Raw genomic sequence first — 72,089 nt, 5'->3', positions numbered from 1 at the left:
ATCGTAGGCTTGCTGGATGGTGATGGGTTGGATGATATTTACCATGTAATCAAGTTAGTTTTGTTAGGGTTTGATCCCTAGTATCCACTATGTTCTGAGACTGATGTTGCTATGACTTTGCTATGCTTAATGCTTGTCACTAGAGCCCGAGTGCCATGATTTCAGATCTGAACCTATTATGTTTTCATGAATATATGTGTGTTCTTGATCCTATCTTGCAAGTCTATAGTCACCTATTATGTGTTATGATCTGACAACCCCGAAGTGACAATAATCGGGATACTTCTTGGTGATGACCGTAGTTGGAGGAGTTCATGTATTCACTATGTGCTAATGCTTTGTTCTGGTTCTCTATTAAAAGGAGGCCTTAATATCCCTTAGTTTCCACTAGGACCCCGCTTCCACGAGAGGGTAGGACAAAAGATTTCATGCAAGTTCTTCTCCATAAGCACGTATGACTATTTACGGAATACATGCCTACATTACATTGATGAACTGGAGCTAGTTCTGTGTCACCCTATGTTATGACTATTGCATGAGGAATCGCATCCGGCATAATTATCCACCACTCATCCATTGCCTATGAGCTTTTCACATATTGTTCTTCGCTTATTTACTTTTCCGTTGCTACTGTTACAACTACTACAAAAACTCAAAAACATTTGTCTTTACTTTTGCTACTGTTACCTTTATTATCATACCACTTTTGCTACTAAACACTTTGCTGCAGATACTAAGTTATCCAGGTGTGGTTGAATTGGCAACTCAACTGCTAATACTCGAGAATATTCTTTGGCTCCCCTTGTGTCGAATCAATAAATTTGGGTTGAATACTCTGCCCTCAAAAGCTATTGCGATCCCCTACACTTGTGGGTTATCAATACTAATTTCTGGCGCCGTTGCCGGGGACCATAGCTCTATTCTTTGAGCCACTTGGGATTTATATATGTTGATCACTATGAAGAACTTGAAAGACGACCGAACTACTATTTTTCCCTCAACTACGAGGGGAGGTAAGGAACTGCCATCTAGCTCTGCACTAGATTCTCCTTCCATTATTAGTAGGCTTGCGACACCTAAACCTGCTACTGCTATGAATCCTGATATGTCGCATACTATTGTTGATGCCACTGTTGCTATGCACGATGAAACTACTTCTATGCTCGATACTACTTTGCCATTAGGTGAATTTCTTGCTGAACAACTTGCTAGAGTTAGGGGGAACAAAAATATTGAAGAACCTATTACTGATGATAGTGATGATGAAGGTTCCCCCAATGATTATGTATTACTTGTTGTTCCTAAGGGTTATGTTATGAATGAAGAAGCTGCTAGGGAAATCTTTGCTTGCAATGATAGATATGATCTTAAGAAATTATTAGCTAAATGGAAGCAACAGTCTCTTAATGCTAGAATGAAACCTGACCCTGCTTTTGCTACTTCACCTATCTGTGTTACTGATAAGGATTATGAATTCTCTGTCGATCCTGAGATTATTACTTTAGTTGAATCTGATCCTTTTTATGGCCTTGAATCTGAAACTGTTGTGGCACATCTTACCAAGTTGAATGATATAGCCACCCTATTTACTAATGATGAGAAGTCTCGCTATTTTTATATACTTAAGATATTTCCGTTCTCATTAATGGGTGATGCTAAGACTTGGTATAATTCTCTTGCTCCTGGTTGTGTGCGTAGTCCCCAAGATATGATTTATTACTTCTCTGCTAAATATTTTCCTACTCATAAGAAACAAGCTGCCTTGCGGGAAATATACAATTTTGTGCAAATCAAAGAAGAAAGTCTCCCACAAGCTTGGGCGAGGCTTCTCCAGTTACTTAATGCTTTGCCTGATCATCCTCTTAAGAAAAATGAAATACTTGATATCTTTTATAATGGACCAACCGATGCTTCCAAGGACTACTTGGATAGTTGTGCTGGTTGTGTTTTCAGGGAAAGAACAGTCGACGAAGCTGGAATATTATTGAATAATATGTTGACTAATGAAAATAATTGGACTCTCCCCGAGCCAATTCCTGAAGTAATTCCTGAACCAATTGATCCAACTCTTGAGCCTATTCCTAAACCCACTCCGAAGAAGAGAGGTGTTTTATTTCTCAGTCCTGATGATATGCAAGAGGCAAAGAAATCAATGAAAGAAAAATGTATCAAAGCTGAAGATGTTAAGAATTTACCTCCGATTGAAGAAATACATGGTCTTAATATACCGCCTGAAGAACCACATTGTCTTGATAACCCGACACAGGTAGTAAAGGTAAATTCTCTCTATAGATATGATAAAGTTGAAATACCCTCCACTAAATTTCATAGCCCTTGCTTAGATGAATTTGATGACTTTATGGCTAGACGATAAAGTTTTAATGCTTATGTTGGTAGAGAGTTAAAGAATAATGCTTTCGAGATAGGACGTGTAAGTGATAATCTGGCTAGAGTTAAAGATGAACTTCACCTTGTTAGCAAATATGCTTCTATGGTTGCTACTAAAGCTGAGCAAGTACTTAAAGCTTAAAATGATTTGCTTGATGAATTGAATAATAAAAATGACTTTACTGTTAGAGTGGCTACTAGAACTGGTAGAACGACTCAGGAACCTTTGTATCTTGAAGGCCACCCTAAGAGAATCGAGCAAGATTCTCAGAGAAATAATTTAGAGGCACCGAGTTCTTCTAAAAAGAAGAAAAAGAAAAACGATAGAACTTTGCATGCTTCTAGTGAACCTACTGTAGACACACCTGAGAATCCCAATGATATTTCTATTTCTGATGCTGAAACACAATCAGGTGATGAACATGAACCTAGTGATAATGTTAACGATAATGTTCATGTTGATGCTCAACCTAGCAAAAACAATGATGTAGAGATTGAACCTGCTGTTGATCTTGATAACCCACAATCAAAGAATCAACGTTATGATAAGAGAGATTTTGTTGCTAGGAAGCACGGTAAAGAAAGAGAACCATGGGTTCAGAAACCCATGCCCTTTCCTTCTAAACCATCTAAGTCAAAGGATGATGAGGATTTTGAGCGCTTTGCTGAAATGATTAGACCTATTTTCTTACGTATGCGCTTAACTGATATGCTCAAGGTAAATCCTTATGCTAAGTATATGAAGGATATCATTACAAATAAAATAAAGATACCGGAAGCTGAAATTTCCACCATGCTTGCTAATTACACTTTTAAGGGTGGAATACCAAAGAAACTTGGAGATCCGGGTGTACCAACTATACCATGCTCCATTAAAAGAAATTATGTTAGAACTGCTTTATGTGATCTTGGAGCCGGTGTTAGTGTTATGCCTCTCTCTTTATATCGTAGATTTGAATTGAATAAGTTGACACCTACTGAAATATCTTTGCAAATGGCTGATAAATCAACTGCTATACCTGTCGGCATTTCAGAGGATGTGCCTATTGTGGTTGCAAATGTTACTATCTTAACGGACTTTGTTATTCTTGATATTCCCGAGGACAATAGTATGTCTATTATCCTTGGTAGACCTTTTCTTAATACTGCAGGGTCTGTTATTGCTTGCAACAAAGGCAATGTCACTTTTCATGTTAATGGTAATGAGCATACGGTACACTTTCTGAGGAAACAATCTCAAGTTCATAACATCAATTCTATTCAAAATGCTCCAACTATTATTATTGGAGGTTTTGAATTTCCTCTCCCTACTGTCAAGAAAAAGTATGATATTCTTATTGTTGGGGATTTTCATATCCCCGTTGAGGTAACTTAGTGTTATTCGAAATTTCTCTGGTTCCATGTTATTCGGAATGAGTTTGTTAACAAGACTTGATCAACCTTATTAGTGGATTCATTTTGATGATCACGAAATGGATGAAACTAGAAGGTACAACGTTCTGTACCTTCTTTTTTCTTTCTGTTATTTAGAATAAATAAAGCAAAAATAGTATTATCCGTCTGTTTTCTGAATTATCCGTGCATTAAAAAATAGTCCGAAAATAAAAGTGCTCCAAATGCCCTGCAAATTTAGTATGATTTTTTTCTGGAATATTTGAGGATTTTAGGCACTGAAAACACTTCAGGAGGGGCAAGCACCAGGCCATGAGAGAGGAGGGCGCGCCCCCCTATAGGGCGCACCCCCTGTCTCGTGGGCCCCTGGTGGGCCCCCTCCACTTATTCCAGCACCCACACACTTCATCTTCTACCCAAAAAAATCCCCATCCAGCTCTAGCACAAGTTCTAGCTCGTTTTGCTGCGATTTTTGATTTCCTTGCTCAAAGCTCAATTCACAAAACTGCTTTGGGAGATTGTTGCTTGGTATGTCACTTCTCCAATTGTCCAATTAGTTTTTGTTCTAGTGCTTTATTCATTGCAAATTTTTACTGCATAGGTGACCATGTTCTTGAGCTTGCATGCTAAATTTTTTGAGGTCCCAAGCAATTCCAATGCATGATATAGGCTCTAGGCACTTGTAGGAGTAGTTGCTATCAATCTTGTTTAGTTTTATTCACTTTTATTTTGAAGTTACTAAAATTTCAGAAATTTTCAGAAAAAAATAATGCTTAGAAGAATGTACCAAGGAGGTTCCTCGGCAAAGAAAGGGCCAAGGATTTCTATAAATGATCAAGATGTTGAATTGCTGAGGGATGCAAATGTACGGGCTTGTGAGTGGCCATCCAATGATTTTAGGGTCGAAGCAGGCTTCAAGGAGGAATTTGACGCGTATGTGCATAATGCCGAGCTGGAGGACTTCTTACAAGATAAGTGTCCTCAATACTATCAAATGATTGATTCCTTTGTGCGGAGGTTCCAATATTTCTGTGCCCGTAATTCTCATAGTGTCATGTTTGATATTTATGATACATCTTATACCATGGATTTAGAGGATTTCACAACTGCTTGCAAACTCCCGCAGTGGGGTAATATTAATGATCCTCGCAAATCTGAATTTAGAGATTTTCTTGCTAGTATTACTGTGGGAGAATCTAGGGACATAGCACAAGCTACCATAGGGAGCATTCATTTTCTTGCTATACATTATTTTGCTCTTTTTATTGGTAGATGCATTAACGGAAAGGATGAAGCATGTCACATGTGTGTCCCTGATCTTTGTGTCCTCAAAAGTGCTGTGTCAGGTTATAAAGGTTATAACTTGGGGGCAATAGTTACACGTAGGTTGCAGAATAATAGTAGAAGGGGGGATTTATTTGGAGGAATTTATGCAACCCGTGTGGCTAATTTTCTTAATATAGCCCCACGAGAGGGGGATATGATTTTGCCTCCTGTTTATTCGGATAAAGAAGTTATGTTCGATCATCATTTTCTTGATAGGAATTTACAATTCCTCCATCATCGACTAATCTATGACAGACGCAACATCGTCCCTTTTACTCTTCCTGCTCCCTACCTTTTTGATTATCAGGCAAAAGGAAGATATGTTGTCACTAGGGAGGAAGCAGCTGAATATTAGAGGGGAATGGAGGCAGCTCGCCAACACGGTCCTTCTCAGGAGGCGATCGCCTCTGCATCTCAGTACAACCCCAGTTTCACTTATGGATATCAGCCAGGCAGTCATTGGTATTAAACCAACTTAGGCCAAAAGTCTAAGCTTGGGGGAGTACGTATTGCTCACCGACTTTACATTCATGTTCACACACTAGTTGTCGGTGCTCATACTCTTTCATTGTATTATCCATGCTACTTTAAATTTCTTTTTCTAGCTTTCTTCTTGTGTGTTTGATAAACCTTAAGACAAACTAAAAAAATTAGTTAGTTTAATTTCCATGTTTGTAGTAGAAATTTAAAATGAAAACCCAAAAAGATTTCTCGTTCTTCTTTTTACTTGTTGGGAGCTTTCCCGTGTAAATAGTTTTATTTTCTTTTCTTTTTTGGGGGGTCGAGAAGACCATATTGAAAATGCTTAGTGGCTCTTATATGCATGATTATTTATTTTACTTAGAGCCCATATTACTTGTCTTCTCTCTTGAGTTGAATGCTTGTAGATTCCATCTTATTCCAATGCACGTACACTCTTATTATTATACACATCGTTCGGTCGTGCAAGTGAAAGGCAATAATGACGATATATGATGGACTTATTGAGATGAGAAAAGCTGGTATGAACTCGACCTCTCTTGTTTTTGTAAATATGATGAGTTCATCGTTTCTGCGTCAACTATTATGAAGTAAACATATTTGCAATGACATTTAGAGATTATAGTTGCTTGTGCCATGCTTGATTAGCTATGAGTTATAATGGTTTACCGTGCGTGCCAACATGCTATTAGAATGATTATGATGTGGTATGATGGGATGGTATCCTCCTTTGAATGAATTGAGTGACTCGACTTGGCACATGTTCACGCATGTAGTTGAATCAAATCAACATAGCCTTCACGATATTTATGTTCATGGTGGATTATATCCTACTCATGCTTGTATTCGGTATGAATTAATTTTAATGCATGTTTATGACTGTTGTCGCTCTCTTAGTTGGTCGCTTCCCAGTCTTTTGCTAGCCTTCACCTGTACAAAGCGGGAATACTGCTTGTGCATCCAAACTCCTTAAACCCCAAAGTTGTTCCATATGAGTCCACCATACCTTCCTATATGCGGTATTTACCTGCCGTTCCAAGTAAATTTGTATGTGCCAAACTCCAAACCTTCAAATGAAATACCGTTTTGTATGCTCGAGCAGCTCATGTTACAACTAGGGCTGCCTATATCTTCCATGCTAGGTGGGTTATTCTCACGAGGAGTGGACTCCGCTCCTCATTCACGAGAAAGGGCCGGTAACCGGGATGCCCAGTCCCATGATCCAAAAAAGATCAAAGCAAATCAAAATAATTAAACAAAACTCCCCCAGGGCTGTTGTTAGTTGGAGGCACTCGTTGTTTCGTGTAAGCCATGGATTGATGCTTGTTGGTGGTTGGGGGAGTATAAACCTTTACCATTCTGTTTGGGACCTGCCTATAATGCATGTAGTATGGAAGATACAGCCATCTCATAGTTGTTGCGTTGACAGCGAAAGTATGCCGCTCAAAATGTTATTCAATCTCTATTTTAAAATTGATCTCTGGGACCTCTATAAATCCCTGCTTCCCTCTGTCAAGGGCCTAGCTATTTACTTTTATGTTGAGTCATCACCCTTCTTATTAAAAGCACCCGCTGGAGAGCACACTGTCATTTGCATTCATTACTATTGGTTTATATTGGGTATGACTTGACTGGATCTCTTTTACCATGAATTACAATGTTTAGTCAGTCCTTGATCTTTAAAGGTGCTCTGCATTTATGTTTTGCAGTCCCAGAAAGGGCTAGTAAGATACCATTTTGTTATATCATGTTATAATTATTTTGGGAAAGTGTTTTCATCCGAGTTTTATTATTATGGCTCGCTAGCTGATTATGCTATTGATATGAGTAATTGTGAGACCTAAGTATTATTGTGAGTATGGTTAGTTCATAATATTTGCTGAAACTTGAATGGCTTTTCATGTTACAACAACAAGAGCAAACAGAGTTTGTAAAAGTTTTTCTTTATCACTTTCAGTTTTTCAACTGAATTGCTTCAGGACAAGCAAAGGTTTAAGCTTGGGGGAGTTGATACGTCCCCAACGTATCTACTTTTCCAAACACTTTTGCCCTTGTTTTGGACTCTAACTTGCATGATTTGAATGAAACTAACCCACACTGACGCTGTTTTCAGCAGAACTGCCATGATGTTGTTTTATGTGTAGAAAAGAAAAGCTCTCGGAATGTCCTGAAAATCCATGGAGGCACTTTTTGGAATTAATACGAATTTTTGGCAAAAGAATCAAGACCAGGGGGCCCACAGGCTGTCCACGAGACAGGAGGGCGCCCCCCCAGGGTGCGCCCTCCTCTCTCGTGGGCCCCCTGGATCTCCACCGACCTCAACTCCAACTCCATATATTCACGTTCGGGGAGAAAAAAATCAAAGAGGAAGTTTCATCGCGTTTTACGACACGGAGCCGCCGCCAAACCCTAATCTCTCTCGGGAGGGCTGATTTGGAGTCCGTTCGGGGCTCCGGAGAGGGGGATTCATCGCCGTCGTCATCATCAACCATCCTCCATCACCAATTTCATGATGCTCACCGCCGTGCGTGAGTAATTCCATCGTAGGCTTGCTGGACGGTGATGGGTTGGATGAGATTTACCATGTAATCAAGTTAGTTTTGTTAGGGTTTGATCCCTAGTATCCACTATGTTCTGAGATTGATGTTGCTATGACTTTGCTATGCTTAATGCTTGTCACTAGGGCCCGAGTGCCATGATGTCAGATCTGAACCTATTATGTTTTCATGAATATATGTGTGTTCTTGATCCTATCTTGCAAGTCTATAGTCACCTATTATGTGTTATGATCCGACAACCCCGAAGTGACAATAATCGGGATACTTCTCAATGATGACCGTAGTTTGAGGAGTTCATGTATTCACTATGTGCTAATGCTTTGTTCCGGTTCTCTATTAATATCACTTAGTTTCCGCTAGGACCCCGCTTCCACGGGAGGGTAGGACAAAAGATGTCATGCAAGTTCTTTTCCATAAGCAGGTATGACTATTTACGGAATACATGGCTACATTACATTGATGAACTGGAGCTAGTTCTGTGTCACCCTATGTTATAACTATTGCAGGAGGAATCGCATCCGGCATAATTATCCATCACTGATCCATTGCCTACGAGCTTTTCACATATTGTTCTTTGCTTATTTACTTTTCCGTTGCTACTGTTACAACTACTACAAAAACTCAAAAACATTTGTCTTTACTTTTGCTACGGTTACCTTTATTATCATACCACTTTTGCTACTAAACACTTTGCTGCAGATACTAAGTTATCCAGGTGTGGTTGAATTGACAACTAAACTACTAATACTCAAGAATATTCTTTGGCTCCCCTTGTGTCGAATCATTAAATTTGGGTTGAATACTCTACCCTCGAAAGCAGTTGTGATCCCCTACACTTGTGGGTTATCAGGCCCAGGTATCTTGAGCTTCATGTACCCATAATGGGGTATAGCTTGGAAGCTTGTGAATGCATCCCGCCCTAAAAGGGTGTGGTATCCACTACTGAACGGGGCCACTTTGAATGTGATTTCTTCGGACCTATAATTTTCCGGCGTGCCGAATACTACATCCAGCGTAATTTTTCCCGCGCATCGTGCCTCCCGACGAGGAATGATTCCTCTGAAGGTCATGCTGCTTTGCTCAATGCGGCTCTTATCTATTTCCATTTTGTTAAGAGTTTCCTCATAGATGAGGTTTAATCCGCTGCCGCCGTCCATGAGCACTTTAGTAAGCCGGAAGTCGTCCACAATGGACTAAGGACCAAAGCGGCCAGAGCACTGTTCGGAATTGAGGTTCATCACTCGCATTGAAGGTTATGGCCACGTCATTCCACGGATTTATTGCTGCAATGTGGCAGACTTGGGCGAGATTGCGGAGTGCTCGCTTGCGCCTACTGTTTGAGGTGAAAGTCTCAAAGACTGTCAGTACTGTATTGTTATTCTCCGAGGGATGGTGCTCTGCGGTATTGTTGATGAGAAGGTCCTCGCCGCTCTTGGTCACCTACCGGAGTATCCAACATGCTCTAAGGCTATGTGTTGGTGTGATGGCCGGTGTGCTGTGAATTTTGCATGGCCTGTTGAGCCATCCCTCCAGTACGGTTCCACGCCCTATAAAGGCCTTTTGCTTATTTGTAATTGGATTGGGTGACTTGCGAGAGCGCACCCTTTTAGTTCGGACGAGGGGATTGGTGAGAGCCGGAGGATCCTAGAATTTTGTTTGGGTTTTCCAGGCGCTTTCCACTGCACAGTACTTCTATACTATGTCCGCCAAGTCGGCGAAGTGTGCTATGTCACGGTGACTTATGGCGTTGAGAATTCCCTTGTCCGTGCAATTTTTGCAAAAGAATGAGATTACATCTTCCTCGCGATAGTCCTTAACCTTGTTCATTACAAGTAGGAATCTGGCCCAGAGGTGATGTAATGTCTCTTGGGGCTCTTGTCTAATGTGGGAAAGATCACTTGTGTGTTGGTGGGTGGGCAGACTTAAGCCCAAATTCTGATCCGATCTGAGATCCAGGGGCAAAGGAGCTCCCGAGCTTGGCGGCTCGGACTCCAGGATGTCGCCCAATATTTGTGTCCCGTTGCCCGAATCTAAGTTCGGAGCGTGGGCCATGTCCTTCCGTAAACGGGTATCCGACCCGGAGAGCTCGGGAATCCGGACATAGTTCGTCCTCAAAATAGAGGAAGAATCGATGTTTTGTTCCTCCACCACCGCTATCTGATGGGTGACCGATGGAGAGTTAATCTCCCTTTGGTCGGGTTTAAGCCCGGTCCGATCATAGTCCGTAGCGACTCCCAGGGCGGCGATGCGATCCAAGAGCTGGTTAAGGGAGGAGAGCTCTATTGGATCCATCTGCTCGGTGAATTCCGAGCTGACGTGGAGGCTGTTCTTGATGACCTGAAAAGTCATCGTCAGCGTGGCGGCCGAACGGGCGGCCATGACGAAGCCGCCCAGCCGGAGAGTCTGGCCTACAACCAGGGTTCCTCTAGAGGTGACGTTGTCCTTGACAACAAGGCGAGCCATCAAGCCTTATTGGGACGGTGATACGTCCATTTTGCATCATGCTTTTATATCAATATTTATTGCATTATGGGCTGTTATTACACATTATATCTCAATACTTATGGCTATTCTCTCTTATTTTACAAGGTTTACCATGAAGAGGGGGGATGCCGGCAGCTGGAATTCTGGCTAGAAAAGGAGCAAACGTTGGAAACCTATTCTGCACAACTCCAAAAGACTTGAGACTCCAGGAAACAACTTTTTGGATTTAATAAGAATTTATGGGCAAAAGAAATAGGCCAGGGGCCCACACCCTGTCCAGGAGACATCCCCCCCCTGTAGGGCGCGACCCCCTATCTCCTGTGCCCCCTGGTGGGCTTCCGGCATCCATCTTCTGCTATATGAAAGGTTTTTCCTGGAAAAAATCGTGGGCGAACTTACAGGACGAAACTCCGCCGCCACGAGGCGAAACCTTGGCGGAATCAATCTAGGGCTCTGGCGGAGCTGTTCTGCCGGGGACACTTCCCTTCGGGAGGGGGAAATCATCACCAACGTCATCACCAACGATCCTCTAATCGAGAGGGGGTCAATCTCCATTAACATCTTCACCAGCACCATCTCCTCTCAAAACCCTAGTTCATCTCTTGTATCTAATCTTGTATCAAAGCCACAAATTGGTACATGTCGGTTGCCAGTAGTGTTGATTACTCCTTGTAGTTGATGCTATTTGGTTTACTTGGTGGAAGATCATATGTTCAGATCCTTTATGCATATTATTACTCCTCTGATTAAGAACATGAATATGCTTTGTGAGTAGTTACGTTTGTTCCTAAGGACATGGGTGAAGTCTTACTATTAGTAGTCATGTGAATTTGGTATTCGTTTGATATTTTGATGAGATGTATGTTGTCTCTGCTCTAGTGGTGTTATGTTAACGTTGACTACATGACACTTCACCATTATTTGGGCCTAGAGGAAGGCAAAGGGAAGTAATAAGTAGATGATGGGTTGCTAGAGTGACATAAGCTTAAACCCTAGTTTATGCGTTGCTTCGTCAGGGGTTGATATGGACCCATATGTTTAATGTTGTGGTTAGGTTTACCTTAATACTCCTTTTTGTAGTTGCGGATGCTTGCAATAGGGGTTAATCATAAGTGGGATACTTGTCCATGTTAGGGCAGTACCCAAGTGCCGGTCCACCCACATATCAAATTATCAAAGTACCGAACGCGAATCTTATGAACGTGATGAAAATGATAATTCCCAATGTGTCTTCGGGAGCTCCTTCTTCATTACTAGAATTCGTCCAGGCTTATCCTTTGCTACATAAAGGATTGGGCCACCTTGATGCACTTTATTTACTTTTGCTCATTACTATTTATCTTATCACAAAACTATCTATCACCTACTATTTCAGTGCTTGCAGAGAAAACCTTACTGAAAACCGCTTATCATTTCCTTCTGCTCCTCGTTGGGTTCGACACTCTTACTTATCAAAAGGACTACGATAGATCCCCTATACTTGTGGGTCATCAAGACTCTTTTCTGGCGCCGTTGCCGGGGAGTGTAGCGCTCTTGGTGAGTGGAACTTGGTAAGGAAACATTTATATAGTGTGCTGAAATTTTTTGTTACTTGTCACTATGGAAACTAATCCTTCGAGGGGCTTGTTTGGGGTATCTTGACCCCAACCAGAAGAGCAAAGAGATGCTCCTCAACCTATTGAACCTTATGAAAATATTCACTTTGAGATTCCTTTGGGTATGATAGAAAAACTGCTAGCTAATCCTTTTGCAGGAGACGGAACATTGCATCCCGACTTACACCTTATCTTTGTGGATGAAGTTTGTGGATTATTTAAGCTTGCAGGTATTCCTGATGATGTTGTCAAAAGGAAGGTCTTCCCTTTATCTTTAAAGGGAGATGCAATGACATGGTACAGGCTATGTGATGATACGAGATATTGGGATTATAAGAGATTGAAATTGGAATTTCATCAGAAGTTCTATTCTATGCATCTTGTTCATCGTGATCGTAATTACATATATAATTTCTGGCCTCACGAAGGAGAAAGCATCGCTCAAGATTGGGGGAGGCTTAAGTCAATGTTGTATTCATGCCCCAATCATGAGCTCTCTCGGGAACTAATTATTCAGAATTTTTATGCTCGACTTTCTCTTGATAATCGCAACTTGCTCGATACTTCCTGTGCTGGTTCCTATATGCTGAAGACTATTGATTTCAAATGGGACTTATTGGAAAGAATTAAACGCAATTCTGAAGATTGGGGTTCCGACAATGGTAAGGAGTCAGGTATGACACCTAAGTTCGATTGTGTAAAATCTTTTATGGATACCGATGCTTTCTGTGGATTTAGCTCTAAGTATGGACTTGACTATGAGATAGTAGCTACTTTTTGTGAAACTTTTGCTACTCACATTGATCTCCCTAAAGAGAAGTGGTTTAAATATAATCCTCCTATTGAAGTGAAAGTTGTAGCACCTATTACAGTCGAAGAGAAGACTATTACATATAGGGATCCTATTATTCCTACTGCTTATGTCGAAAAACCTCCTTTTCCTGTTAGGATAAAAGATCATGTTAAAGCTTCGACTATTGTTCATAAGAGTAATACTAGGACCTATACACATCCTGAGCAAATTAATGTTGAACCTGGTATTGCTATGATTAAAGATCTCTCGGATGAGGATTTAGATGGGCATGTTATCTCTTTCTTGGGTGAAACTGCTAATATTGCTAGACCCGATACTAAGACACGTAGACCTATTGTAGGCACGCCTGTTATTTCTGTTAAAATAGGATATCATTGTTATCATGGTTTATGTGATATGGGTGCTAGTGCTAATGCGATACCTTATGATCTTTATAAAGAAATTATGCACGATATTGCAACTGTTGAATTAGAAGACATTGATGTTACTATTAAGCTTGCTAATAGGGACACCATTAAACCTATTGGGATTGTTAGAGATGTTGAAGTCTTGTGTGGGAAGATTAAATACCCTGCTGATTTTCTTGTTCTTGGTTCCCCACAAGATGATTTTTGTCCCATTATTTTTGGTAGACCCTTCTTGAATACTTCTACTGCTAAGATTGATTGTAAGAGGAAGGTTGTCACTATTGGCATAGACGGTACGTCCCATGAGTTTAGTTTTGCCATGTTTAGTAGACAACCTCGTGAAAGGGAACCACCTAGTAAGGATGGAATTATTGGTCTTGCTTCCATTGTTGTTCCTCCAACTAATCTGTTAGAACAATATTTGCTAGACCATGAAAATGATATGTTTATGAAGGAAAGGGAAGAAATAGATGAAGTGTTCGTTAAACAAGAACCTATGCTGAAACATAACCTCCCCGTTGAAATTATGTGGGATCCCCCTCCACCCAAGGGTTATCCCATGTTTGAACTCAAACCATTACCTGATAATCTTAAGTATGCTTATCTTGATGAAAAAGAAATATATCCTGTTACTATTAGTGCTAACCTTTCAGAGAAAGAAGAAGAAAGATTATTGAAAACTCTGAAGAAGCACTAAGCTACTATTGGATATACTCTGGATGATCTTAAGGGCATTAGTCCCACATTATGTCAACACAAAATTTCAGTGGAGAAAGATGCCAAACCAGTTAGAGATCCTCAAAGACGACTAAATCCCAAAATGAAGGAAGTGGTAAGAAAGGAGATACTAAAGCTCCTTGAGGCAGGTATTATTTATCCCGTCGCTGATAGTGAATGGGTAAGCCCTGTCCATTGTGTCCCTAAAAAGGGAGGTATTACTGTTGATGATAAAGATGAATTGATCCCCCAAAGAATTATTACAGGCTATAGGATGGTAATTGATTTTCGTAAGTTAAATAAAGCTACTAAGAAAGATCATTATCCTTTACCTTTTATTGATCAAATGCTAGAAAGTCTATCCAAACACACACATTTTTGCTTTCTAGATGGTTATTCTGGCTTCTCTCAGATACCTATTTCAGCGGGGGATCAATCTAAAACTACTTTTACTTGCCCTTTTGGTACCTTTTCTTATAGACGTATGCCTTTTGGTTTATGTAATGCACCTGCTACCTTTCAAAGATGCATGATGGCTATATTTTCTGATTTTTGTGAAAAGATTTGTGAGGTATTCATGGATGACTTCTCCGTCTATGGATCCTCTTTTGATGATTTTTTGAGCAACCTTGATCGAGTTTTGCAGAGATGCGAAGACACTAGTCTCGTCCTGAATTGGGAAAAATGTCACTTTATGGTTAATGAAGGCATTGTCTTGGGGCACAAGATCTCCGAGAGAGGTATTGAAGTTGATAAAGCCAAAGTTGATGCTATTGAAAAGATGCCATGTCCCAAGGACATAAAAGGTATAAGAAGTTTCCTTGGTCATGCTGACTTTTATAGGAGGTTCATTAAGGACTTTTCTAAAATCTCTAGGCCTCTGACTAATTTATTGCCAAAAGATATTCCTTTTGTATTTGATGATGATTGTGTAGAAGCATTTGAAACACTCAAGAAGGCTTTAATCACTGCACCTATTATTCAGCCACCTGATTGGAATTTACCTTTTGAAATTATGTGTGATGCTAGTGATTATGCTGTAGGTGATGTTTTAGGGCAAATAGTCGATAAGAAATTGAATGTTATCCAGTATGCTAGTAAGACTCATGATATTGCCGAGAGAAATTATGCTACTACTGAAAAAGAGTTCTTAGCAGTTGTGTTTGCATGTGATATGTTTAGACCTTATATTGTTGATTCCAAAGTTACTATTCACACTGATCATGCTGCTATTAAATATCTTATGGAAAAGAAAGATGCTAAGCCTAGACTCATTAGATGGGTTCTCTTGCTCCAAGAATTTAACTTGCATATTATTGATAGAAAGGGAGCTGAGAACCCCGTTGCAGACAACTTGTCTAGTCTAGAGAATGTTCTTGATGACCCACTGCCTATTAATGATAGCTTTCCTGATGAACAATTACGGTCGTCAATGCTTCTCGTACTGCTCCTTGGTATGCTGATTATGCTAATTACATTGTTGCTAAATATATATACCGCCTAGTTTCACATACCAACAAAAGAAAAAGTTCTTTTATGATTTAAGACATTACTTCTGGGATGATCCACACCTTTATAAAGAAGGAGTAGATGGTATTATTAGACGTTGTGTGCCTGAGCATGAACAGGAACAAATCCTACGCAAGTGTCACTCTGAATCCTATGGAGGACACCACGCTGGAGACAGAACTGCACACAAGGTACTACAATCTGGTTTTTATTGGCCTACTCTTTTCAAAGATGCTCGTAAGTTTGTCTTATCTTGGGATGAATGTCAAAGAATAGGTAACATCAGTAGACGTCAAGAAATGCCTATGAATTATTCTCTTGTTATTGAACCATTTGTTGTTTGGGGCTTTGATTATATGGGACCTTTTCCTGCCTCCAATGGTTATACACATATTTTAGTTGCTGTTTATTACGTTACTAAGTGGGTAGAAGCTATTCCAACTAGTAGTGCTAATCATAACACTTCTATTAAAATGCTTAAAGAAGTTATTTTTCCGAGGTTTGGAGTCCCTAGATATCTTATGACTAATGGTGGTTCACACTTTATTCATGGTGCTTTCTGTAAGATGCTCGCTAAGTATGATGTCAATCATAGAATCGCATCTCCTTATCACCCGCAGTCTAGTTGTCAAGTACAGTTGAGAAATAGAGAGCTCAAATTAATTTTGCAAAACACTATGAATAGATCTAGAAAGAATTGGTCCAAAAAACTTGATGATGCATTATGGGCCTATAGGACTGCATACAAAAATCCTATGGGTATGTCTCCATATAAGATGGTTTATGGAAAAGCAAGTCATTTACCTCTTGAACTTGAACATAAAGCATACTAGGCTATTAAAGAGCTCAATTATGACTTCAAACTTTTCGGTGAGAAGAGGTTGTCTGATATGAGCTCACTCGATGAATGGAGAACCGAAGCATATGAGAACGCCAAGCTTTTCAAAGAAAAGGTCAAACACTGGCATGATAAGAGGATACAAAAGTGTGAGTTTACATAGGAGATTATGTATTATTGTTCAACTCTCGTTTAAGATTTTTTGCAGGAAAACTTCTCTCAAAATGGGAAGGTCCCTACATTATCGAGGAGGTTTATCGTTCTGGTGCTATAAAAATCAACAACTTCGAAGGCACAAATCGGAGGGTGGTAAACGGTTAAAGAATTAAACATTATATTTCAGGTAATCCTATCAATGTTGAAACTAATATTATTGAAACTATAACCCCTGAGGAATACATAAGAAACACTTTCCAGAACGTTCCAAACTCCGAAAAGGCATAGGTATGTGGTACGGTAAGTAAACCTACTCCAAAACAACTCTAATGGCAATTTTTTCAATTTTGGATTATTTAAAGATTTTAGGAAGAAAGAAGTAGTCCGAAAGGGACACGAGGCTCCCACGAGAGAGGAGGGCGCCCCCCCGGTGGGGCGCGCCCCCTGTCTCGTGGGCACCTCGTGTGCCTCCCGGACTCTGTTTCCTTGTATGTTATGTATTTTGGTCGGTAAAAATTCATTATATATACTCCCGAAGGTTTTGACCACCGTATCACGCAAATATCCTCTGTTTTTGTTTCGAGCTGTTTTTGTTTCAGATCTAGAGCATCATGTCGTCTCCAAGCACTCCCAAGGACAAGTTTTTTGAGAGGGTTATCAACCCCTATCTTGCGGAGGTGCTGCATCACCCTCAAAACATTGAGATGCATGAGGGGGTGTTGCACATTCGCGATGTGGAGGGACCAAGGCGTACTGGGAGCATGGAGACAAAGCTCGAAGCTATGGAGCAAGAAGTTTTCAAGTCTCAAGGGATGGTGGAGCGTGGACTCAACGCCAACCAGATGATGATCACAGAGTTCACCAACAACCACAAGCTGGATGCCAAAGTCATTGGGGAGACCATCTTCAAGCTTCAGAGAAAATCGAGCACCTCCAAGGCCAGATTTATGACCTGCAAAACCAGAACTGTGAGTATGAATATAGATTCAAAAGGATGAGTTTGGCTGCAGATTTAAGGATCCCGGAGACTCGATCATCCTTTTATGATGGAGAGCCTATGCCTTGGAAGATGGACGACAAGCCTGCATCATCATCAACTCCTACTTCACCACCTCCGAAGAAATAATCACATGGGTATGGGCACTCCCCTTGGCAACTACCAAGCTTGGGGGAGGTGCCCCGGTATCATATCACCATCACACTCCTATTTTTACTGGTTTATTTAGTTCGATCCTTTTAGTAGTATCTTGATCTTTTAGTTCGAAGTTTTGATATCAAGTAGCTTTGAGTTTTGCTTTGTGATCTCTTTATGTAATCGAGTCCATGTGTTATCTATAATAAAGATTAGTGTTGAGTCAAGGGCTTTGCTATGTTGCTATGATCTTGAGAAAGTAGAAAGAACAAAAGATTTCATATTGATCTTATGGATAGTGATAACTTCACACATAGAAAGTATGAGGCATAAAAATTGTTGAGAGTTGATGAACGTTGCCTTGGTCATTGTTGCAATTAATAGGAAGTGATAAGGAAAGAGGGGTTCACTTATAAATATATTATCTTGGACATATTTTATGATTGTGAAGCACTCATTAAGTATGACATGCTAAAAGAGTTGACGTGGGACAAGGAAGACAACGTAATGGTTTATGTTTTCCGACATCTCAGTTAAAGTATATTGTCATTGACCTTCCAAACATGTTGAGCTTGCCTTCCCCCCTCATGCTAGCCAAATTCCTTGCACCAAGTAGAGATACTACTTGTGCTTCCAAACATCCTTAAACCCAGTTTTGCCATGAGAGTCCACCATACCTACCTATGGATTGAGTAAGATCCTTCAAGTAAGTTGTCATCGGTGCAGGCAATAAAAATTGCTCTCTAAATATGTATGACTTATTAGTGCAGAGAAAATAAGCTTTGTACGAACTTGTTGTGGAAGTAATAAAAGCGACGGATTGCATAATAAAGGTCCACATACAAGGGGCAATATAAAGTGACATTCTTTTGCATTAAGATTCCGTGCATCAACCCTAAACGCACATGACAACCTCTGCTTCCCTCTGCGAAGGGCCTATCTTTTACTTTATGTTTTTACTTTATGCTTGAGTCAAGGTGATCCTCACATTTCCCTTTTCATTTTTATCCTTTGGCAAGCTCATCATGTTTGAAAGATCATGATACATATATCCAATTGGATGTAAGTTGGCATAGGCTATTATTGTTGACATCACCTAAAGGTGAATATGTTGGGAGGCAACACAATAAGCCCCTAACTTTCTCAGTGTCCGGCTGAAACTCTATAACCACAAGTATAGCATGAGTGTTAACAATTATAGGGGACTACGAGATAGTTGAGTATGTGAGCTTGCTGAAAAGCTCTACTATTGACTCTTTCTGATGTTACAATAAATTGCAATTGCTTCATTGACGGAGATTATAGTTTGTTAGTTCCCAATGAAGTTTTTGAACCATACTTGACATTGTGAATTGCTTATTACTTGAACATAGGAAATCATATGACAAAATCCTTTTATGTTATGTTATTAGAATGATCATGATGCCCTCATGCCCGTATTTTATTTTTATCGACACCTCTATCTCTAAACATGTGGACATATTTTTCGATTTCGGCTTCCGCTTGAGGACAAGCGAAGTCTAAGCTTGGGGGAGTTGATACGTCCATTTTGCATCATGGTTTTATATCAATATTTATTGCATTATGGGCTGTTATTAAACATTATATCTCAATACTTATGGCTATTATCTCTTATTTTACAAGGTTTACCATGAAGAGGGGGGATGCTGGCAGCTGGAATTTTGGCAGGAAAAGGAGCAAACGTTGGAAACCTATTCTGCACAACTCCAAAAGACCTGAGACTCCACGAAACAACCTTTTGGATTTAATAAGAATTTATGGGAAAAAGAAATAGGCTAGGGGGCCCACACCCTGTCCAGGAGACAGGTGTTGGGGAACGTTGCAGAAAATAAAAAAAGTCTACGCTTCACCAAGATCAATCTATGGAGTCATCTAGCAACGATAGAGAGGAGTGCATCTACATACCCTTGTAGATCGCGCGCGGAAACGTTCAAGAGAACGGGGATGAAGGAGTCGTACTCGTCGTGATCCAAATCACCGATGATCCTAGCGCCGAACGGACGGCACCTCCGCGTCCAACACACGTACGGTTGGGGAAGACATCTCCTCCTTCTTGATCCAGCAAGGGGGAGGGAGAGGTTGATGGAGATCCAGGAGCACGACGGCGTGGTGGTGGAAGTAGCGGCTATCTCGGTAGGGCTTCGCCAAGCTCAGCGAGAGGGAGAGGTGTTACAGAGGGAGAGGGAGGCGCCAGGAGCTGGGGTGCGCAGCCCTCCCTCCCCCCTCTTTATATAGGGGCCCTGGGGGGCACCGGCCCCCTAGATATTGAATCTCAAGGGGGGGCGGCCAAGGGGGGAACTTGCCCCCCAAGCCAAGTGGGGCGGCCCCCACCCCTAGGGTTTCCAACCCTAGGCACAGGGGGAGGCCCAAGGGGGGCGGACCAGCCAACCAGGGGCTGGTTCCCCTCCCACTTCAGCCCATGTGGCCCTCCGGGATAGGTGGACCCACCCGGTGGACCCCCGGGACCCTTCCGGTGGTCCCGGTACAATACCGGTGACCCCCGAAACTTTCACGGTGGCCGAAACTGGACTTCCTATATATAAATCTTCACCTCCGGACCATTCCGGAACTCCTCGTGACATCCGGGATCTCATCCGGGACTCCGAACAACTTTCGGGTTACCGCATACTAATATCTCTTCAACCCTAGCGTCACCGAACCTTAAGTGTGTAGACCCTACGGGTTCAGGAGACACGCAAACATGACCGAGACGACTCTCCGGCCAATAACTAACAGCGGGATCTGGATACCCATGTTGGCTCCCACATGTTCCACGATGATCTCATCGAATGAACCACGATGTCGAGGATTCAAGTAATCTCGTATGCAATTCCCTTTGTCAATCGGTACGTTACTTGCCCGAGATTCGATCGTCGGTATCCCAATACCTCGTTCAATCTCGTTACCGGCAAGTCACTTTACTCATACCGTAATGCATGATCACGTGACCAACTACTTAGTCACTTTGAGCTCATTATGATGATGCATTACTGAGTGGGCCCAGAGATACCTCTCCGTCATATGGAGTGACAAATCCCAGTCTCGATCCGTGTCAACCCAACAGACACTTTTGGAGATACCTGTAGTATACCTTTATAGCCACCCAGTTACGTTGTGACGTTTGGTACACCTAAAGCACTCTTATGGTATCTGGGAGTTACACGATCTCATGGTCTAAGGAAACGATACTTGACATTAGAAAAGCTCTAGCAAAATGAACTACGCGATCTTGTGCTATGCTTAGGATTGGGTCTTGTCCATCACATCATTCTCCCAATGATGTGATCCCGTTATCAATGACATCCAATGTCCATGGTCAGGAAACCGTGACCATCTATTGATAAACGAGCTAGTCAACTAGAGGCTCACTTGGGACATGTTGTGGTCTATGTATTCACACATGTATTACGATTTCCGGATAACACAATTATAGCATGAATAATAGACAATTATCATGAACGAGGAAATATAATAATAACCATTTTATTATTGCCTCTAGGGCATATTTCCAACAGTCTCCCACTTTCACTAGAGTCAGTAATCTAGTTACATTGTGATGAATCGAACACCCATAGAGTTCTAGTGTTGATCATGTTTTGCTCGCGGAAGAGGTTTAGTCAACGGATCTGCGACATTCAGATTTGTGTGCACTTTACAGATATCTATGTCTCCATCTTGAACATTTTCACGAATGGAGTTGAAGCGACGCTTGATGTGTCTGGTCTTCTTGTGAAACCTAGGCTCCTTGGCAAGGGCAATAGCTCCAGTGTTGTCACAGAAGAGAGTCATCGGCCCCGACGCATTGGGTATGACTCCTAGGTCGGTGATGACCTCCTTCATCCAGATTGCTTCATGCGCTGCCTCCGAGGCTGTACTCCGCTTCACATGTAGATCCCGGCATGATGCTTTGCTTGCAACTGCACCAGATTACTACCCCTCCATTCAAAATATACACGTATCTGGTTTTTTGTGACTTAGAGTCATCCAGATCTGTGTCGAAGCTATCGTCGACGTAACCCTTTACGACGAGCTCTTCGTCACCTCCATAAAAGAGAAACATATCCTTAGTCCTTTTTAGCTACTTCAGGATATTCTTGACTGCTGTCCAGTGTTCCATGTCGGGATTACTTTGGTACCTTCCTACCAAACTTATGGCAAGGTTTACATCAGGTCTGGTACACAGCATGGCACACATGATAGATCCTATGGCCGAGGCATAGGGGACGACACTCATCTTTTCTCTATCTTCTGCCGTGGTCGGACATTGAGTCGAGCTCAATTTCACACCATGCAACACAGGCAAGAACCCCTTCTTGGACTGATCCATATTGAACTTCTTCAATATCTTGTCAAGGTATGTGCTTTGTGAAAGACCTATGAGGAGTCTCGATCTATCTCTATAGATCTTGATGCCTGATATGTAAGCAGCTTCTCCAAGGTCCTTCATTGAAAAACACTTATTTAAGTAGGCCTTTATGATGTCCAAAAGTTCTATATCATTTCCCATCAAAAGTATGTCATCCACATATAATATGAGAAATGCTACAGAGCTCCCACTCACTTTCTTGTAAACGCAGGCTTCTCCATAAGTCTGCATAAACACTAATGCTTTGATCATTTCATTAAAGTGAATGTTCCAACTCCGAGATGCTTGCACCAACCCATAGATAGAGCGTTGGAGCTTGCATACCTATTAGCATTATTAGGATTGATAAAACCCTATGGTTGCATCATATACAATTCTTCCTTAAGATAGCCGTTTTGACGTCCATTTGCCATATCTCATAATCATAGTATGCGACAATTGCTAACATGATTCGGACGGACTTCAGCTTTGCTACGGGAGAGAAAGTCTCATCGTAGTCAGCCCCTTGAACTTGCCGATAATCCTTAGCAACAAGTCGAGCTTTATAGATGGTAACATTACCATCCGCGCCCGTCTTCTTCTTAAAGATCCATTTGTTTTCTATCGCTCGTCGATCATCGGGCAAGTTTGTCAAAGTCCACACTTTGTTTTCATACATGGATCCTAGTGCGGATTTCATGGCTTCAAGCCATTTGTTGGAATCTGGGCCCGCCATTGCTTCTTCATAGTTCGAAGGTTCACCGTTGTCTAACAACATGATTTCCAGGACAGGGTTGCCATACCACTCTGGTGTGGAACGTGTCCTTGTGGACCTACAAAGTTCAGTAGTAACTTGATCCGAAGTACCTTGATCATCATCATTAATTTCCTCTCTAGTCGGTGCAGGCACCACAGGAACATCTTCCCGAGCTGCGCTACTTACCGGTTCAAGAGGTAGTACTTCATCAAGTTCCACTTTCCTCCCACTTACTTCTTTCGAGGGAAACTCTTTCTCCAGAAAGGACCCATTCTTGGCAACAAAGATCTTGCCTTCGGATCTGAGGTAGAAGGTATACCCAATGGTTTCCTTAGGGTATCCTATGAAGACGCATTTTTCCCACTTGGGTTTGAGCTTTTCAGGTTGAAGTTTCTTGACATAAGCATCGCATCCCCAAACTTTTAGAAACGACAGCTTAGGTTTCTTCCCAAACCATAATTCATACGGTGTCGTCTCAATGGATTTAGACGGTGCCCTATTTAAAGTGAATGTAGCTGTCTCTAGAGCATATCCCCAAAATGATAGCGGTAAATCGGTGAGTGACATCATAGATCGCACCATATCCAATAGAGTGCGATTATGAAGTTCGGACACACCGTTACGCTGAGGTGTTCCAGGCGGCGTGAGTTGTGAAATGATTCCACATTTCCTTAAGTGCGTACCAAATTCATGACTTAAATATTCTCCCCACGATCTGATCGTAAGGATTTTATCTTTCGGTCACGTTGATTCTCTACCCCTTTCTGAAATTCCTTGAACTTTTCAAAGGTCTCAGACTTGTGTTTCATCAAGTAGACATACCCATATCTACTCAAGTCATCAGTGAGAGTGAGAACATAACAATAGGCTCCGCGAGCCTCAACGCTCATTGGACCGCACACATCAGTATGTATGATTTCCAATAAGTTGGTTGCTCGCTCCATTGTTCCGGAGAACGGAGTCTTGGTCATTTTTCCCATGAGGCATGGTTCGCACGTGTCAAATGATTCGAAATCAAGAGACTCCAAAAGTCCATCTGTATGGAGCTTCTTCATGCATTTGACACCAATGTGACCAAGGCGGCAGTGCCACGGATATGTGGGACTATCATTATCAATTTTACATCTTTTGGTATTCACTATATGAATATGTGTAACATCACGTTTGAGATTCATTAAGAATAAACCATTGACTAGCGGGGCATGACCATAAAACATATCTCTCATGTAAATAGAACAACCATTATTCTCGGATTTAAATGAGTAGCCATCTCGTATTAAACAAGATCTAGATACAATGTTCATGCTCAAAGCTGGCACTAAATAACAATTATTGAGGTTTAAAACTAATCCCGTAGGTAAATGTAGAGGTAGCGTGCCGACGACGATCACATCGACCTTGGAACCATTCCCGACGCGCATCATCACCTCGTCCTTCGCCAGTCTCCGCTTATTCCGCAGCTCCTGTTTTGAGTTACAAATATGAGCAACGACACCGGTATCAAATACCCAGGAGCTACTACGAGTACTGGTAAGGTACACATCAATTACATGTATATCACATATACGTTTGGTGTTGCCGGCCTTCTTGTCCGCTAAGTATTTGGGGCAGTTCGGCTTCCAGTGTCCCTTTCCCTTGCAATAAAAGCACTCAGTCTCAGGTTTGGGTCCATTCTTTGGCTTCTTCCCGGCAACTGGCTTACCGGGCGCGGCAACTCCCTTGCCGTCCTTCTTGAAGTTCTTCTTACCCTTGCCTTTCTTGAAACTAGTGGTTTTATTGACCATCAACACTTGATGTTCCTTTTTGATTTCCACCTCCGCTGATTTCAGCATTGAAAATACTTCAGGAATAGTTTTCACCATCCCCTGCATATTATAGTTCATCACAAAGCTCTTGTAGCTAGGTGGTAGCGACTGAAGGATTCTGTCAATGACTGCCTCGTCCGGGAGGTTAATGTCCAGCTGGGACAAGCGGTTGTGCAACCCAGATATTTTGAGTATGCGCTCACTGATAGAACTATTTTCCTCCATCTTACAACTGTAGAACTTGTCGAAGACTTCATATCTCTCGACCCGGGCATGAGCTTGGAAAACCATTTTCAGCTCTTCGAACATCTCATATGCTCCGTGTTGCTCAAAACACTTTTGGAGCCCCGGTTCTAAGCTGTAAAGCATGCCGCACTGAACGAGGGAGTAATCATCAGCACGTGACTGCCAAGTGTTGATAACATCTTGGTTCTCTGGGATGGGTGCTTCACCTAGCGGTGCTTCTAGGACATATGCTTTCTTGGCAGCTATGAGGATGATCCTCAGGTTCTGGACCCAGTCCGTATAGTTGCTGCCATCATCTTTCAGCTTGGTTTTCTCTAGGAACACGTTGAAGTTGAGGTTGACATGAGCGTGGGCCATTTGATCTACAAGACATTTTGCAAAGGATTTTAGACTAAGTTCATGATAATTAAGTTCATCTAATCAAATTATTTAATGAACTCCCACTCAGATTAGACATCCCTCTAGTCATCTAAGTAATACATGATCCGACTCAACTAGACCGTGTCCGATCATCACGTGAGACGGACTAGTCATCATCGGTGAATATCTCCCTGTTGATGGTATCTTCCATAAGACTCATGTTCGACCTTTCGGTCTCTTGTGTTCCGAGGCCATGTCTGTACATGCTAGGCTCGTCAAGTCAACCTAAATGTTTTGCATGTGTAAATCTATCTAACACCCATTGTATGTGGATGTTGGAATCTATCACACCCGATCATCACGTGGTGCTTCGAAACAATGAACTTTCGCAACGGCGCACAGTTAGGGGGAACACTTTCTTGAAATTATTGTGAGGGATCATCTTATTTACTACCGTCGTTCTAAGCAAATAAGATGCAAAAACATGATAAACATCACATGCAATCAAATAGTGACATGATATGGCCAAGATCATATTGCTCCTTTGATCTCCATCTTCGGGCGCCATGATCATCTTCGTCACCGGCATGACACCATGATCTCCATCATCGTGTCTCCATGAAGTTGTTCGCCAACTATTACCTCTACTACTATGACTAACGGTTTAGCAATAAAGTAAATTAATTTACATGGCGTTATTCAATGAAACGCAGGTCATACAAAAAATAAAGACAACTCCTATGGCTCCTGCCGGTTGTCATACTCATCGACATGCAAGTCGTGATTCCTATTACAAGAACATGATCAATCTCATTCATCACATATATTTCATTCATCACATCCTTTTGGCCATATCACATCACAAGGCATATGCTACAAAAACATGTTAGACATCCTCTAATTGTTGTTGCATGTTTTTACGTGGCTGCTATAGGTTTCTAGCAAGAATGTTTCTTACCTATGACAAAACCACAACGTGATATGCCAATTTGTATTTACCCTTCATAAGGACCCTTTTCATCGAATCCGATCCGACTAAAGTGGAAGAGACAAACACCCGCTAGCCACCTTATGCAACTAGTGCATGTCAGTCGGTGGAACCCGTCTCACATAAGCGTATGTGTAAGGTCGGTCCGGGCCGTTTCATCCCATGATGCCGCTGAAACAATATAAGACTAGTATTGGCAAGAAAATTGACAACATCTATGCCCACAACAAGATTGTGTTCTACTCGTGCATAGAAACTACGCATAGACCTAGCTCTGATACCACTGTTGGGGAACATTGTAGAAAATAAAAAAAATTCTACGCTTCACCAAGATCAATCTATGGAGTCATCTAGCAACAAGAGAGAGGAGTGCATCTACATACCCTTGTAGATTGCGCACAGAAGCGTTCAAGAGAACGGGGATGAAGGAGTCGTACTCGTCATGATCCAAATCACCGATGATCCTAGCGCCGAACGGACGGCACCTCCGCATTCAACACACTTATGGTTGGGGAAGACGTCTCCTCCTTCTTGATCCAGCAAGGGGGAGGGAGAGGTTGAAGGAGATCCAGCAGCACGACGGCGTGGTGGTGGAAGTAGCGGCGATCTCGGCAGGGCTTCGCCAAGCTCAGCGAGAGGGAGAGGTGTTACGGAGGGAGAGGGATGCGCCAAGAGCAGGGGTGCACAACCCTCCCTCTCCCCCTCTTTATACAGGGGCCCTGGGGGGCGCCGCCCCCCTAGAGATTGAATCTCAAGGGGGGGGGGGCGGCCAAGGGGGGGAACTTGCCCCCCAAGCCAAGTGGGGCGCCCCCCACCCCTAGGGTTTCCAACCCTAGGCACAGGGGGAGGCCCAAGGGGGGCGCACCAGCCCACCGGGGGCTGGTTCCCCTCCCACTTCAGCCCATGTGGCCCTCCGGGATAGGTGGCCCCACCCGGTGGACCCTCGGGACCCTTCCAGTGGTCCCGGTACAATACCGGTGACCCCCGAAACTTTCCCGGTGGCCGAAACTGGACTTCCAATATATAAATCTTCACCTCCGGACCATTCCGGAACTCCGCGTGATGTCCGGGATCTCATCCGGGACTCCGAAAAACTTTTGGGTTACTGCATACTAATATCTCTACAACCCTAGCCTCACCGAACCTTAAGTGTGTAGACCCTATGGGTTCATGAGACACGCAGACATGACCGAGACGACTCTCCGGCCAATACCCAACAGCGGGATCTGGATACCCATGTTCGCTCCCACATGTTCCACGATGATCTCATCGAATGAACCACGATGTTGAGGATTCATGTAATCCCGTATACAATTCCCTTTGTCAATCGGTACGTTACTTGCCCGAGATTCGATCATCGGTATCCCAATACCTCGTTCAATCTCGTTACCGGCAAGTCACTTTACTCGTACCGTAATGCATGATCCCGTGACCAACTACTTAGTCACTTTGAGCTCATTATGATGATGCATTACCGAGTGGGCCCAGAGATACCTCTCCATCATACGGAGTGAGAAATCCCAGTCTCGATCCGTGTCAACCCAACAGACACTTTTGGAGATACCTGTAGTATACCTTTATAGCCACCCAGTTACGTTGTGACGTTTGGTACACCAAAAGCACTCTTACGGTATCCGGGAGTTACACGATCTCATGGTCTAAGGAAATGATACTTGACATTAGAAAAGCTCTAGCAAAACGAACTACACGATCTTGTGCTATGCTTAGGATTGGGGCTTGTCCATCACATCATTCTCCCAATGATGTGATCCCGTTATCAATGACATCCAATGTCCCTGGTCAGGAAACCTTGACCATCTATTGATAAACGAGCTAGTCAACTAGAGGCTCACTAGGGACATGTTGTGGTCTATGTATTCACACATGTATTACGATTTCTGGATAACACAATTATAGCATGAATAATAGACAATTATCATGAACGAGGAAATATAATAATAACCATTTTATTATTGCCTCTAGGGCATATTTCCAACAACAGGGGGGCGTGCCCCCCCCCCCTGTAGGGCGTGGCCCCTATCTCCTGGGCCCCCTGGTGGTCTTCCGGCGTCCATCTTCTACTATATGAAGGGTTTTGTCCTGGAAAAAATCGTGGGCAAGCTTATAGGAAGAAACTCCGCCACCACGAGGCGGAACCTTGGCGGAATCAATCTAGGGCTCTGGCGGAGCTGTTCTGCCGGGGACACTTCCCTCCAGGAGGGGGAAATCATCACAAACGTCATCATCGACGATCCTCTCATCGAGAGGGGGTCAATCTCCATCAACAGCTTCACCAGCACCATCTCCTCTCAAAACCCTAGTTCATCTCTTGTAGCCAATCTTGTATCAAAACCACAAATTGGTACATGTGGGTTGCTAGTAGTGTTGATTACTCCTTGTAGTTGATGCTATTTGGTTTACTTGGTGGAACATCATATGTTCAGATCCTATATGCATATTATTACTCCTCTGATTATGAACATGAATATTCTTTGTGAGTAGTTACGTTTGTTCCTAAGGACATGGGTGGAGTCTTGCTATTAGTAGTCATGTGAATTTGGTATTCGTTCGATATTTTCATGAGATGTATGTTGTCTCTCCTTTAGTGGTGTTATGTGAACGTCGACTACATGACACTTCACCATTATTTGGGCCTAGAGGAAGGCATAGGGAAGTAATAAGTAGATGATGGGTTGCTAGAGTGATAGAAGCTTAAACCCTAGTTTATGTGTTGCTTTGTTAGGGGTTGATATGGACCCATATGTTTAATGTTGTGGTTAGGTTTACCTTAATACTCCTTTTTGTAGTTGCGGATGCTTGCAATAGAGGTTAATAATAAGTGGGATGCTTGTCCATGTTAGGGAAGTACCCAAGTGCCGGTCCACCCACATATCAAATTATCAAAGTACCGAACGTGAATCTTATGAACGTGATGAGAACTAGCTTGACGATAATTCCCAATGTGTCCTCGGGAGCTCCTTCTTCATTATTAGAATTTTTTCAGGCTTATCCTTTGCTACATAAATGATTGGGCCACCTTGCTGCACTTTATTTACTTTATTTACTTCTGCTCATTACTATTTATCTTATCACAAAACTATCTATCACCTACTATTTCAGTGCTTGCAGAGAAAACCTTACTGAAAACCGCTTATCATTTCCTTCTGCTCCTCGTTGGATTCGACACTCTTACTTATTGAAAGGACTACGATAGATCCCCTATACTTGTGGGTCATCAGACGGCACAGTGGAACTCTCTATGAAAGCACCAATGTCGGTGTCAAAACCGGTGGATCTCAGGTAGGGGGTCCCGAACTTTGCGTATAAGGCTAATGGTAACAGGAGGCGGGCACACGATGTTTACCCAGGTTCGGGCCCTCTGGATGGAGGTAATACCCTACTTCCTACTTGATTGATCTTGATGATATGATTATTACAAGAGTTGATCTACCGCGAGATCGTAGGCTAAACCCTAGAAGCTAGCCTAGGATTATGATTGTTGTTCTCCTATGGACTAAACCCTCCGGTATATATAGACACCAGAGGAGGCTGGAGTTACACAGAGTCGGTTACAGAGAAGGAGATCTACATATCCGAATTGCCAAGCTTGCCTTCCATGCAAAGGAGAGTCCCATCCGGACACGGGATGAAGTCTTCAATCTTGTATCTTCATAGTCCAACAGTCCGGCCAAACTACATAGTCCGGCTATCCGAGGACCCCTTAATCCCCGACTCCCTCAGCTGCCACAAACACTGCTGAAGCCAATGACAATGTCTTGGCTGAAGATCATGTGGAGCCTGAAGCCAATGAGATTCTTGAAGCTTCTGTCATGCCGGTCCCCAGTGACGGTGTTGTTCCTCCCCCAAGGACTCACACAATGGAGTTGGCTTACAACCATGATATGGAGGTGGTCACTGTTCGCTGGCATGTCCTGGTACCTCCCACTGGTCCCAGGCCACAATATGACTATCATGTGCAGTAGCGACCATAAGTGCTGAAGCCTAAGCCAAGACTGCCAAGACTTCCAGGTGCTCCTACATCTGCTGGATCTTTCAGTGTCAATAGCTTCAGAGCACACAACGCCTTCTTTGATAGTGACAAGTGTCGGATTTCGGGTTCCGGAAAACCCTCAAGGTTCGAACTCTGGGGTGCACGCGGAGATCACACCTCCTGCCTACCCACGTCTCGTCGCCTCGCAAGGATCTAAACTCCACGAAGAATAACACAAGGGACATGAGGTTTATACTAGTTCGGGCTACCATTGTGGTGTAATACCCTACTCTAGTTTCTGGTGTGGTGGATTGCCTCGGGGGGCTGATGATGAATAATACAAGGGAAGAATAGCCTCGCGAGGGGCTATTCTTGGCTGGTGCGATGAACTGCTTGGGTGAGTTCAGTCGCCTCTTGGATGCCTATTTCATTTCTAGCTGCGGGGTGGCTCTCTATCCGATGCCTTCTGCTGTGGTGGCTAGTCCTATTTATAGAGGGAGGCCCTGGGCCTCTTCCCAAATATTGAGCGGGAAGGGCGCCAACAATTGGCCATTTTGAAGGGGAACATCCAGTACACTTATCCTAACTAAAGTTGGTCCTCGCCTGCCAAAGACTCTGACGGTGACGCCGGCTTGGGCTCCACGATGACCTCCATCCTGCCGTTCTGCTGGTCTTGGTCTTGTTGCACCGAAATGGTTGCCTTTGCTTGATACTCTTGCCTGCGCTTGCCCCCTTTGCACCAAAGAGGAAACAAGGACTCTGCGCAGGTCGGCACCTACCTGGCGCCCGCCTGGCTTCAGTCGTCATGGCTTGCATCACGGGCACCTCGTGAGGTACCCCGCCTTGATCTCTCTGCCTCCTCATGAGCCAGCCTGACGACGTTGTGCCCGAGGAAGCCTCCTGTCGTCTGCCCCGCGAGGCTTGGCCCCTCGCGAGGGTCTTGAGCATGTGTTGATGTAGATGGGTCAAAATGGGCCACTCCCTGAGCCACGCCACAGGCCGCAGGCAGGCAAGTCTTGGTACCCCCGTTCGCAGAACGCCGACAGTAGCCCCTGGGCCTAAGGCGCGCCTGGACTTGGCTTAGCAGAGAAGCGAAGGGGCAAGTGCGAAGCGCCGCGGGTCCCAATAGCCTGTGGCCTTGGGCGCCACGTGGCGGTTGATTGGACGTGGGAGTCCCTGCTTCCCACGACGCCTCGGCAATCGCACGAATTGACAAGTCCCTGCATGCAAAATGGGTCATGATTACCTATGATCATGGAGGCCGACGGTTGGCCTCCCCCGGCTATATGTACGGAACGGTGCGAGCCTTTCCAGTCCATCTCTTCCTGCTACTCTCCATCTTCTTCATTGTCCTCGCTCCACCATACGCCAATGGCACCAATCCGTCGGTTTTCTGCCGAAGAGAAGGAGAAGGCCCCCCGAGAGGGTCCTGTCCTGCTTCCACCAAAGAAACGGCTCGTCTCTTGCCGCGGAGAAGCGGGTGCTTGGCAGGAGGTGTCGATGCCAATGTTTGAGCGGCCGCCGCTTGGTTTCCCATTGCCCTTGTACGCCCAGATCGAGGGTCCTGAAGGCGTAGGCGCCGAGCGGCACCGCCAAAGGCACCGTCGCCACTGGCGGATTACGACGGTGCGCGTCGTTCCTCCTGGAGTTCACGCTGAGGGCTCCTCTCGTGAGCTTGTGCTTCACGCCGCCATGCCTCCTCGGTCTTGGATTCACCTTCCTCCCTCCTTCGCCTTCGAGATCCCGCCAAGGGGGCCTATCGAGCATTGGCTACAACATGCCGACTGCAGTACCCCTGCGACCGGAGCGGAGGTGGAGGTCATCGCTCCGGGCAAGGTCTACATGACCCGTGGCTGGGGCGAGATTGCCCGGGTCTGTAGGACGGGTGGCGCCCTCGTAATCCACCTCGAGTACAATGGCGCCTCCCTGATGTTCTTCGAGGTCTTCGACGCAGAAGGACATCGGCTGGAATACTGCCTCGAGAAAGGTGGCCGGGGTCCTACCGTGGCGAGGACTAGGCTCGCCACTCGCTCCCCCAGTAGCTCCTCACGCAGCGGAGCTGCCGGAGGATCCAGCGACTCCGCCGAGCTCTTCGCGACTCCTGAGATGAGCGACGATAGCTACGAGGCCCCGAACTCGCATCGCGCTTGGAGCAGGGCGGGCTCGTCTGGTCGCCGTCGCCACTGATCTGTATGGGGTTGGCACCGGTGCCTGACAGCCCACTGTTGATGATGGCGTCTCTTGCAGAGGCGCCTGTAGTTAGCGCTCTTTAGGATTTGCTCATTTTGTTCCCTGCGAGGAATCGAAGAACACACCCCGTGGGGGTTTGTAAGGTGCCTGTAGTTCCATTTGTTAATATGATCCTTATCGTGAAGCGACGTGAGATGCTCGTCCTGTCTTAGCTTAGTTCCTCCTTTGAAACCTCACGAGGACTTGATGCTCTGCGCTGATAGATCCCGGTCCCAAGGCAAGCTTCAGCCGTCGCTGGTATGCCAGGTCGCGATGCCGTGGTCAAGGCCAGGAGGAGAGCGGCCCGGGGTACAGTAAGAGCCCCTGAGTCGCGATGCTCAGGAGGTCCCCTTTAGCGCTGAAGCAGCCATTGTTCGGTGAGAAAGGAGTGCGACGTTGCCAAAATGGGACTACATTAGGTGCGAGGTCAGTGATGTGATAGCTAGTATTTCCGGAGGATGACTTATCTCGAGAGTCAGAAGCCACTCCTTGGCGTGGCGCTAGGCCCGCGCATCGGCAGCTGAGGAGTTGCCTAGAAAGGTCCCCACATGCCTCTTCCCTCTCGCTTTTGCTCCCCTTCGTGCTCTACGTCCTCAGGTCTCGGCCCTCGAGCAAGCTCAGCTGTCGCTGGTATGCCAGGTCGCGATGCCGTGGACAAGGCCAGGAGGTGAGGGCTGGAGAGCCAGTAAGAGTCCATGAGTCGCGATGCTCAGGTACCCCCCCTTTAACATGCAAGCGGTTCACGTAGACGAGAGCGAAGGAGACGTTGTGAAGGCCTCGCCCGACACTGCTCCTTAAAAAGATCCTGCGAGCTCATCACAATAAAAGCGAGAGTTTGCGGTTACAATTGCCGGCCAGCTGCTGGTTGCTCTGGGAGGGTGACGACGCACTGAAGGCTTGGTGAGGTGGCGCCCTACGGGGTTGCCACGGCCAGAGCTCAGCCATTCAGGTTTGTCGATGTTGTAGGGACGGACCCATGCGCAAGCGTCGTGCCGTTAGGGAGAAGCCCCATCAGTTGGTGTCAATCGAGCGGGCGATTAAGTCAAGCACGTTAATCATGAAGGAGCAAATCCAATTAGATAGGCGTAGAAAAAGGCGAACACCACTGGATCGGGCCCGAGCGACTTGGGGATGATGCAACCCGAGGGGCGCCCCCAATAAAGTAAGCTAAAACATGAATGAAAGGGATACATGCCGCAGGGACGGACCCATGCGGCTTGGGAATGATGCAGCCCTGGGGGCGCTCCCAGCTGAAAATGAAACTCGAAGGATGTCACCTGATGATGTTGAAGATGAAGGGATGCTGAAGTAGCGGACGGCGCGCGCTGCGGAAGCCGATCTTTACGAGCCCCCAGGCCCAGGAGCCTCGGGAGGCTCCGAAGGCGCTGGCGGCTCCTCGCGGACCATCTCCATTTCCTCCAGGACTGTGGAATGCCTGGCCGCTTGAGCCTCTAGGATGTTCCTCATGAGGTGCTGACGCACAGCAGCTGCGTTTGGCAGGTCGTAAGGCATGCGAACATAGCTGTGGGGTGGACCCTCGCAGCGTCCCACGCGTGAGGGCCAGAGGTGCTCCTGAGAGGCGGCTTGGTTGAGTCCTGGTATGTTGATGCAGACGTGCAGCCAACCATCCTCGCCCGGATGGGGAGCCACGGCGGGTAAGCGGCGGCTGCCACTCATGACTCTTGACTCCTGCAGCTCCTGAATGATCTCACTGACGAACTCCTGAGGGTTTGGCCCTCCTTGCCTTGCTCCTTCCTGAGGGAAACGTGCTTTGAAACACGCCTCCAAGTGTTTCCCGAGCACCTCCCTTGTGATCTTAGCAAAGTCTATGGCCCTCCAGGAGAGAGCCCCGAGCCTTGCTCAAGGAGAGCGCCGGGCGTGCCTTCCTATGCAACAGAAGGAGGCGCCCCCTGAACAGGCGCGGACCCTGAGGGGCCTGCCTCCTGAGGGTTCGTACCAGGAGATGTCTTCTTCTTCTTAGGGACAACCTCGGGAAGCCTTCCGCTCCTGTGATCTGGGTCTTCAATTGACGCAGCTTGAAAAGCACACTCCACACAGCATCCCTCTCTTCACAAGGCACCGTGATGACTCCACCGCTTCCTGGCATCTTGAGGACATTGTAGCCGTGATGAGTCACGACCATGAACTTGGCCAGGGCTGGGTACCCGAGGATGGCATTGTACGGCAGGCAAATGTGCGCGACATCGAAGTCAATGAGCTCGGTGCGGTAGCTGTCGCGCTTCTCGAAGGTAACAAGAAGGCAGACCTGCCCTATCGGAACTGTGGAACCATCAGTGACTCCCGAGAAAGGCTTGGTTGGCTGAAGCTGATTGTATGGCACTTGGAGATTGTTGAATGTCTCGACGGATAGGACATTGAGCCCTGCTCCGCCATCGATGAGGGTCCTGGTGACTTACACATTGCTGATGATTGGGGAGCAAAGCATCGGGAGGACTCCGGCTGTGGCCGCGCACTTGAGCTGAACGTGATGGCGCACGTTGACCACCTAAGAGGGCGTGTGGCCTCGAGCTTGGGGAGGACTGCATTCACTTCGCGAGCAAACTGCTTGAAAATGCATTGAGAGGCCGGGGCCTGAGTGCTGCCCAAGATGCAAGTGATTGCGCGCGGCTCCTGGAAGCCTCTAGCCCCCTCGTCCTGATGATGGTCTTCATTCCTCCTCGGCTGTGGTGGCAGAGGAGGGAGGCCCGTGTTACCTTGTGGGCGATCCTCGCGAGGCTGGTCCCTCCAACCTCCCTCACGAGGCTGGTCCCTCCAACCTCCCTCGCGAGGCTGGTCCTGCCAGCGGTCCTCGCGAGGTAGGTCATGCCACCCTTGGCGAGGGCCACGGTCTTCCCATCATCCTCCACCTCTTCCTCCTCCTCGGCCATAGCCCCGGTCGTTGCACTTGGGGTGTCGGCCAGCACGCACGTCCCGCACGACCCTGAGCTCTTGGCATTCGTTGGTGTTGTGAGTGTGGAGGTCGTGGTACACGCAGTAACGGCTGCCCTTGGATGACTCAGGCTGATCCCTCCCTTGCTTGGTGTCCGGCTCAGCTGCAAGCATGGCAGCCCCCTTGCGCTTCACGTCCTTGACCTTGGGCTTCTTCTCTTCTGGGTCAGCAGCTGGCAGCTCAAGGAGGGAAAGGCTCCCTTCCTCAACCCTAGCGCACTTGGTCGCCAAATTGAACAGCTCCAGGGAGGTGCACAGGTCTTCATGGATCGCAAGCTCCTCCTTCATCTTGACGTCACGCACGCCGCTGGAGAAGGCTGAGATGATGGCCTCCTCAGACACCCTAGGGATCTTAAGGCGAGCGTTGTTGAAACGCTGGATGAACTTCTGCAGGGTCTCTCCTGGCTGCTGCTTGATGCGGCGCAAGTCGCTCATGGCCGGGGGCCGGTCGTGGGTGCCTTGGAAGTTGGCGATAAATCGGGTGCGCATCTCATCCCAGGAGGAGATCGTTCTAGGAGCCAGGTTCAGGAGCCAGGTGCGGGCGCCTTCCTTGAGCGCCATGGGAAACCAGTTCGCCATGACCTTCTCATCCCTGTTGGCAGCTTCAATGCCCAGCTCATAGAGCTAGAGGAACTCAGCAGGGTCAGTTGTGCCATCGTAGCACGGGGGCAGATCTGGCTTGAACTTGCCCGGCCAGGCCACACTGCACAGCTCGGCGGTGAAGGCACGGCAGCCTGCAGTGGCCACGGGAGGCCTTTGGTGACGGAGAGCATCATCTTGGAAGTCTCTGTGCGCTGCCGCCAGGAGCCGCGCGGGGTCTTGGCGCGCTGGAGCAGGAGCGCGTTCGTGTTGGGCCGGTGCGGGGAGCACACGGGCAACTTCTTGGGGACGAGGGATCTCTTGGCAGCTCTTCTCTTGCTGTGCTGGCACCGGACAGAGTGGGTTCCGTCCAGGGGCCACGCGCCTTCGGGCCAAGGCGCCTTCTTGAGGGGGAGGCAGCTGAGGCGCCCCCGGGGCTTCGTCGCCCGCGCAGGGCGGGGCGCGGTGCAGCGAGAGGGATGGCGCAGGGGAGCCCCCAGCAGCGTTGATGAGCTCGGTCATGAGGGCGAGCCACTCGTCGTAGAGGTCGTCGATGCGACGGTAGTGCAGGAGCTCCCGCGCCAAGAGCAGCGCGGCGTGGGCGTCCGCAGGTGCGCGACGGGCGTGGGACGAGGAACTGGCTGGAGTCAGCGACGGGGTGGCGGTGCGGCCTTCTTGCCGCACCGAAGGATGCAGGGACGATGCCTGCTGCTCATTCCCCGCCGGGCCGGTGGCGGCGTTGACGGCAGGCGACGGGGAATGGTGGGGGCACCCGCCGATGGGGGTTGTCTGGGCGACGTAAGCGGCGAGAGCAGCCCGGCGCTCGGCGCGGGCTCGACGAGCGTCTGACATGGATGTGACGGGCGGCGCAACACGGGGCGATGGAAGGCGGATTTCAGTGCACCCCTACCTCGCGTGCCAAATGTCGGATTTCGGGTTCCGGCAGACCCTCAAGGTTCGAACTCTGGGGTGCACGCGGAGATCACACCTCCTGCATACCCACGTCTCGTCGCCTCGCAAGGATCTAAACTACACGAAGAACAACACAAGGGACACGAGGTTTATACTAGTTCGGGCCACCATTGTGGTGTAATACCCTACTCTAGTTTGTGGTGTGGTGGATTGCCTCAGGGGGCTGATGATGAATAATACAAGGGAAGAACAGCCTCGCGAGGGGCTGTTCTTGGCTGGTGCGATGAACTGCTTGGGTGAGTTCAGTCGCCTCTTGGATGCCTATTTGATTTCTAGTTGCGGGGTGGCTCTCTATCCGATGCCTTCTGCTGTGGTGGCTAGTCCTATTTATAGAGGGAGGCCCTGGGACATCCAGTACACTTATCCTGACTAAAGTCGGTCCTCGCCTGCCAAAGACTCAGACGGTGACGCCGGCTTGGGCTCCGCGATGACCTCCATCCTGCCGTTCTGCTAGTCTTCCTCTTGTCGCACTGAAATGGTTGCCTATGCTTGATACTCTTGCCTGCGCTTGCCCCCTTTGCACCAAAGAGGAAACAAGGACTCTGCGCAGGCCGGCGCCTGCCTGGCGCCCGCCTGGCTTCAGTCGTCATGGCTTGCGTCACGGGCACCTCGTGAGGTACCCCGCCTTGATTGCTCTGCCTCCTCGCGAGCCAGCCTAACGAGGCTGTGCCCGAGGAAGCCTCCTGTCGTCCGCCCCACGAGGCTTGGCCCCTCGCGAGGGTCTTGAGCATGTGTTGATGTAGATGGGCCATACTGGGCCACTCCCTGAGCCACGCCGCAGGCCGCAGGCAGGCAAGTCTGGGTACCCCCGTTCCCAGAACGCCGACAAAAAGAATCGCTACTCGAAGCCAAGGATCTCCTCAGATCCCTTCTGGAGTCATCAATAGCGCAACTACTACTCTTGTGTTCTCTACAACCAAGAGAGTATCTTCCATCACATGTGAGGGAGTCCTGGATTAGGGGGTATCCGGATAGCCAGACTGTGTAGAACGTCCGGACTATTGAAGCATGAAGATACAAGACTCAAGACTTCGGCCCGTTTCCGGATGGGACTCTCCTTTGCATGGAAGGTAAGCTTGGCGATCCGGATATTATGTTTCCTTCCTTGTAACAGGCTCCATGTAAACCCTAGCCCTCTCCGGCCTCTATATAAACTGGAGAGGTTGGTCCTTAGAAGGCCGATCACAATTACAATCGTACCATCAAAGGCTACCTCTTAGGGTTTAGCCTCTACGATCTCATGGTAGATCTACTCTTGCACTACCCATATCATCAATATTAATCAAGCAGGAAGTAGGGTTTTACCTCCATCGAGAGGGCCCGAACCTGGGTAAACATCTGTGTCCCTTGCTTCCTGTTACCATCAGCCTTGACGCACAGATCGTGACCCCCTACCCGAGATACGCCGGTTTTGACACCGACATTGGTGCTTTCATTGAGAGTTCTTCTGTGTCGTCGCTATCAGGCTTGATGGCTCCTTCGATCATCATCAACAACGTTGTCCAGGGCGAGGCTTTCCTCCCTAGACAGATCTTCGTGTTCGGTGGCTTCGAACTGCGGGCCAATTCGCTTGGCAAACTGGAGCAGATCGATAGCTATGCCCCCGGCCACCAGGTCAGGTTCGGGAACTTGAACTACACGGCGGATATCCGAGGAGACTTGATCTTCGACGGATTTGGTCCAGCGTCAGGAGCGCCGAACAGTCACGATGAGCATGGCTTAGACCTGCTGTCAGATGATGCTCGGGATATCACCCCGGCAGAAGCCTTGGACTTAAATCTGGGGCAGATTGCGTTGCCTAAGGACGGAGGGATGGACCCTGCCCCGCAGGCCATACCCTCATCGGCGATGGAGCCGAACACATGCCTCACTCTTGAGGGAGCCTGTGACTCCGGACCCCCGGATTCATATCTGGTTGTAGGTCCCAGTTCGCGCGCCCCCGGGCCCGCCGAGCCTGATTGGGCTCCGGTGATGGAGTTCACCGCGGCGGACGTTTTTCAGCACTCGCCCTTTGGTGACATGTTGAACTTATTGAAGTCTCTCTCTTTGTTAGGAGACTCTAGGCCGAACTATGTCCGGCTTGGGTGGGAAGCAGACGACCACAGAATTTGTTGCCCACCCACCACCCACTTCATTGCCACGATCGATGATCTAACCGACGTTCTTGACTTCGACTCCGAAGACACCGACGGTATGGACAACAATGTAGGAGAATTACAGGAGCCACCGCTCACAGGGCGGTGGACGGCCACCTCCTCATACGATATATATATATATATATATATGGTGGACACGCCGAAGGAAACCAATGGCGATTAGGCAACGGAGGACAACCCCTCACGAAAAAGAGCAAAGCATGGGCGTCGTCGGCGCCGCTCCAAGCCTCGCCACAGCAATACCGGCCCCGGAGACGAAAATAATCCGGATGGCGCCGAAGAAGAATATGAACCTGACCAGCCCACCTTCGAGCAGGCCAAACAAGAAGATGAGCAGAACAGCCCAGAAGAATAGGCGACGGATGCATACCCAGAGGAGGATAACTACATGCCCCCTCCGAAGACGAGATTAGCCTCGGCGACGACGAATTCGGCGTGCCTGAGGATCCCGTAGAGAAGGAGCGCTTCAAGCGCAGGCTTATAGCCACTGCGAGGATTCTGAAGAAGAAGCAGCAGCAACTTCAAGATGATCAAGATCTGCTCACAGATAGATGGATTGAAGTCCTGGCAGACGAGGAATATGGACTCGAACGCCAAACGGCTGGTGGCCGGGATAAAACGGGATATCAGCCCGGATACCAGCCCGCACCCCCACGCCGATACACTACGGCTCAGGCCAACAAGCAAGACCTGCAAGATATTCTGGAAAATAAAGTAGGACAGTCAAGATCGATCTACGGATCATGGGGGCGCGCCCCAGCGCGCGATGATGACCGTCGCGCCGGATACATCATCAACAAGTCCGGCCGGGCCGAACACAGCAACCCAGACCAATCCGACCTGCATAGCCACATAGCCCGGCAGAGAGGTGCCGCACACCCCCTCTGCTTCACTCACGAAGTAATGGATCATGAATTCCCAGAAGGGTTCAAACCCGTAAACATCGAATCATACGATGGCACAATAGACCCCGCAGTTTGGATCGAAGATTTCCTTCTCCGCATTCACATGGCCCGCGGAGATGATCTACACGCCATCAAATATCTTCCCCTTAAGCTCAAAGGACCAGCCCGACACTGGTTAAACAGCCTGCCAGCAAATTCCATTGGCAGTTGGGAAAACCTAGAAGACGCATTCCTTGATAACTTCCAGGGCACATATGTGCGACCACCAGACGCCGATGACCTGAGCCACACTACTCAACAGCCAGGAGAGTCAGCCCGGAAATTCTGGACTCGGTTCCTTACTAAAAAGAACCAAATAGTCGACTGTCCGGACGCCGAAGCCCTGGCGGCTTTCAGGCATAATATCCGTGACGAGTGGCTCGCTCGACACCTCGGCCAGGAAAAACCCAAGTCTATGGGAGCTCCCACAACCCTAATGACCCGCTTTTGTGCGGGTGAGGATAGCTGGCTGGCTCGCAGCGACACCACGCCACATTCTGGCACTTCGGACGGCCGCGATGCTAATGGCAAGCCGCGGTGTAACAGGCATAAGATACGGAGCAACGGCGACAACACTGAAGACACGGCGATCAACGCCGGATTCAGTGGATCTAAGTCCGGTCAGCGGAAAAAGCCGTTCAAAAGAAATAATCAGGGACCCTCCATCCTGGACCGCATACTAGAGCGCTCGTGCCAAATTCATGGCACCCCAGACAAGCCAGCCGACCACACCAATAGAGACTGTTGGGTGTTCAAATAGGCCGGCAAGATAAATGCCGAAAACAAGGACAAGGGGCTGCATAGCGACTATGACGAAGAGCCCCGGCGTCCGAACACAGGGGGACAAAAGAAATTTCCCCCCTAGGTGAAAATGGTCAACATGATCTACGCCACCCATATCCCCAAGCGGGAACGAAAGCGAGCACTACGGGACGTCTATGCGATGGAGCCAGTCGCCCCCAAATTCAACCCATGGTCAGCTTGTCCAATCACCTTTGATCGTAGGGATCATCCTACCAGCACCCGTCATGGCGGCTTAGCCGCATTGGTCTTAGACCCAATCATTGACGGATTCCACCTCACACAAGTCCTTATGGACGGCGGCAGCAGCCTGAACCTGCTTTATCACGACACAGTGCACAAAATGGGCATTGACCCTTCAAGGATCAAGCCCACTAAAACAACCTTTAAAGGTGTTATTCCTGGATTAGAGGCCTGCTGTACGGGCTCTATAACACTAGAAGTGGTCTTCGGATCCCCGGAAAACATCCGGAGCGAAGAGTTAATCTGTGACATCATCCCTTTCCACAGTGGCTAGCACGCACTGCTCGGACAAACCACATTTGCTAGATTCAATGTGGTACCACATTATGCGTACCTCAAGCTCAAGATGCCAGGACCGCGCGGGGTCATCACTGTTAATGGAAACATGGACCGCTCCCTTTGAACAAAAGAGCATACGGCAGCCCTCGCGGCAGAAGTACAATGCGGCCTACTCCGACAAACCAATCCGGCGACAACTTCGAGCACAGTCAAGCGAGTCCGGAGCACCCCGCAACAGGATCATCAGGAACGCCAAGAGCGTGATTAGTAGTCCGGCCTCTGCTCAAGCCCCTTCAAAGCAGCATTCATGCCACGTGTACACAATTACGCACTCAAGATACCATGGGCATAGGCGGAGGCGCATCAACAACTCAGTCGATAGTGCGGGTAACCGCCAAACACCTTCATACTCCTTCCCTCTTACATTTCAGGACACCGCGTTAGTGCAGCATCCTCAGAAGAGCCGAATTGCCGGACTCATATGGGAGAGACATCCAAGGAGGCAACAGACGTGGTGCACAGAAGGAAATACCCAGGTGGAATCTGTTTACGATCATTATACCTGCTTTATCTATCTGTACACAGCCCGCCCTTGGATAGGACATGTCAAATAGTCCTATTTTATCTCTGCTTAATGCATCCATTGCAAACATATGCTTAAACATATTTTTCATCAATGGGAGATTACATATAGCGTCAGCTTATTATCCTTATTTGAGCATTTTCTTCTCTTGTAAATGTTTATTTGGTATTGCATCCGTACACCTTGGTACTGTCAGTTTGCCAGGGGCTTCTCATGGCGCCCCATAATATGGCAAATAAAGTCCAAACACTTTCAACAGTGTGGCACCCCGAACTTATAGCATTATATGCATCATCTCCGAATCATGTCTTGGGTCTACAGTTGGGATAGCCCGACTCCCTTGTTTTGGTGCCTTATGTTGTGTTATATCGGCTAACGTAGCGCAGGGAGAACTACTGCGATTGTGTCCCGGTTCTTCCAGACGAGCACCTCAGTAGAGAAAGCCGAAAACTGACCGACATGATGTGGTGAGAGCTGGTCGCTGTTCGAGAGGTCTTAAAATCCTTAAAGATTTTCCGCATTAGGCGATAAATCGGCTTCATCCGATCTAGGCGTGTATAGCGCCCCAATTCAGTCTTCCGGATTCTAGGTGCTTCGCCGAAATTTAAAATTGTAGACTTCTATGGCTAAGTGAAAGTTATAAAGCCGCATAGTCTGAATGCCTTGTCGCTGTGCCGGACACCTCCTTAAGGGACCAAACATTTGGGTAAAGAGTGTCCGGGTTTTCCACGAACATCCTAGTACTAGTTACGTGGGGGAGGAAGCCGACGACTGGCCTACTTTCAGAATTTTATAAACAACAGCACAGAAGGTAATATTTTAAATAACAAAAGTGCTACATAGCACAAGTTACTTCGTCCTTAAAATACAAACATGACAGAAGTGAATTGATTCAAAAATGGTGTCCTTGGTACATTCATCATCCACGAGACGAGCACCCTTCATAACGCCATCATAGTACATCTCGGGATGGCGATGCGCCTTGCCCTCCGGTGGCCCGTCCTTGACCAGCTTCTCCGCATCCAGCTTGCCCCAATGCACCTTGACGCGGGCAAAGGCCCGGCGGGCACCTTCGATACAAATGGAGCACTTGATCACCTCCAGCCGCGGGCAGGCATCCACCATCCGCTTGATCAGGCCAAAGTAGCTACTGGGCATGAGCTCACAAGGCCACATCCGGACTATGAAACCTTTCATAGCCAGTTCAGCCGCCCTGTGGAGTTCGACCAACTGCTTCAGTTGGTCACTCAGAGGCATCGGGTGTTCGGCCCCAGCATACTGGGACCAGAACAGCTTCTCCGTTGAGTTCCCCTCCTGGGCATGGTAGAACTCTGCAGCGTCTGATATGCTGCATGGCAGATCTGCGAATGCCCCTGGAGAGCTCCGAATTTGAGTAAGTAAAAGAAACGCGTCCTCCACATGTTTGCTTTGCATAAAGAACTTCTTACCCGCTGCTATCTTCTTGGCCTCCTTGATCTCCTGTTGTGCTTTCTCGGCTTCGGCCTTGGCGTCTTTCAAATTTACAAGGGCCTTCGCAAGCTCGGCCTCTTTCACCTTCAGATCATACTCCACAGACTCACACTTCGTAACGAGGTCTCGGAGCTCTTGTTGTACCTCGCCTACTCTAGCACTTTGCTTTTCGTGCTCTTTGAATTCCAAGGTTGCTTTGTCTTCGGCCTCGGACAACGCTTTCTTTAGGGACGCCACTTCTACGGTGGCCCCTGTTTCGCAGTCACTTCGCTTCGGCGTTAGACTGGCCAATTTGGTATATCCTCCAACACATAAGAGAGGGGAATCACTTAACCCTGTTCTCTTCGAGCTGCCTCCTCGTGAGGTCGAGCTCTCCCTGCGCCTGCTGCAGGTCCCGCTTCAGTTCGGCAACCTCGGCAGTACGGGCAGCAGCAGCAAGCAGCACTGCCTGCTTACACACACAAATATTTATTGTTAGACTCCTGCGGATTATTATTGACCCTCCGTTTGGTTTTTCTTTCCGAACACCAAACAGAGTATCAGGGGCTACTACCTATCGGGTGGTAATTTTGCACATATTTATTACTTACCTCAAAGCTTGTCAGGAGGCTAGTGCAAGCTTCGGTTAGTCTGCTCTTGGTGGACAAAACCTTCCGAATCACCATACTCATGAGAATATGATGCTCTTCATCCATGGAAGCGCCGCGAAGCGCTTCCAGCAGACAGTCCGGCACCTCATGCACAACGGAAGTCCTTGATACAGATGGCTCGCCCTTCCTAACGACGGGTCGCCCGCCTAAGTCCGGAACCATCGAAGGTTCCGGAATTGTGTTTGGCTGAGAGCCCGGCTGGCCATGGCTCTCGTGGACACGATCCGTGGAGATCTTGAACCCCGCATGTCCGACGTCTGGGATCCCGCCTCGATGCGTCTCCAGAGTCACCTCCCCCCGCTCTGGGAGCCTTTGGGACAACACCTCCGTGTCGTCCACGGGTTGAGGAGTAGTGGCCGTCGGAAGCGAATTCATCTCCGAATTTCTCAGTGACCCGGAGGAAGATACCTCAGGGTGATCCCTCGCCGGACTGCACATATGTACGGCATTATAAATACAAAAACTATGAAGTGAAATCATGATAGAATGCGGACACTTACGGTCGCACTAGGGGCTTCCCCTGGGCAGCCACCCCTCTCGTTGTGAGCGGCCGTGGAAGAAAAGTTCGGAAGGGATCCCTTCCCCTTCTTGGATGCCCGAGCCTCCCCATCGGGGGCGGCCTTCCTCTTCTTCTCCCCCGAGTGGGGGGAGGTAGAATCTCTTCCTGATTCCCCAGCCCCCCAGTCCGCTTCCCCGGGCCCCTCATCCTCTTCGGATGGGGCGTCTTCTTCTGCTTCCTCCTCCCCTTCATGGGAGGAGTCCGCCTCGTCATCTTTGGACGAGGCTTCCGGCACAACCTTACGCCAGAGACCCTTTCGGATCCCCGGGACCTTCTTCTCGGCCTTCTTCTCCGGCACCTTGTACGGCGCTGGGACCAGCATCTCCGTCAGGAGAGCATCTGCTGGGCCTTCTGGCAGTGGAGTCGGGCAGTAAACCTGCTCCGCTGTCTCCATGTAATCCTGAAGCAAACATGCATAATTACTTAAGGCTCTCCCATGAATATATTGGAAAGAACCGGGTCCGGTGGCGGTTTGAGAACTCACTTCACTAGGAGGCCGCGAGGCGTGAAGCCCGCGGTCCTCGGATGTGGGAGGAGGTACTTAAGAGGCCTTGAATAGCACCTTCCATGCGCCTTTGTGCGTCATGTCGTAGATCTTCAGGAGCGTCCGGTGTTTGGTCGGGACGAACTCCCAAAGATTGACTGCTCGCCTCTGGCAGGGCAGGATCCGGCGAACGAGCATGACCTAGATCACATTGACAAGATTGATGTTCTTGTCCTTCATGCTCTTGATGGATGTCTTGAGTCCGGTTAGCTTTGTAGAATCGCCCCAGGACAGGCCCTTCCTCTCCAAGGAGGTGATCCGCATGGGGGCTCCGGATCTGAATTCGGAGGCCGCCGCCCAGTTGGCGCCACGCTGCTCGGTGATATAGAACCACCCCGATTGCCATCCTTTTACGGTCTCCGCAAAGGAGGTGTCGAGCCATGTGACATTGGGCATTATGCCCACCATGGCCCCTCCACACTCTGCTTGTTGTCCACTTACAACCTTTGGCTTCACGCAGAAAGTTTGCAGCCATAAGCTGAAGTGAGGCCGGATGCGGAGGATGGCCTCGCATACAACGATTAACACCAAGATATTGAGGACGAAATTTGGGGCTAGATCATGGAAATCTAGCTCGTAGTAGAACATGAGCCCGCGGACGAAGAGATGGAGTGGAAATCCCAGTCCACGGACAAAGTGGGCGACGAATATGACCCTCTCGTCGGGTCCTGGGGTCGGAATGACCTGCCCGGTGTCTGGTAGACGGTGCGCTATATCCGCACGGTTTGTGATGTGCTTCTCCTTGACGGTGGAAGCCACCCACTTGCCTCCTGCTCCCGACATGTTTAGCTGTGCGGAGAAGACTTGGGCTTGGGCGCTGGACCTCGAGGGGGCAAGAGTGGGCAAAGGAGGAAGAAGGCGTGGGTGAAAATGGAGAAATCTTATCCCTTTATAGAGGAGCCGAGAGCGGTCCGCCTCCCCACTTGCCCATTGAGAATCGCTTGTTTCCCAAGCGCCATGATTAATGGCGTGGTGAGATTACCCATACCCGAATTGATGAGAATCCCGTGATAAGGGGACACGATCTCTGCTTTGACAAGACGTGTCAAAGAAACCGCCTCACAATATGCGCTTTAGCTGGTTGTGGGAAAACGGTTCAAATAATTATCCGACCGTAATAACATGTCACGTCATCAGAAAAAGTTGTCAGCAGATTGCATTTGTGAAATATCATTCTCTCTACGGTGGCATATGAAGATCATCTCGCAGAGCCGGACACGGTCTAAGTGTTCGATGATTACTTTGGAGTATTTGGAGGAGGAACCTGCCTGCGCACCGGACTCATCGTCATTGAAGCCTGGTTCGGGGGCTACTGAGGGAGTCCTGGATTAGGGGGTATCCGGACAGCCGGACTGTCTACAACGTCCGGACTATTGAAGCGTGAAGATACAAGACTCAAGACTTCGGCCGGTGTCCGGATGGGACTCTCCTTTGCGTGGAAGGCAAGCTTGGCAATCCGGATATTATGTTTCCTTCCTTGTAACCGACTCCATGTAAACCCTAGCCCTCTCCGGTGTCTATATAAACCGGAGAGGTTGGTCCTTAGAAGGCCGATCACAATTACAATCATACCATCATAGGCTAGCTCTTAGGGTTTAGCTTCTACGATCTCGTGGTAGATCTACTCTTGTACTACCCATATCATCAATATTAATCAAGCAGGAAGTAGGGTTTTACCTCCATCGAGAATGCCCGAACCTGGGTAAAAATCTGCGTCCCTTGCTTCCTGTTACCATCAGCCTTGACGCACAGATCGGGACCCCCTACCCGAGATCCGTCAGTTTTGACACCGACAACATGCGCCTTGATTGTGAAGCTATGGCTGGGCTCCCCTGTCTTGAAGAAGCTATGGATTGCTTTTGTGATGCTGGCCTTCTGGAATTCGTCACAGCCAAAGAGCACTAGAATGAAGAGCTTCTATTGCAGTTCTATGCTACTCTTCACATACGTGGATACAACAGGGATCCGCAGACATGGATCCTTGTGTGGATGACAGGTGATGTGCACCATGAAGCCAAAGATAAGGACATCATTGAGCTTACCTCCCTATCCACTCCAGGTGAATTGCACGAGCCTGGTTGTCAGCACCACACAGAAGGAATGCATTGCATTTTTTAGTGGCCTGAACCCAATTTGAGTCGGAGGCTCAGCATGATGAAGCCATTGCCTCAAGATGCAGAATATCCAAAGGAATTCTTTGTCCAGGACCTCGAGTACTTGCTACCGGTGTCAAAACCGGCGGATATCGGGTAGGGGTTCCCGAACTATGCGTCTAAGGCTAATGGTAACAGGAGGCAGGGGACACGATGTTTTACCCAGGTTCGGGCCCTCTCGATGGAGGTAATACCCTACTTCCTTCTTGATTAATCTTGATGATATGATTATTACAAGAGTTGATCTACCACGAGATCATAGAGGCTAAACCCTAGAAGCTAGCCTATGATTATGATTGTTGTTGTCCTACGTACTAAACCCTCTGGTTTATATAGACGCCGGAGGGGGATAGGGTTACACAGAGTTGGTTACAGAGAAGGAAATCTACATATCTGAACTGCCAAGCTTGCTTTCCACACAAAGGAGAGTCCCATACAGACACGGGACGAAGTCTTCAATCTTGTATCCTCATAGTTCGATAGTCCGACCAGAGTATATAGTCCGGCTGTTCGAGGACCCCTTAATCCAGGACTCCCTCAGTAGCCCCTGAACGAGGCTTCAATGACGATGAGTCTGGTGCGCAGATTGTCTTCGGCATTGCAAGGCGGGTTCCTTCTCCGAATACTCCATATAAGATTTTGAACACGAGAATCGTGTCTGGCTTTGCAATACAAAATCCACATACCACCGTAGAGAGCACAATATTCCACACATCTAATCTGCTGACAACTTTTCACAACGTGATGCCACGCCACGGCCCAGTCTTTATTCGAACCTTTTTCACAACCAGCTACTGCACATAATGCGACGCGGTTTCCTTGACACGTCTTGTCGAAGCAGAGATCGTGTCCCCTTATCGCGGGATTCTCATCAATATGGGCATGTGTAACCCCACCGTGCCATCAATCGTGACGCTTGGGGAATAAGTGATTTCAACGGGCAAGTGGGGAGGCGCGCAGTTTCTACCGCCTTTATAAAAAGATAGGGATTCCCCTTTTTCACCCACGCCTTCTTATTCCTTCGCTCATCCATTCTCGCACGCTCGAGCTCCAGCGCCCCAGCTCTCACCTTCTCTATACAGCCATTCCAAACTTGTCCAGAGCGGGAGGCAAGTGGATGGCCTCCTCCATCACGGAGGAGGACATTATGAAGATCCGGGAGGCCGGATACTTGGCCGCAGAACTCACGCACCGTCTCCCAGACGCAGGGCAGGTCGTTCTCCGATACCCCACGAGAGGGTTGTGTTCCTCGCCCACTTCGTCCGCGGACTGGGATTCCCCCTCCACCCATTTGTCCGCGGGCTCATGTTTTACTATGGGCTAGATTTTCATGATCTGGCCCCTAATTTCATCCTCAACATCTTAGCGTTTATCGTCGTGTGCGAGACTTTCCTCCGCATCAAGCCCCACTTCAGCCTGTGGCTGAAGATCTTCAACGTGAAGCCAAAGATAGTGGTCGGCCAGCAAGCTGAGTGCGGAGGCTCCATGGTGGGAAAGATGCCCAACGTCACCTGGCTTGAAGGCTCCTATGTGCAGACCGTGAAGGGGTGGCAATCGGGGTGGTTTTACATCACTGAGCCGCGCGACTACATCTAGGCGGCGGCCCCCGAATTTAGATCTAGCATCCCCATGCGGCTTACCTCTTGGAAAAGGAAGAGCTTAGCCTGGGGTGCGCCTGCGGAGCTGACCAGACTCCAGAACTGCATCAAAAATATGATAGGCAAGAAGATCAAGCTTGTCAATGTGGTCCATGTCATGCTCTTCCGCCGGATTCTCCCATGTCAAAGACGGGCATTCAACCTGTGGGAGTTTGATTCGGCCAAACATCAGACGCTGCGAGAGCTCTTCGACATGACGCACAAAGATGTCTGGAAGGTCCTATTCAAGGCCGCCGAAGTACCTCCTCCCACCATCGAGGACCGTGGACTCAGCGCAAAGCGCCCCGCCAATCCGGTAAGCTCTCTATATTTCACAATATATGCCTTTCCTCAGTATGTTCATGGGAGGAATCTAAACCATCATATTGATTTAACAGGACTATGTGGAGACAGCGGTGCGGATTGACTGTCCAGCTCCATTGCCTGAAGATCCAGCAACCGTTCTCCTGACGGAGATGTTGTTTCCGGCGCCCTCTGAGGTGCCGGAGAAGAAGGCCAAGAAGAAGGCCACAGGGACCAGGAAAGGTCTCCGGCGCAAGGTTGTGTTGGACTCATTGTCCGAAGACACCGAGGCACACTCCTCTAACGACAACGAGGAGGAGGAAGAGGAAAACCCTCTCCCCCAAACCGAGGGGGAGAAGAAAAGGAAGGCCGCCCCTTCCGGGGAGGCCAAAGAGTCCAAGAAGGGAAGGACCCTCCCTCCGGACCACTCCACAACAGCTGCCTACAGCAACGAGGAGTGGCTACCTAGGGCCAAGCCCCTGGCGAAGTCGTAAGTATCCGGATACCATAATACTTCTTGCATGTTCTAGCTTTGTGGCTTCTTATTATGTCAAAAAATACGTTTGTGCAGTACGTCCAAAGCCCACATCGACTTATCCTCCTCGGATGGGTCCTTGAGCTCGTCGGAGATGAACAACTATTCGCTCCCGACGGCCTCCACTTCCCGGCCCGCAGATGCCACCGAGGTGTTATCTCAGAGGATACCGGGCCAGGGAGAGATAGTTCTGGAGGCGCCTCAAGGCAAAACCCATGATGTCGGGCTCATGGGGGGAAGATCCCCATGGATTCTGATGAGAGGGGTCGCATCAAGCTTGGCCCCCGGCCGGATACTGCACCGGAACCTCCAGTGGTTCCGGATTCAGGCAGGCAGCCCCTCGCCAAGGGGGGCGAGCCGCCTGTGCCGATAACCTCTGTCCATCCAGAGGCATCGGATAACTTGGTGGAAGCGCTTCAGAGCGCTTCCCTTGATGACGGACACCGTGCCCTTATGAGTATGGTGATTGTGAAGGTTCAGTTCGCCAAAAGCGGATTGACCGAAGCCTGCGCCAGCCTCCTGACAGGCTTTGAGGTAAGTAATTTAAATTATGAGAAAGTATCACAGTATAGACAGTATCCCCTCATGCTCTATTTGGTGTTCGGAAAGAAAGGCTGAACAGAGGATCAAATATTATTCCCAGGAGCCTAATCGTTGCTGGCTGCCGCCGCCGCCACTGTGGAGGTCTCCGGACTGAGGCAGAACCTGGGGCGGGCCAAAGAAGAGTGCAGCCTCGTGAAGAGGCAGCTCGAGGAGAACAAAGGTAAGTGATACCCCGTTTGAATGTTATATAAAGGAAAAAATCGTTGATGCTAATAGAAGCATGATGAATTTTAGTAGGGGCCACGACCGAAGTGGCGGCCCTTAAGAAGGCGCTGTCCGAGGCCAAAGGCAAAGCGGCCAGGGAGTGCACCGAGCGCGAAAAACAAGAGGCTCGAGTTGATGAGGTCCAGCAAGAGCTCCAGGATTTCGTCAAAAAATTCGAGTCCTTGGAGCGTAACTCCAAGACGCAAGAGTCGGAGCTTGCGAAGGCCTGTCAGAGCATGCAAGACGCCAAGGTGGAAGCCCAGAAGGCCCTCCAGGAGATTGAGGCAGCCAAGAAGATAGCGGCGGGTAAAGCTTTTCTGGGGACCCCGACCCATAAGTCGTGATCACCAAATGCACGTGTACAGTGATCCCAGAGATGAATGCTCACTGAACACACAGAAGCTAAATGACAAGAGTCTTACATCCATACATACCATCTTACGCAAATTATGACCATTATGGTCAAGTCTTACATAGATAAATCCACAAGGGCTGAATACCAAATAAACTTAAGCAGCGGAAATCTTCGTTGATAAGTAGAACCCATGCCATCCGCCTTAACACTACAGGCATTCTGACTGGGAAACATCCTAGTTCACATGTTCGTCTCCAAAGAACTCTTCTTAGAACTCCTATCCTTCCATGCCTGGCCAATTAAATAACCAGTGGCAAGCCAATGAGTACTTTGAATGTACTCGCAAGCAACCCATGTTTTGGTCTAAGATGCAACAATGCATGATATAGGTAGATTTTTGCAGAAAGGTAGTTTTGAGTGCAATGACATGTTCAACAACTTGTAAGACATGCATCAGGAGAATTCAAGTAACCATGAGGACAGGTTACATATATCAACATAGATAGAGTGGGCATCAACCCAACTCTATCATGTCAAGTCCCTTGACTTGACCCAACTAGCTCTCCCCAATTATCCAAACACACACTGGTTTGTACACATGTGGACGTAGCTCAAGAGCGGTTACCCAGCTGTCCTTGACCGTGGACACGACTATTCGAATAGTTTTACACTCTGCAGAGGTTGCACACTTTACCCACAAGATCCGAGGAACTTCCGTGTCATCCACGACCCGCGATATCTCAAGTACTCGGGGTAAGCACCCGATCACTATCTTTCCCTAGACGAAACTAACAAGGAGTCCACTCGTTGTTCCATATCCTCATGATGTACATCATACGAGACTCACTCGAGATTGTAACATCCGAGAAGGGACACAACGGTGTATCCGGTGCCCTGTGAAAACAGTCATGGCCGCCCTACCTGGCACGACCCCGTCCCGAGAGAGAGCACCAACTCTCCCCCATCACTAGTAATGCGGGCTCCAAGCTAGTATCGGCCTAGGTAATCAATAATGCCCTTTCCCATACAAGGGTAGAGTGGTTGTGCATGTAAGGTTAGAATAACGGTCGCAACTTAAACCAATCCGTTTTGAAAACAACACACACTTGCCTCGGTACACCACTTCGTCATCAAGTGGCTACCCAGCTCATCATCTCCCCCGGGCATAAGTGGCACCCGATGGGGTTTTCGAAAAGTCTTTTGAAAATACTTTGTCTCCATCACCATGCATATTCCCGTCCCTTTTTGCGTAGAACTACTTTAGCATCCTATCTATCCCCACCGGCATAACCCTCATAAGAAGGTAGGGTCATGAACAATGCAAGTATCAACGAGGAAGTACGGTGGCAAACCATCAAAGTGGTTACCACCTCATCATGATTTCGTTGCAACAACAATATGGTGCTATATGATATGCACAAAAAGGGTTTCATAGACATGGTCAAAGGGCTGCTTTCCTCGCTCAACAAAGTCTTCTGGGTCTTCAAAGTCTTCTGGTCCAACTCCTTCGTTAGCAACGCAATCTATCGTCGCAAAATAATAACGAGAAAAATAAGGTAATAATAAAACAGAAAAACCAAAGTGCTCAGAAAAATGTCAACTCATTTTTGTTAAATACTAGGGTGAAAACTAAGAAGGGGAAAATTCCTAGTTTTGGATTTGGATTAGCAAAATAGAAGAAATGGATTTTCAGATGGGTTTTCATATATTCAAATTTGAATTTAAATATAAACAGTACATAAAAGCTGGTTGATCATGAATGAAAGTTATACCATTAAATAGGTGAGATTTTTACAAGAATTTAGGAACTGGAATTATTTCATTTGGATTAATATTTAGTCCAGAGGAATTTTTGCAAGTTTGACAGAAAAGAAGAAGGAGAAGGGCTCTGTTCCTGCTGGGGCAGAACAGCTGCAGCGCAGCAGGCCCAGCCAGAGAGGCGGTCTAGCGCACTGGTGCACGCGCGCGCGTCAGGTTTAAACCTGACGCGTGGGGCCCAGGCGTCAGCGAGAGAGAGATGGGTGATGGAGAGGAGAGGCTGACAGGTTGGGTCCGCCTGTCATCCCTAACCCTGCGATAGTGGGCCGGCGGGCTCATCGGCGTCGATGCACGGCACGGCAAGGTCGGGCGAGGGTACGGCTAGACTCAGCGTCGAGTCGCTGTTTGGGTGGAGGTGGTTGCGGTCGCCGGGGTGGCCTGGTTCACCAGCGACGAGGTCTCGCGGTGGAGGAGCTTCGAGCGTCGTCGCTTCCGGCCATTTTCGGCTGCAAAAGAAGCTGGGGAGAAAGGCAAAATGATTAGTGAGCCGCGGCGGTTCCAGATCGAGGAAGAGGAGCGGCGGAGAGGGCCTGTACCCTGAGATCAACGGCGACCCGAGGCGGCGGAGCTCGAATAGATCTCGAGCTCGGGCTCGTCTGGAGATGGGTGAGTGGTGTAGGGGGTGATTAGGGGAGTGAGAGAGCGAGTGGTGAGGAGAGTAGGGCTCGGGGAGGCCCTTAAATAGGGCACCACCGGGGTGCCGTGGACCCGTGCACCGGTGGGCTCCTCCTCTTCGCCACAGGGCTCAGGTGTTGCTGGCGCCATGTCTGGGGTGTTGCTGGGCATGGACTACACCGAGGGGAGCTAAGGGAGAGAGCGGGGTAAGGCCAGAGATGCCGCGCGTGTGATGCCGCTCATTGGAGCTCTCGGGCGGCCGGTGCGCGTGCGAGGAGGGCAGCGGGAGGGAGAAGGAGGAGGGGGACCAGCCTGTGGCGTGTTGCGGACGTCGAGGAGCATTGTCGGGCACGCTGGGGAGGCCCGAGGTGGCCGGAGGTGCTTGGCAGGGGGCGGCTACAATGCGGGAGCGCACTATAGCACGCTCAAGAGCACCCAAATGGCCGGCATGGCCATTTTCTTTGCAATGTGGGCATGGCCAAAGGTGTCTGGTGGCTCTAGGGGGGAGTAAAGAATGGGGGAGGGGCATTGGATGCCCTGGGTGGCCACTGGAGTGAGGAGGGAGGTGAGAAAGGAGAAGAATGTTGTTGTCCAAAAGGGTAAATGGGGATGTTTCACCCTTCAATCATTGAGTTGAGGCCAGGGAAGAGTTACTGGAGGTGCAAGGGGACTCTGACGGGCTGTGGTAAACAGTTGAGCTCAAGGAGAATAGTGTTAGTGGTCAAAATGGTGATTTTTGAAAAGTGGCAGAAGGTGTTTGATAATGATTTGGGCCAGCAGATGATTTCCAACTGCCATGAGACTCCACAGGGTGAAATGACACATATAGGCCTTCCACCAATTTGGAGCTTATTTGGGCAAAGTTGCCAATGCAACTTTTGTAAACCCTAGAAATTAGCAGAAATGAACTTGTGTAGATCTAGTTGAGCAAATCACTTCCCCTTGATGAACCACTTGGTGTAGTGGCCTCATTTGGTCATGTGAACATGCTCACAAAAGTTGGGGTCAAGGAGAGAAAGTTGGTAGTACAAAGTTGTTCAAATTTGATTCTGGTCAGAGAGGGTTTTGGGGCATTTTGGTGAACCAAAATGACCTTTATTGACATGAGGCTTTGCAAGGTGATCACAATATGCATTTGTGACTTGCTGGATTTTCCTTGGATTTTTATGAAAATATTTCCTGTAGAAATATTTCAAATCCTTGAAATGGGCAGAAATGGTTTTGGGAGGTTTTGTCCAATATTTTGAACATGACCATGTGTTGAAACTCTTATATATGGGAAATATATGCCCACTGAGTTTCCCTGATTTTTGTCAAATATTTTTAAAACAATAAAATAATTTTTCCCTATTAAAGACCATTTCTGGCCTTAAGAAAAAGCTTTTAAATAAAATAGGAAAATAACTTTTAAAATTATATTTTTGTGGTTTATGGGAATCCTATATCTAATAGGTTTCAAATATACCTTTTGAAATATTTTTCATACCCCAAATCAAGTACTTGTAGTGCAAACCTCCATTCAGGGGTTTTTGGAAAACTAATTTTTGAAAATACTATTTGGCCAAATTATTTTTGTAAGAAAATACTATATTGCACTATACACATGGCATGATCATTGGGCAGAAGTTTGGGGCAAGGAGATGAAGTACAGAAGGTGGAGTAGTTGACTTTAAAGAGCACTTGAAAATCACAGAGAGAAAACCAACTCAAATAAAAAGTCAAATAATGCAAAAGTTTTTGTTGGTCCAAATTTTATGCTTTATTAATGCAAATGAAATGTTACAAAATGCAGGGTGTGACAGACCTATCCCCCTTACAAGAATCTCGTCCCCGAGATTCCCAAACTAGGCTTTAAAGAGATACGGAAACTCGGATCTAAGGTAGTCTTCACGTTCCCAAGTTGCTTCTGCTTCCGTGTGGTTGCTCCACTGGACCTTGAAGTACTTGATGGTGCGGCTTCAAGTGTGTCGCTCAGCCTCATCCAAAATGCAGATGGTCCTCTCACGGTAAGTCAAATCAGGATGAAGGTCAATGGCTTGGTGATTGACGTCCTTGTAAAGATCAGGCTTGTTTGGAACTTGGAGACACTTCCGGAGTTGTGACACATGGAATACGTTGTGCACATCGGATAGTTCAGGTGGCAGTTCCAACTGGTAAGCCACTTCTCCTCGTTGTTCAGTGATCTTGAAGGGGCAGATGTATCTTGGTGCGAGCTTTCCTTTGACATGGAAGCGCTGGGTTCCCTTGAGAGGTGTGACCCGGAGATAGACATGGTCTCCAACTCGGAAGTTCATGTCTCTATGACGTGAGTCAGCTTAGCTCTTCTGCCTTGACTCGGCAGTCTTCAAACGCTCTCTGACAAGCTGGACTTTCTCTTCTTCTTCACAGAGGATATCGGGCCCAAAGACTAGTCCTTCTCCGGTCTCTGACCAATTGAGGGGTGTGTGGCACTTCCGTCCGTATAACACCTCAAATGGTGCCATCTGAAGGCTTGACTGATAACTGTTGTTGTAGGATAACTTAGCGAAAGGGAGGCAATCTTCCCACCTAGCTCCATATGCTAAGACACAGGCTCGGAGCATGTCTTTGAGTATCTGATTCACTCATTCTGTGTGACCTCCGGTCTGTGGGTGGTAAGCAGTGCTGAAGAACAACTTGGTCCCCATGGCCTCTTGGAACTTCTTCCAGAACCTTGAGGTAAATTGGGTTCCTCGATCTGACACAATCTCCTTGGGAACACCATGAAGGCTTACTATTCTGTTGATGTAGAGGCTGGCTAGCTGGTTTCCCTTGTAAGTCGTTTTGACAGGAATGAAATGGGCTACTTTGGTCAAATGGTCGACTATGACCCAGATGGAGTCATGTCCCTTATTTGACCTGGGTAATCCAATGATGAAGTCCATTCCGACTTTATCCCATTTCCATTCAGGCACCTTGAGAGGCTGTAACAATCCAGCGGGTCGCTGATGTTCAGCTTTGACGCTTTGGCATATGTCACACTTAGCGACTAAAGTGGCTATCTCTCTCTTCATGCCATGCAACCAGAATCTTTCATTTAGGTGTTGATACATCTTGGTTCCTCCGGGGTGGATGGAGTATGGGGTGTCATGAGCTTCTTGCAAGATCAAATTCTTGAGCTCAATCTTATTGGGTACACAAATGCGATTTCCAAACCACACAATTCCTTTCTCATCCTCTGAGAATCCTGGGGCCTTGCCTGCCCTAATCTTCCTCTTGATGCCTTCAAGACTCTCGTGTCCCCTCTGATCTTCCTTAACATCATCCTTCAAGGTAGGCCTAACTTTGAGGTTGGCCAAGAATCCTGGTGCAACCAGTTCCAACCCGAAGCTTTCAAGTTCTTCATACAAGGCGGGTAGCCTTTCCTTAAGCATAGCATTCAAGGAACAAGCCTTCGTACTTAATGCATCTGCTACCACATTAGCCTTCCCAGGGTGGTATTGAACACTGAGGTCATAATCCTTGATCAACTCTAGCCACCTTCTCTGCCTCATGTTCAATTCCTTCTAAGTGAAAATATACTTCAGACTTTTGTGATTCGTGTATATCTCACACCGCTTCCCTAGGAGGTAATGTCTTCATATTTTTAGGGCATGAACTACAGCTGCCAACTCGAGGTCATGAGTAGCATAGTTCTCTTCAAGAGGCCGTAGTTTCCTTGAAAGGTAAGCTGTGACTCTACCCTCTTGCATCAGAACACCTCCCAGTCCGGTTCTTGACGCATCACAATATATCACAAATTCCTTGTGTATATCTGGTGTGGCCAGAACTGGGGCGGTGGTCAGTCTCTTCTTCAGCTCCTGGAAGCTTTCTTCGCACTTCGGCGTCCATTCAAACTTCTTGTCCTTCTTCAAGAGATGATTCATGGCTCGGGCAATGCTTGAGAATCCTTCAACAAACTTGCGGTAATATCCTGCGAGTCCGAGGAAGCTTCTGACTTCCTTCACATTGCTTGGGGATTGCCATTCAGTCACGGCTTCAACCTTAGCGGGATCGACCGACAATCCTTCTTCGGTTAAAACATGACCCAAGAATCCAACTTCACGCAGCCAAAATTCGCACTTGCTGAACTTGGCATACAGTTGGTGCTCTCGAAGCTTGTCTAGGACCATCCTCAAGTGTTGCTCGTGCTCTTCCTTCATCTTCGAGAAGACAAGAATGTCATCAATGAAGACAACGACAAACTTGTCCAAATATTCCATGAAGACCTTATTCATGAGATACATGAAGTAAGCTGGGGCATTGGTCAATCCAAAGGACATGACCGTGCACTCATACAGGCCATATCTGGTTACAAATGCCGTCTTCGGAATATCTTGGGGTCTGATTTTCAGCTGGTATTACCCAGATCTGAGGTCGATCTTGGAGAACACCTTGGCCCCATTGAGTTGATCAAACAGATCTTCAATCTTGGGAAGTGGATACTTGTTCTTGATTGTAACTTCATTGAGGGAGCGGTAGTCAATGCACAAGCGGATGGTACCGTCCTTCTTTGCCACAAACAGAACAGGTGATCCCCAAGGGGAGGCACTAGGGCGGATAATCCCTTCCTCAACTGCTCTTCCAGTTGCTTCTTCAACTCTGCTAACTCTTCCGATCCCATTCTATACGGCTTCTTATAGATGGGTCCTGCTCCGGGTATGAGCTCGATGATGAACTCAATGTCTCGGTCAGGAGGCATTCCGGTAGCTCATCAGGAAAGACATCGGGGTATTCGCATACTACCGGCACTTGCTCCAATCCAACTTCAGTCAGACAGTTGACTTGGTTGGCTTGAGCAGAGGAGGGGTTGGAGGCAAATTTAACTTCGACTCCTTGGTCATTGGTCACAGTGACAGTCCGGTTGGCACAATCTAACAAGCCTTGGTGCTTGATGAGCCAATCCATTCCTAAGATCACATCCAAGCCTTGCGATCTTAAGATGATAAGGTTTGCTAGGAAGTCTACCCCATTAATGACAATCCCGACTCCTTTACATCCTATCTTGGCTCTCATCTCTGCTCCGGGGGTTTGTACCACCATAGGGTTATTCAGGGGTGTAGGGGTCATGCCACTTTTTAATGCAAACTTTTGGGTGACAAATGAATGCGTGGCTCCAGAATCAAACAAGAAAGTTGCAGGTGCTGAGTTGACAAGGAACGTACCCAGCACGACGTCCGGGTCTTCATGGGCTTCTTCTGCAGTGACATGATTCACACGACCCTTGCCGTTGTTGGGCGAGTTGCGGGGAGCTTGGTTCCTTGGTGGCATTCCACGGCCTTGTCCTGGGTTTTGTGCATTGGGGCGCGGGGCGTCGGGCTTCTTGTTGGGGCAATTCTTGGAGAAGTGTCCTGGCTGACCACATCCAAAGCAAGTGACTTGGTTGGGGTTGCTGCTCTTGCCGGCATTGTTATTGGGGTTGTTGTAAGCTGGCCTCGGGTTGGCATACTGCTGAGGCTGATAGTTGGTGCGGGGTGTAAGGGCTCTTCGCTGCTGATAGGTTGGCTTGACTGGGGCTGGCTGCCACGGGCGAGGCTTCTGTTTGCTGGAGCTACCCTTGCTGATCATCTTGCACTTATGGGTTTCATCCAAAGCACGTCGCTTGTCCTCAAGCATGAGTGCCTTGTTCACCAGATCAGGAAAGTTCGGGCAGTCACACACAACAAGCAAGTACTGCAGAGTCTGGTTAAGGCCTTCCATGAAGCGCTCCCTTTTGGCAACATCAGTGCTGACATCCTCAGGAGCATACCTTGAGAGAACACTGAACTTCTGCATGTACTCCTTGACAGTGCTACTTCCTTGCTTCAGGGCTCGGAACTCACACTTCTTGATGGCCATGATTCCGGAAGGAATGTAGGCCTTGCGGAATTCTGCCTTGAAGTCATTCCAAGTGATGTTTTTCTCAGCATTCATGGCCTTGAATCCATCCCACCAAGCTCTAGCACTGCCCCCGAGACAGTAAGCAGCAAACACCACCTTCTCACGGTCCTCAGTGCATCCGACTAGTTCCAGCAGAACCTCAATGGCACGGACCCAATCGTCTGCATCCAGGGGTTCAGCAGTCTCGATGAAGGTGGGTGGTGCATGCTTCTTGAACTCCACCAACGTGGACTTCCATTGTCGTTTCCCGCCGGCTGGCGATTGACAGCTTGAGCAATCATCTGGAGGTCTGTAGTGTTGGCTAGGCGTTCCTCTCGGAAGGCTTGGAGAACCTGAGCCATGTCCATGTTTGGAGGTGGTGGCGGTGGTGGAGCTTGTCCTTGGGTTTGGTCCTGACTGGCTCATGCTCCGGCTTCTTGCTGCTGGGTAGAGGTACCAGTACGTGTTACAACAGGCATCCTGTTGGAGCAGTCAAGGTCTCATGATTAGGAAAGATGGGGAAAGCAATATAGATGGGATGCCTAGTAAGGGGGTTGGTATGACACTAATTGTTTTCATGCAAGGGCCAAAAGCCCAAACACATTCATTAAAGTCTAAATGGGTGATGTAGTTGCTTACAAGTTCCCGAAGGAAAGCACGACATCCATCAAACACATTAAAAGCAAACACAACACTACATGGTTTCATATGAACCATTACAAGGACTCGACTTCGCATAGGGGTACACGACCTATCCTACCATAGGGGTTACTAACGGGCATATCCAAGTTGAGAATGATGCCTAAGTGGTGGAATGCTCGGAAACGTAGTCTGGCTCTTCTGGGTCTTCCTCCTCATTATCAGCATCCTGACTTTCCTCTTCACCTGAAGGGGTGGGGGAGTGGAGGAGCTCAAGACGACGTTTCTTTGCCCGTGGTGTGAAGAGCTTGCGGTATTCTTGCACTCATGCGGTGTTGCTGTGGGGGTCCTCCATCCTTTGGGGGTCTTCCGCCTCGGTGTGCAATTGTGGGCTATCCAGGGGGAGCACCCTCCTTCTTGATCCTATCTGTCTTCCCTTGTGCTTGGAGAAGAAGCGCCTTGGTCTCATGAAGTTCCTTTCGGAGCTCCATTGATTCCGAGGCCAAGTGTTGTGCCAAACTATAGGCACAAAGGCTGAAGTAGGTCTAGAATCGGAGTGGAAGTCCTTCTTCTAATGGTGGAGCTGGTGCACTGCTCTCATCCTCACCTTCCTTCCGATAAGGCAAGAAGCTGGTTGCCAACTCGTCTGCCATCTCTAGAAGAAGGTCTCGGAGGCGGGTGAGTGCCTTGAGGGTTGCCGTCTTGATGGCAAGAACCAGTGTTGCCATCTAGGGTCCCTTGAAGAACCAGCTTGTTGGAGAGTCATTAGCCTTCATGATCACTTCCACATGATACTCTGTCTCGGTGTCATTGATCCAATGCTCATGGGAGGTGAAAATGGGGGCTCGGTAAAACTGGCACTTCTTGAGGCTATCCTCGAGAAGCACGGGAAAATCGGTGGTCAGGAAGTCTTCGGGTACGGCAGCCATCTACAAAGGTTGAGTCGGAGAGGTCAATATGGAAATATATCTTGGGTTTGGTAAGCTTAGAAAAGAATAGGAGTATAGAGGGTTTTGCAAAACGGGTTTTATCCTAACTAACGCCCATGCTAACTAAGGCTTCCTACAGTCGGGATGGCTCTGATACCAGCTCTGTAGGGACCCCGACCCATAAGTCGTGATCACCGAATGCACATGGACAGTGATCCTAGAGATCAATGCTCACTAAATGCACAAAAGCTGAATGACAAGAGTCTTACATCCATACATACCGTCTTACAAAAATTATGACCATTATGGTCAAGTCTTAAATAGATAAAACCACAAGGGCTGAATACCAAATAATCTCAAGCAGCGGAAATCTTCATCGATAAGTAGAACCCATGCCATCTGCCTTAACCCTACAGGCATTCTGACTGGGAAACGTCCTAGTTCGCATGTTCGTCTCCAAAGAACTCTTCTTCAAACTCATGTTCTTCCATGCCTGGCCAATTAAAAAACCAGTGGCAAGCCAATGAGTACTTTGAATGTACTCGCAAGCAACCCATGTTTTGGTCCAAGATGCAACAATGCATGATATAGGTAAATTTTTGCAGAAAGCTAGTTTTGAGTGCAATGACATGTTCAACAACTTGTAAGACATGCATCGGGAGAATTCAAGAAACCATGAGGACAGGTTACAGATATCAACATAAATAGAGTGGGCATCAACCCAACTCAATCATGTCAAGTCCCTTGACTTGACCCAACTAGTTCTCCCCAATTATCCAAACACATACTGGTTTGTACACATGTGGACATAGCCCAAGAGCGGTTACCCAACTGTCCTTGACCGTGGACACGGCTATTCGAATAGTTTTACACTCTGCAGAGGTTGCACACTTTACCCACAAGATCCGGGGAACTTCCGTGTCATCCACGACCCGTGGTACCTCAAGCACCTAGGGTATGCACCCGATCAGTATGTTTCCCTAGACGACACTAGCAAGGAGTCCACTCACTGTCTCATTTCCTCTCGATGTACATCATACGAGACTCACTCGAGATCATAACATCCGAGAGGGGACACAACGGTGTATCCAGTGCCCTGTGAAAACACTCATGGCCGCCCTACCTGGCACGGCCCCGTCCCGAGAGAGAGCACTAACTCACCCCCGTCACTGGTAATGCAGGCTCCAAGCTAGTATCGGTTTAGGTAATCAATAATGCCCTTTCCCATACAAGGGTAGAGTGCTTGTGCATGTAAGGTTGGAATAACGGTCGCAACTTAAACCAATCCGTTTTGAAAACAACACACACTTGCCTCGGTACACCACTTCGTCATCAAGTATCTACCCAACTCATCATCTCCCCCAGGCATTAGTGGAACCCGATGGGGTTTTTGAAAAGGCTTTTCAAAGTACTTTGTCTCCATCACCATGCATATTCCCTTCCCTTTTTGCGTAGCACTACTTTAGCATCGTATCTACCCCCACCGGCATAACCCTCATAAGAAGGTAGGGTCATGCACAATGCAAGTATCAACGAGGAAGTACGATGGCAAACCATCAAAGTGGTTACCACCTCATCATGATTCCGTTGCAACAACAATATGGTGCTATATGACATGCATAAAAAGGGTTTCATAGACATGGTCAAAGGGCTGCTTGCCTGTCTCAACAAAGTCTTCTGGGTCTTCAAAGTCTTCTGGTCCAACTCCTTAGTCAGCAACACAATCTATCATCGCAAAATAACAACAAGAAATATAAGGCAATAATAAAACAGAAAAACCAAAGTGCTCAGAAAAATGTCAACTCATTTTTGCTAAATACTAGGGTGAAAACTAAGAAGGGGAAAATTCCTAGTTTTGGATTTGGAGTAGCAGAATAGAAGAAATGGATTTTCAAAAGGGTTTAAATATATTCAAATTTGCATTTGAATATGAACAGTACATAAAAGCTGGTTGGTCGTGAATGAAAGTTATACCATTAAATAGGTGGGATTTTTACAAGAATTTAGGAACTGGAAATATTTCATTTGGATTAATATTAAGTCCAAAGGAATTTTTGCAAGTTTGACAAAAAATAAAAAGGAGAAGGGCTGGTGCCTGCTGGGCCAGAGCAGCCGCAGCGCAGCAGGCCCAGCCAGAGAGGCAGCCCAGCGCACTGGTGCACGCACGCACACCAGGTTTAAACCTGACGGGCGGGGCCTAGGCGTCATCGAGAGAGAGGGGGGCGATGGAGAGGAGAGGCTGACACGCGGGGCCCGTCTGTCATCCCTAACCCTGCGACATAGGGCCGGCGGGCTCACTGGCATCGATGCAGGGCACGACGAGCTCGGGCGAGGGTACGGCTGGACTCAGCGTCGAGTCACAGTTCGGGTGGAGGTGGTTGTGGTCACCGGGGTGGCCTGGTTCACCGGCGACGAGGTCTCGCGGTGGAGGAGCTTCGGGTGTCATCGGTTCCGGCCGTTTCCGGCTGCAAAAGAAGCAGGGGAGAAAGGGGAAATGATCAGTGAGCCGGGGGGGTTCCAGATCAAGGAAGAGGAGCGGTGCAGAGGGCCTATACCCTGAGATCTACGGCGACCCGAGGCGGCGCAGCTCGAGCTCGGGCTTGTCTGGAGAGGGGTGAGCGGTGTTGGGGGTGATTAGGGGAGTGAGAGAGCGAGTGGTGATGAGAGTAGGGCTCGGGGAGGCCCTTAAATAGGTGAACGGTGGGGTGCCGTGGACTCGTGCGCCGGTGGGCTCCTGCTCGTCGCCACGGGGCTCGGGAGAAGCTGGCGCCATGTCTGGGGTGTTGTTGGGCATGGACTACACCGAGGGGAGCTAAGGGAGAGAGCGGGGTAAGCCCAGAGATGCCGCGCATGTGAGGCCGCTCATTGGAGCTCTCGGGCGGCCGGTGCGCGTGCGAGGAGGGCGACACGAGGGAGAAGGAGGAGGGGGACTAGGCTGTGCGTGTTGCGGACATCGAGGAGCATCGTCGAGCGTGCTGGGGAGGCTCGAGGTGGCCGGAGGTGCTTGGCAGGGGGCGGCTACTGTGCGCGAGCGCACTGTAGCATGCTCCAGAGCACCCAAATGGCCGGCATGGCCATTTTCTATGCAATGTGGGAACGGCCAAAGGTATCTGGTGGTCCTAGGGGGAGTAAAGAATGGGGGAGGGGCATTGGATGCCCTCGGTGGCCACTAGAGTGAGGAGGGAGGTGAGAAAGGAGGAGAATGTTGCTGTCCAGTAGGGTAAATGGGGATGTTTCACCCTTCAATCATTGAGTTGAGGCCAGGGAAGAGTTACTAGAAGTGCAAGGGGACTCTGAGGGGCTGTGGTAAAAAGTTGAGCTCAAGGAGAATAGTGTTAGTGGTCAAAAACGTGATTTTTGAAAAGTAGCAGAAGGTGTTTGATAATGGTTTGGGCCACCAGATGATTTCCAACTGCCATTAGCAGAAATGAACTTGTGTAGATCTAGTTGAGAAAATCACTTCCCCTTGATGAACCACTTGGTGTAGTGGCCTCATTTGGTCATGTGAACATTCTCACAAAGTTGGGGTCAAGGAGAGAAAGTTGGTAGTACAAAGTTGTTCAAATTTGATTCTGGTCAGATAGGGTTTTGGGGCATTTTCGTAAACCAAAATGACCTTGATTGACATGAGGCTTTGCAAGGTGATCACAATATGCATTTGTGACTTGCTGGATTTTCCTTGGATTTTTATGAAAATATTTCATGTACAAATATTTCAAATACTTGAAATGGGCAGAAATGGTTTTGGGAGGTTTTGTCCAATATTTTGAACATGACCATGTGTTGAAACTCTTATATGGGGGAAATATATGCCCACTGAGTTTCCCTGATTTTTGTCAAATATTTTTAAAACAATAAAATAATTTTTCCCTATTAAAGACCATTTCTGGCCTTAAGAAAAAGCTTTTCAATAAAATAGGAAAATAACTTTTAAAATTATATTTTTGTGGTTTATGGGAATCCTATATCTAATAGGTTTCAAATATACTCTTTGAAATATTTTTCATACCCCAAATCAAGTACTTGTAGTGCAAACCTCAATTCAGGGGTTTTTGGAAAACTAATTTTTGAAAATACTATTTGGCCAGATTATTTTTGTAAGAAAACACTATATTGCACTATACACATGGCATGATCATTGGGCAGAAGTTTGGGGCAAAGAGATGAAGTACAGAAGGTGGAGTAGTTGACTTTAAAGAGCACTTGAAAATCATAGAGAGAAAACCAACTCCAACATAAAAAGCCAAATATTGCAAAAGTTTTTGTTGGTCCAAATTTTTTATGCTTTATTAATGCAAATGAAATGTTACAAAATGCAGGGTGTGACAACTTTCATTATGCAAAGAAAGCATGTGAAGGAAACTTTCCTTTTACTTACCCGAATTCGGAGCTCTCCAGGAGCATTCGCAGATCTGCCGCACAGCATTTCTGATGCCGCAGAGTTCTACCGAGCTGAGGAAGGGAGCTCGATGGATAAGATGTTTTGGTCCCAGTATATTGGGACCGAACACCTGGTGCCCTTGAGTGACCAGCTGAAGCAACTAGTCGAACTTCATAAGGCGGCCGAACTGGCCATGAAGGACCTCATAGCCCGGCTGTGGCCTGGCGAGCCCCTTCCCGGCAGCTACTTCGTCCTTATCAAGCGGATGGTATATGCATGTCCGCGGCTTGAAGTCATTAAGCGTCTCGTCTGCATTGAAGGTGCGCGCAGGGCCTTGGCCCGTGCGGAAGTGCACTGGGGGAAGATGGATCCCAAGAAGCTGGTGGCAGAGGGGCCGCCGAAGGGCAAGGAGAGTTGCCACACCGAATAGTACTATGACAATGTCATTAAGGGTGCCCACCTTGTGGCGGATAAATGTGCTAAGGATGTAATATTTGAATGAATGTACTCATATCATCCTATAATATGAAAACGAGTTTATTTGCGCTATTTGGCGCTTGTTAATTTAAAATATTACCTTCTGTGCGGCCGTTTATAAAATCTTGAGAGTTGGCCAGTCGTCGGCTTCTGCCCCCATGTAAATAGTACTGGGGTGTTTGGGATAAATATAAACACTCTTTATCCAAACTTTTGGTACTTTTAAGGAGGTGTTTAACGCAGCGAACACGGCAATCAGACTATACAACTTTATCACACTCACTTGGCCATATTAGTCTACAATTTTAAATTTTGGCGAAGCCCCTAGTATCCAGAAGGCCGGACTCGGGGCGCTATACACGCCTAAATCGGACGAGGCTGATTCCTCTCCTAAAGCGGAAAAAATCTTTAAGGATTTGAGACCTCTCGAACAGTGACCAGCTCTTGCCTTATCATGACAGTCAGTTTTTGGCTTTCTCTACTGAGGTGCTCATCCGGAAGAACTGGGACACAATCGCAGTAGTTCTCCCTGCGCTACCTTAGCCGATATAGCGGAACGTAAGGTACCAACACATAGGAGCCTGGCAAACCCAACTATTGACCCAAGACATGATTCGGAGCTGATGCATATAATGCTATAAGTTCGGAGTGCCGCACTGTCGAAAGTGTTTGGACTTTTCTTGCCATGTTATGGGGTACGCTGAGGCCCCTGGCAAACTAAACGTAGCAAAGTGTACGGGTGCGGTTTGTCGTAAGTAAGCCGCCAAGGAAAAACACAAAGAAAGTGTAATAATAAGCTGGCGCCATGTATTTTACCATTGTTATTTAAATAATACGTCAAAGCGTATGTATACAAGTAGTGAAATAAGAAAGATGGGACTATTTGACATGTCCTAGCCAAGGGTAAGCTGCACGTGGGTATGCAAAACAGGTATAACGATCGTTATCAGAGACCACCTGAATATTCCCTTATATGCCCTAGCTTCTTGTCTTCTTAGGTTTTCCTTCCGGTGAGCAGTCCAATAATCCAGATACCTGAAAGGACTTCTATAAGGTAGGGTCCTGAAAGAAAGAAAATGATGAAGGAATACGGGTCCTGTGGCGGTTGAGCCGCGTCGTGGCGGTGCCTCCGCCCATGCCCATGGTATTTTTAGTGCGTAATTATGTACGCGCGACATAGATTTTGCTGTTTGGTTGGGACCAGGACGGAGGCCGGATTGCTAGTCGAGCTCTGGGCGTGCCGGATGATCTTGTTCCAGGGTACTCTGGACTCGCTTGACGGTGTCCGGGGGCTTTATCGCCGGATTGGCGGTCTACCTAAGAAGGCTGCTTTGTACTTCTGCTGCGAGGGCTGCAGTGTGCTCCTACGTACGGAGCGAGCGTTTTGTCTTTCCATTGACTGTTATAACCCCGCAAGGTCCTGGCATCTTGAGCTTGAGGTATGCGTAGTGCGGTACCGCATTGAATCAAGCAAATGTGGTTCGTCCTAGTAGGGCATGATAACCACTACGGAAGGGGACTATATCGAAGATTAACTCCTCACTTCGGAAATTGTCCGGAGATCGGAAGACCACTTCTAGTGTGATTGTGCCCGTGCAACAGGCCTCCACACCTGGTATGACACTCTTGAAGGTGGTTTTTGTGGGCTTGATCCTTGAGGGATCGATGCCCATTTTGCGCATTGTATCCTGATAGAGCAGGTTCAGGCTGCTGCCACCGTCCATGAGGACTCGTGTGAGATGGAATCCATCGATGATGGGGTCAAGGACCAATGCGGCCGAACCGCCATGACGGATACTGGTAGGATGGTCCCTGCGATCAAAGTGAACAGACAAGAGGACCATGGGTTGAACTTTAGGGCGACTGGCTCCATCGCATAGACGTCCCTTAGTGCACGCTTCCGTTCCCGCTTGGGAATATGGGTTGCGTATATCATATTCGCTGTTTTCACCTGTGGAGGGAATTTCTTCTGTCCTCCTGTGTTTGACCGGTGGGGTTCCTCTTCGTCATCGCTATGCAGCCCCTTTTCCTTGTTTTTGGCGTTCAACTTGCCGGCCTGTTTAAACACCCAGCATTCTCTGTTGGTGTGGTTGGCTTGTTTATCAGGGTCTCGTGAATTTGACATGAGCGATCAAGTATGCAGTCCAAACTGGACGAGCCCCGATTGTTTCTTTTGAATGGCTTTTTCTGCTGTCCGAATTTGGATCCTCTGAATCCGGCATTGACTGTCGTGTCTTCGGCGTTGTCGCCATTGTTGCGACACTTGTGTCTATTGCGTCATGGCTTGCCGTTGCTATCTTTGGCGTCTGAATCGCCGGAGTTTTTGGGTGTGATGTTGCTACGAGCCAGCCAGCTGTCCTCGCCCGTGCAAAAGCGGCTCATGAGTGTCGTGAGGGCTGCCATGGATTTTGGCTTCTCCTGGCCAAGGTGTCGGGCGAGCCACTCGTCACGGATGTTATGCTTGAAGGCTGCTAAGGCTTCAGCATCCGGATAGTCGACAATTTGGTTCTTTTTGGTTAGGAACCGAGTCCAGAATTTCCTGGCTGACTCTCTGGGCCGTTGGGTTATGTGACTTAAGTCATCAGCATCCGGTGGTCGCACGTAAGTGCCCTGGAAGTTGTCAAGGAATGCGTCTTCTAGGTCCTCCCAACTGTCAATGGAGCTTGCTGGCGGGCTATTCAGCCAATGCCGAGCCGGTCCTTTGAGCTTAAGTGGTAGGTACTTTATGGCATGTAAGTCATCGCCGCGGGCCATGTGAATCTGTAGGAGAAAATCTTCAATCCATACCACGGGGTCTGTTGTGCCATCATATGATTCAATGTTTACGGGTTTAAACCCTTCTGGGAATTCATGATCCATAACTTCATCAGTGAAGCATAGGGGGTGTGCGACGCCTCTTTGCTGAGCTACATCCTGACGTAGTTCAAATGAATCTGGTCTATTGTATTCGGCCCAACCGGACTTATGTATATTGTATCCGGCGTGACGGTCATCGTCACGTGTTGTGGCACGCCCCCATGATCCGTAGATCGATCTTGACTGTCCTGCTTTGTTTTCCAATACGTCTCGTAGGTCCTTCATGTAGCCCTCGGCCTTAGTATTATTGTTTGATTGGAGACGGGGTGCGGTCTAGACTTCGGGTTGGTATGCCACCTTGTCCCGGCCATGGGGTGGCCGGTCGGCCGCATCATGCGCTGGTAGTGTGGGTTTTAACACTTCCTCCTCGAGTTGAGGTAGCAACCTACACTTTGGGTAACTTTTTGTAGGGCGCTCGAGTCCGTATTCCTCGGCAGCCAGCGGTCCATCTATTAGTTAGCAGATCTTGATCAGCTTGAAGCCGTTGCTGCTTTTTCTTCAAGATTTTTGCAGTGGCTATAAGCCGGTGTTTGAAGCGCTCCTGCTCAACGGGATCCTCAGGCACGATGAATTCTTCATCGCCAAGGCTCACTTCGTCTTCGGAAAGAGGCATGTAATTACCATCCCCAGATTCTCCATCTATTGCATGTTCCTTAGGGATAGCTTTCCCATTCTCTTGCTTGGCCTGCTCGAAGCCTGGCTGGGCAGGATTGTTTTCGTCTTCGGCACCATCCGGATTGTTATCATCTCTTGTGCCGGTATCACTATTTTTGCTATGGCGGGGTTTGGAGCGGCGCCTATGACGCCGGTGCCTAGATTGCTTCTCCAAGGGGTTATCTTCCGTTGCCTCATCACCATTGCTTTCTTTGGGGGTGTCCACCATATATATATCATATGATGAGGTGGCAGTCCAGCGCCCTATAGGCGGTGGTTCCTGTTCTTCTCATGCATCGTCGTCCATACCGTCGATGTCTTCGGAGCTGAAGTCAAGCACGTCGGTTAAGTCATCGACAGTGGCTATTAAGTGGGTGGTGGGTGGGGAACGAATTTCTTCGTCATCCGCTTCCCACTCGAGCTGAACATAGTTCGGCCAGGAATCTCCTGACAAGGAGAGAAACCTTAATGAATTTAGCACATCACCCATGGGCGAGTGCTAAAAAATGTCCGCAGAGGTGAACTCCATGACCGGTGCCCAATCAGATTTGATAGGCACGTACGTACACGGTTCGGATCCTGTAGCCAGAGACGAGTCCGGGGGTCCGATGACACCACCCTCATAGGAGGTGGCTTCAGTGTTCCAATGAGTGTGTGGACTCCATGGCGGGGTCTATCCACCCATCCTCGGAGGGCGCGATCTACTCCGAATTGATTCCCGGGGCGCCGTAGGTGCGATCTCCCGAACACTATCTAATGGCAGATCTAAGTCATGCTTGTCGTGACGGTTCAGCGTACCTGACATGGGCTCGAATCCGTCGAAGATCAAGTCTCCGCGGACATCGACAGTATAGTTCAAGCTTCCAAACCTCACCTGATGGCCAGGGGTTTATCTACCGATCTGCTCCAGGTGGCCAAGCGAGTTGGCCTGAAGTGCGAAGCCGCCGAATACAAAGATCTGTTTGGGAAGGAAAACCTCCGCCTGGACTGCATCGTTGAAGATGATTGAAGGAGCCATCGAGCCTTATCGCGACGACACAGTGGAACTCTCAATGAAAGCACCAATGTCGGTGTCAAAACCGGCGGATCTCGGGTAGGGGGTCCCGAACTATGCGTCTAAGGCTAATGGTAACAGGAGGCAGGGGACACGATGTTTTACCCAGGTTCGGTCCCTCTCGATGGAGGTAATACCCTACTTCCTACTTGATTGATCTTGATGATATGAGTATTACAAGAGTTGATCTACCACAAGATTGTAGAGGTTAAACTCTAGAAGCTAGCCTATGATTATGATTTGTTGTCCTACGGACTAAACCCTCCGGTTTATATAGACACCGGAGGGGGCTAGGGTTACAAAGAGTCGGTTACAAAGAAGGAAATCTACATATCTAAATTACCAAGCTTGCTTTCCACGCAAAGGAGAGTCCCATCCGGACACGGGACGCAGTCTTCAATCTTGTATCTTCATAGTTCGACAGTCCAGCAAGAGTATATAGTCCGGCTGTCCGAGGACCCCTTAATCTAGGACTCCCTCACTTGCCCCGCACAGTTTATCATATCCTGAGGCGTACTCTATGGCCAATCAAGGGACATTCTTCTAAAGCCAAATTTTGAAGGCGCCATGAAGACTTCGGTTTTCTATATTGTTAATGGCATCAAGTTCAACTCCCAGGATTTCTTCATCAGACAACTTGCTGCATCTGGGATTGATCTCTTTGGCTTGATGTTTTATGCTCCATGGGTGATGCGCCTAATCAAGCTCCATTCAACTGTCAACTATCAACCTTTAGCACGCAACCATCTGTTCTTCTTGCCTAAGGTTGATCTTGAAGGTAATATGCCCTAGAGGTAATAATAAAGTTGTTATTTATATTTCCTTGTATCATGATAAATATTTATTATTCATGCTAGAATTGTATTAGCCGGAAACTTAGTACATGTGGAATACATAGACAAATATAATGTCACCAGTATGCCTCTACTTGACTAGCTCGTTGAATCAAAGATGGTTAAGTTTCCTAGCCATAGACATAAGTTGTCATTTGATTAACGGGATCACATCATTAGAGAATGATGTGATTGACTTGACCCATTCCGTTAGCTTAGGACTTGATCATTTAGTATATTGTTATTGCTTTCTTCATGACTTATACATGTTCCTATGACTATGATATTATGCAACTCCCGAATACCGGAGGAACACTTTGTGTGCTACCAAACGACACAACATAACTCGGTGATTATAAAGGAGCTCTACAGGTGTCTCCGATGGTACTTGTTTAGTTGGCATAGATCGAGATTAGGATTTGTCACTCCGATTGTCGGAGAGGTATCTCTGGGCCCTCTCGGTAATGCACATCACTATAAGCCTTGCAAGCAATGTGAATAATGACTTAGTTGCGGGATGATGCATTACAGAACGATTAAAGAGACTTGCCGGTAACGAGATTGAACTAGGTATGGTGATACTGACGATCGAATCTCAGGCAAGTAACATACCGATGACAAAGGGAACAACGTATGTTGTTATGCGGTTTGATCGATAAAGATCGTGGTAGAATATGTAGGAGCCAATGTGAGAATTCAGGTTTCGCTATTGGTTATTGACCGGAGATGTGTCTCGGTCATGTCTACATAGATCTCGAACCCGTAGGGTCCGCACGCTTAACGTTCGTTGACGATTTATATTATGAGATATGTGATTTGATGACTGAAGTTAGTTCGGAGTCCCGGATGAGATCGGGGACATGATGAGGAGTCTCGAAATGGTTGAGGTATAAAGATCGATATATTGGACGACTATATTC

The sequence above is a fragment of the Triticum aestivum genome, chromosome 4B (assembly GCF_018294505.1).
Source record: "Triticum aestivum cultivar Chinese Spring chromosome 4B, IWGSC CS RefSeq v2.1, whole genome shotgun sequence".
Lineage (NCBI taxonomy): Eukaryota > Viridiplantae > Streptophyta > Magnoliopsida > Poales > Poaceae > Triticum > Triticum aestivum.
The sequence above is the reverse complement of the archived record's forward strand: the minus strand, read 5'-3'. Positions refer to the sequence as shown.